Source organism: Chelonoidis abingdonii, chromosome 23 (assembly GCF_003597395.2).
Source record: "Chelonoidis abingdonii isolate Lonesome George chromosome 23, CheloAbing_2.0, whole genome shotgun sequence".
Classification (NCBI taxonomy): Eukaryota; Metazoa; Chordata; order Testudines; family Testudinidae; genus Chelonoidis; species Chelonoidis abingdonii.
In genome coordinates, this window is record NC_133791.1 from 14,548,132 (window position 1) to 14,619,100 (window position 70,969).

Consider the following 70,969-nt stretch of genomic DNA (forward strand, 5'->3'; position numbering starts at 1 on the left):
TAATGGCAGCTGCCTCCCAGCCTCCTCTGAAGAAGCAGGCTGGGAAACACCTCTGCATTTAAAGGTGCAGCACACCAATATCTTCCCTTTCGCACTACCCAGCTCTGCACCCCCTCCCACAAACACCTCCCTGCCCACTTGGCCTTGGACACATGGCTCCAACTTTCCTGCAAACTCCTTTGCCTACTTCTGTGCAGTCTCCATAGGATGTGTGTCAATGCTGGAGGTGCTATTCCTGCTTCCCTGCTGCAGCAGAACCTTCTTCTCCTACCTCCAGCTGTCTTCACTGGTTCCCGGTGCTTCGATGGACATTCAGCCTGGCCTCCTCCCCAGCCCCCCGTCACAGCTTCCCCTGCTGCCCTGACTGCCCCTTCGCCCTGCTGTTCTGATGCCAGGCAGTGCCCCTAGGAACCTTCATTGCTCACTCCCCATGTGCACCATTTATGTGGCATCATCTGAAGTGAGAGGTGTGGGCGGTGGGGGGGCTATTTTTAGACATCTGCTACACTGATACTAACTCATCCGGAGTGACATCATTCCAGAGCCACGTTTCCCTCCATCCCACCCGGTGCTGGAGTTACCCCACTGCTGATCCCTGGACAGGAAAGAAAGAAGGGCCGAGTCTTGAAAGAGCGGCTGCAGCAGCAAGCCCTTAGCTGCTGCAGGCTGCCCTCCTCTCTTGCTGTCTGTGCTGTCCCTCATGGAGGGGATCCGACATCCAGCCCTTTCCCCACACAGGGCCAGTTAAAGCCCGGCAGGCAGGGGAAAGCCTGCACATCCACTCAGGCTTTGCCATAACCCCAATCGGGTTGCGGTGATTCCCACAGCAGTTTTTGTGCTTGGGGGTACTTGTCTACTAGCAGCGAGGCTAGGGTGACCAGATGTCCTGATTTTATAGAGATGGTCCCGATATTTGGGGCTTTGTCTTATATAGGCTCCTATTACCCCCCATCCCATCCCAATTTTTCACACTTGCTGTCTAGTCGCTCTAAGCGAGGCGGACCCACTCCCGAAACTGTTTCACGCCAGCTGTCAGGGGGGAATGAGTTTCCAGTCACTTCTAACCTGGGCCAGAGAGGGGAAGAGTCTGTGTGCCCCATTCCTAGGGCTACTCGAATGCCACCGAACCGGGTCCAGTCACATTCTCGTTTACCAGCTGCTTGGGAAGGTTCTCTCGGACAGGTTCCCGTAAATGTTCGGGGTTTATGGCTTCTAACTGCACAAATATCTCCCCCTCCTTATCTTCTCAGGTGTCTGAACAGCACCCCCTGGGTGCTTCCTTACGCTATGTAAATAATGATTTACTGTCCATTAATTGCCTTTTTGTCATTCCCTCTTCTCCAGGTTATAGCTCAGGGAACACCAGCAAAGCCATGTGGTTTAGATGACCAATCACATACCCTGAGAAATAGATCAGGTCAACAGTTGAGGGGCACCCACGAGGCTCAAAATAGCCCTTCCAAACTAGTCTGTGAATACTTATGGCCAAGGCTAAGATTAGGTCATGGAATCCATGACTTCCAGTGACCTCGGTGACATTGGGAGCCCTGGCAGCTGACCAGCTGCCAGCCCAGCCTCCATGGGTGGTGAGAGACCCTCTCACAGTTGCCCAGCAGCTGTGGGTGGTGGGACCCCTGCAACTGACCAGCCACTGCCACTGGTGGTGACCCCGGAGCTTAGGGTGACCAGATGTCTCGATTTTATAGGGACAGTCCCGATTTTTGGGTCTTTTTCTTATATAGGCTCCTATTACCCCCCACCCCCTGTTCCGATTTTTCACATATGCTGTCTGGTCACCCTACCTGAGCTGCCTAGTGGCTCCATCGCCACGAGCAGCTGCCCCTCCCCTGCAGCTTCCAGCCGGCAGCAGCAGAGAGACCCCAAGCTTCTCAGTGGCTGTGGGTGGGGGTCTCCCCACAGCTCCCAGCCCTACAGGACAGCAGGGAGACTCCTCCCAGACACTGGGCAATGGGGTCCCTGCGGCTCCCAGTCGCTGCAGGGCAGGGGCAGGATGCTGGACCCTCTCCCCTGCACCCCATTTTGTCAGGGATGTTTTTAGTGAAAACGTCAGGGACAGGTCACCACTTCCATGATTTTTCATTTATTGCCAGTCCATGACTTTTACTAAAAATGCCCCTGACAAAATCATTGTCTTACTTACGGCTACCAAACCCATTGGAAGGCAAATCTTCACACACAAGGGCTCAATTTGCCAGATAATTAGTTCACAGGGAATAATTTGACCGGCTCCTTCATTCTTAATCCCAGGGGGGATATGGTCCCCCTCATCCAGTTTAAAAGGCAGTGTCAAATATTTGGGCTCTGGAGAGCTGAGAATTTCAGCCTAGAAGCAGAACAGTTGCACTGGTTTTTGTTTTGTTTTAAAGCTAGTTTCAAAAATAATTGTTCAGTACATTCTGTGCCTTGCATGCCCCGAGCTCTGACAGCTCTAATCAACCTAAAGTGAGACTCGCATTAGCCAGATTGCAGTGACAGAGCTGCTTGCCTGATGAATAACAGGGCTGTGTCACTAGCCCAGAAACAGGTCCTTTCTAGAGCAAGGCAGCGAAGTGTGCACGCCTCCCATAGAAGGGAAACGGGGGAGGAGAGGGCTGGATAGCTCAGAGGACTGGAAATGGGAAGGAACATCAGAGATCTTCCTTCCAAGTTGGGCTGCCAGTTCCGATGCAACCTGGGTCAGGAGTGACTGACAGTCCAAGTCCCCAGTGTGAAGTGTGTTGATGATCACAGTCCAGCTCCTAGAAGACAGGCATTTGTATATGACCTTCCTCTCCACCACCACCACTCATACTGCATTTGGCACTAGCCAGCCACCTTAGGAGAGATGCCAGGAACTGCAGAGTCATGGAAATGCCAGTGCTCTCTGGCCCCGAGAGGAGGTCACAATGGGTCAAACTCAGGGATGAAGTAAACTCAGCTGGGGGTGCAGTGCAGGGAAGCTTGCACTTGTTTCCTGTCCACCAGCTGGCTTTATCCCACCGTGTCTGGGAAAGGGCTGGCTGCCATTTTGTTTTCAGACATGCTGAGATCTAATTTGGCCATGCAGCACTCTAATAGCCATGTGCCATTGGTGATTGTACATCACCGGTGATCTCCTTAGGGTCTGATCCACATGGTGGGCTTTGGATCCCTCCCAATGGCAAAGCACGGCCTAAAGATGGACCATTATTTACGTGTTTCCAGGGTGGCTGGAACAATTTTTATAGTGGGGGTGCTGAGAGCCATTGAACCAAACTGTAAATCCTGTATATAATGGAATCCACTTCAAGCTAGAGGTCCAGCACCCCTATTTCCAGCACCTACACATTTCTCTTTGGAAAGCTCCCTGGGTGGCATATTTAGCCAATTCCAGGAATCTGCTCCAGCCCCTCAGAGAGGCATCACCTGATTGCTTATTTATGCATTGCCCTGATCTCTCTCGTTGACTCCTGGCTGCCAGGGAATGCTTGGGCTGCCAGCACAGCACTTCTCTCACCAGAGCTGGGGTCCAGATGGAGCTGGCTTCACTAACTGTGTGAGTTCTGCTGATGTCATTTCCTCCTTCTGTCTGCACGCTTTTTTAGTGCACCAAGGGGGATGGTTCTGCAGCTGGCAGGAATTCTCATACAAGCTGGTGATGCTGTGAGTCTAGGACTCCTTGAGTCATCCATTCACGTGCCAGCGTATATACACACACACACACGGAGCTATGACTGCCGACCATCTCCCACAAGCACACCTGCCTGCCCACACATGAGCACAGGTACCCTTTCCTAGCTGCTGCCTAGCATTCATACTACACCAATCCATGTAGTATCTGAGCTCCATTGCCCCACTCCCACGCTTACACTATAAGTCATCCACTAGCACGTAAGAGGAAGGAACAGTCAAACTCCTAGTAGACATCTCATTTCATCTCGTATCTTTGCAGTTCCGAGGACATCTCTGAGGTCTTCACTTTCCACATGGAGATCTTCCCTGGGACAGACTCCCGATGCCACTGATGTTACAGCATAATCTGTAACTTGGCTGGAAATGTAAATGGCTCTTCAATGACTCATTAATGACACAACCAAGCAGCAGAAGCATTGATCTGCACAGCCTGAGGGGAGGGGGATGTTCTTCTGCGCTCAGGGTGCCAACCTGCGAAGCAGATGGGTCTGTGAGCGTTTCATTCTCACCAACCCCACTGTTGTTTAAAGGGCCAGACAGTGTGCTTGCAAATGAAGTTACTGGGGTGAAACGTGCCACATTAGAATCCGATTCTCCTCTTGTTTACAGCAGATTTACTCTGGTGTAACCAGGGGCGGCTCTAGGCATTTCGCCACCCCAAGCACAGCAGGCAGGCGGCGTTCGGCTTGCCTGCGGGAGATCCACCGAAGCCGCAGGACCAGTGGACCTCCCGCAGGCAAGCCACCGAAGGCAGCCTGCCTGCCGCCCCAGTGGTGCCGACAGAGTGCCCCCCATGGCTTGCCGCCCCAAGCATGCGCTTGGCGTGCTGGGGCCTGGAGCCGCCCCTGGGTGTAACTCTGTTCATTTACTCTTGACTGATACTGGGGTAAATGAGAGGAATCAGGACCCATGCTTGCACCTGAGAATGCAAATTATTGATACTGGGCCTATTCCTGAGCCTTGAGTGCTCTATGCACGGAGCCCAAGGTATGGAAGAGATTGGCCTGTGGTAGCTTGGTGCTTTCCCAGGTTGGCTGCCACCTTTCGCTCTAGCTTAAAGCTTTCATTAAAATAAAAATTAATCTCTAGGTCCTCTGGTTCTATATGACTGAAACAACAGATCCATTCACCTCAATTGGATGTTAACCCTGAATCCTAAATGATAACAGTATAACCATGAACACTTACATTTTTGGCAGCTGATTAAGGTACGCAAACAAACAAAAAAAAAGGAGAGGGGCAATCGTGTTATAAGGATTCTTATAATTTTGGCATAATGAGTTGGTGCCTCTTGAGAGATGGCGTTTGGGAAGTGGGTGGAGCTTGTGAGAGTACCACTTTTTTTTTCTTTTTTTGGTGTAAAAAAACCAGCCTCGAGGATATAGATACAAGATGAATCTTAGGTTTGGCAAAGGATCTTGTTTTTATTTTGCTGGGGAGCAGGAAGAAGGGGTGGGGCTAGGTTCTTTTGTTTCCTAAACCTCTCTGGGTTGTTGTCTCTGAAGAGCAGGACTCTGTGTCCCCAAGAACAGTGTCTATGCCTATGATACCTAGCTCGGAGAGGGAGGCTACAGTGTGCATGGGAGGACAGGCTGGGGGGATTTTGGCTGAAGTAAACAGAAGTTAGACGGGTTATCCTGGATTTTTTTATTCAGGCCCAACCCCTTAGACCCGCAATCTTATTCTACTCTTCCCCTAAGCTCCCTCTAGTATTCTCAGGTGTACATTGCACCTCTGAGCCCTGCTCCACTTCTCTAACTAAGCGAGTTGATGCCTTGCACAAGAAGGCCAGTTGCACCCGTGAAAAACGGGGTGCGTGATGGGGGAATCCTCACCTGTTCAATGAAACTGGGGTACACCAGAGCCAGAGAGCCAAGTGGAGAGTGGGGTGTGAATGTGGTTGCAGCCACACACCCTTGCTGTGGCAGTGGGGGAATAACTTCCTCCTTCATTGTCTAGTCTCCAGGGCCAGCAGCTACTTGAAAATAATGTTATTGATGATCAGATTCTCTGGTAGACAGTCCTTGGTTGTTGGCTGGCTCCAGACAGCCTGATTTTTAACTCGCCTGGTGATATACAACTGCAGATATGTGTGTTCTGCCCTACGGCCAGACCGGCTGTTACCTGTAGGGGTGACTTGCCCTATCTCCATCTCTAACACAACCGCAGGGATGTCCTGTCTTGTCTTCAGGCAAGACTAGTACATTCACAGGGGTTATGTCCACAAAAGTATTTTGCCCCATCTAGGCACTGCTGATTTGTCTACAGTGCCAGTGCTGATACCACAGCCCCAATGAAGAGCACTGATTCCATCTTTTGCCTTGCTAGACTTTATGAAAGATGCTAATGCTTACTCAGCCCACTGTACAGATGGGGAAACTGAGGCCTGTCTTACCTACAAAATTACACCAGTTTAACTAAGGGTGAGATTTTAAACCGAGTTACTTAAACAAGTGTAATTCTGTGTGTGGATACCCTGAAATCAGTTTAAAAGCATCTTAAACCAATATAAGTTAAGTTGGTTTGTAATCAGTTTAAGCTGAATTGATTTAAGGGCTTGTCTACAAGACTTGTTCTGCGTTAATTGCACCTTTATAGCCACATGTTGTTAATGAAGTACAAGGCCCCCAATGGGGCTACAGTTTCACCCGCATAAAAGTACTTACGCTGGTCTAGATATTCCTGTGAGAGAAGGGGGAAAAGTTATGCCAGCCTGGGCCACTAGAGGTTGTGTCTGTGTAACGGTACCAGTTTAAAAAAAAGTAAAGAAAAATCAGACCTGTCAAAAATAGTTCTACTAGCACAAAATCTGTGTGCAGACCATTCCGAGGCATGGCAGGGCTTGCGCTGATTAAACTAAATCTGCTTCTAAATCCATTTAGTTAAATTGGTGCATACGCTCAGCGTACATCCACACTGCAAGCAGAAGTGTGAGCGCAGCTCAGGCAGGGATACCTGCGGCGGCTTCAATCTAGCCAGCCTGGCTAAAAATAGTAGCATCCATGCACCGGCAAGCGCTTCAGCAGGGGCTGCACAAGCCTACCAGGACCCTGGGTACGTACTTGTGTTGCTAGCCTGTGCTGGGGTGCATGCTACCTTGTCTTCACTGCTAGTTAGATGTAAGCTGGCACGGGTAATGTTGACCCAAGGTGCAGTCACACCACTGATTAAATAAAAATTAAATAATTGGAGATATACCAATCTCCTAGAACTGGAAAGGACCTTGAGTCCAGCCCCCTGCCTTCACTAGCAAGACCAATTTTTGCCCCAGCTCCCTAAGCGGCCCCCTCTAGGATTGAACTCACAACCCTGGGTTTAGCAGGCCAATGCTCAAACCACTGAGCAATCCCTCCCCCAATGCAATGTAGACAAAGTGCCTGTTTGCACCCAAGCCCTAAGGGACAGGAGTATCTTGTCCAAGACAGCAACCCCAGTCTGCAGCTGAGCTAGGAATAGATCCCAAGTCTCTCAACTCCCAGGTGGGTGTCCATTCCACTAGACTACACTGTCTCCCTTGGCAGGTGCCTGTAGACATTTTCTAGCCTTTTCTGAGGCACTCCTGCTCTGACACACAGTGGCCTTGCTTTCCTCTGGAAACTCACCCAATCCCTGCTCCCACTGTCAGCTCCCCGGCTCTGCCTCAAGCCCAGGGCCGTGCTAGTGTCATATCAAGGCCCTTCGGTGGAACCCAGCCGAGTCCAATGGGTAACAGACTAAAGAGATAGATCCTTGCAAGGAGTCAGGGCATAGAAAGCTCGAAGCGACAGAGAATTATAATTCTTTACCGTCCCGTTGTTTTCACGGCTAAATACCAAGGAAGCCAATAAGCTAAAAACACACTTGCAAAGCAGGCTAGCCACAGCGCGGTCTGGCAGAGTGCTAAATATCCCTCTGCCATCGGCAGCGTGGGAGCGCCATGCTCTGTCCCCGGGCTTATTAATTAATGATATCAGCCAGGCAAAGGAGCGGCTGTTTCAACTGACAGATTGAGCACAGAGTGGTGGTCCTGGCTGGGGAATTTTTTTCCATTATGCAAAGCGGATTTGAATAATTAAATTTCCAGCCACACTTTCTGCCATTTTTTATGCTGTTGCGGGAGCAGGAACCAGAACAGCAAGTCCCAATTCCCGGGAAAGGGTCAGCAGGGCAGGGCTGTGTCTCTGGGCATAGCAGAGAAGGGACGAGACTTGGGCGTTGTCATGGGCTGTGGGTGAACCTCGGGCTTGGGGAGGCTAGCCCCCATCCCGGACCACCCTTTTTACCGGAAGCCCTGCCTCTCTCTACCAGAGTCCCCCTCTCCCAGCACAGCAGCCCCCCCCAGGCCATCTGAGTGCCCCCAGCTCCAAAACGCCAGGCAAGTGAGTGGGCAGCATGCTCCTCCGTCTCTAGTGCACCGGGCAAGCAGTGTGGCCTCCCTCCCCCATCCCTGAAGAGCAGGCCAGCCCCCAGTAGCCTCCCAGCCCAGCCTGGGACCCCAGCCACAAGGGGGAAGAGTACCCCACCACAGTACAACCCAGGAAGCAAGAAGGGGCTTGGGAGCGAAGCGTGGGCGGGGCCACACAAAGCTGTTTGGTGAGGCCCAACCTCCCGCTGCCTTCGATACCTGCCACACATGGGTGTCGTGAATAGGAAGGGGTTTCTTTATTGAGGCCTCTGGGCTAGGGGAAACCTTGCATCCCAGCTAGTACCACTTCCTGTCACCACCCAGGGGCTCCTGAATCAAGCATTTGTGGAAGGCCCTGATGACTCCAATGCTAGGTTGATCCCAATCCCCAAGAGGGCCCGCAGGGTATATATAGTGTTACAAGTTTACATGGAAAGCAGAGAATCTGCTAACCGAATTTAAAATCCTAACACATCTCTTAAGAGACAATCTGGAGATTGGCCCTGTTATGTTTGCCACAAAGATTTCTGGTGATACATAGGTCGTATTGGCCAGAAGGACCATTAGGATTATCTCACATCACCTCCTGCATTACATGGGCTCCACCCCCATGATTCCTGACTCAAACCCAAAAACAGTGGCCTCTCTCTCAGTATCTCTGCCGAGGCTGTCAAGGCTGCTCATTACCACACTGAATTTATTCCAGGCCCGCTTATGTGTTTATATAACAGATGATGGACAGAAAATGTAACGTGCAAATGCAAAGAAATGCAGGTTTCACAGACCTCCTTGCTGTTCATGTGAGTGGGGGCGGCGGGGAGGACTCTTCTTCTGAAAGGATGAGATGCAATCGCTCGGCCTGTGCCATTAAAAATGAAACATCCTCCTCTGAGAGCCACTGAAATCCACGGACGAGAAAATGGAAACAGTGCCTGGGCCGTGCTCCAAAATGGAGCTTGCTGACTTTCTTTGCCAATGCTGCCCTTTATGTTTCAGCACCTGTCTCCTACGGGGGGAGTGTAAAACAGAGACACAACTGTAGTAAAAGGAGCCCCTGAGATATAAACCTTGGTATCAGAGGCCTGGTATGAGGCCTAAGGCCTGAACTAAAGTAATGGTCAAGACTTTGATAACATAAAGCAAAGTTAAGCTGTGAGCCAGAGGCAGGCCCTGCTCACAGAAGCTGGCAAGGAAAGGGCTGATGCTGCAAAAAGAGACATACCTAAAAGGTACTGGACACCAGATATCAGAACATTCGCATACTTGTACACTCCACACAGATAACAAGGAACAAGCTGACCCATCCCAATGACAGGGCCAAAAGGGTAATATGATGGATGGAGTTGTTTTGTTCGAACCAACATGTACAAGGTGAGAGGCAGCACCTTACTATGTAGAGGGGTTGCACCTCATACGTCAGGAGTGATATGTAACTTGTTTGTACCTGTGTATAAGAATGCATCCCTGGGGCGGTGTCTTTGTCCAGCCTAGGGGGCAGTGGAAAGTCCTGCCACTGACTGAACTGAGTCCATTGCCAGGGGGCACATATTCGTAGTGTGCCCTATAGAGTAAAGTCTAGAGGGAACTATTACTGTGCTTCGTTTGACAATAAACCTGGCCAACGTGCCTTCATACTTTACTAGAGTCTGTGGTCATTGGGGGTTCTCCTGGGGTCTGCTGTGTCAGCGATCTGCGCAAAGCTGGGGCAGCACACAGAGGGAACACACACGTAGCCGACTGGTATCAACATTGAACAGAACAGAGCATCGCACTGGGAGCATCTGACGACAACAATATTCACAGGGAGGCAACAGAACTGTCAGAAGTGGATCGGAAGCTGCTAGGGTCCCAGGGCAGCAATGACTGGAAAGATCAGCCCCAACTGGGACACTGGATGCAAACCCACCTGCCTCTGACACTAAGGGCTCTTGGATTTGAGTTCAGAACTGGAGCCCACAGCCCCAGCCTGTCTCTCATGATACCCAGCTGAAAGTTTACCAAGCTGCTGGAAAGAGTGTTGGAAAGGTCTGTATCCATGATACTTGTGTCAGCTGCAGATGAACAGTGGGTCTGTAAAAAGAATAGGAGTACTTGTGGCACCTTAGAGACTAACAAATTTATTTCAGCATGAGCTTTCGTGAGCTACAGCTCACTTCTTCCGATGCATAGAATGGAACACACAGACAGGAGATATTTATACATACAGAGAACATGAAAAAGTGGAAGTATGCATACCAACGGAAAGAGTCTAATCAATTCAGATGAGCTATCATCAGCAGGAGAAAAAAAACTTTTGAAGTGATAATTAAAATGACCCATAGAAGGCATGAGGAGAACTTAACATAGGGAAATAGATTCAATTAGTGTAATGACCCAACCCACTCTGTTTAGACCTGAGTTAATTGTATCTAATTTGCATATTAATTCGAGTTCAGCAGTCTCTTTTTGGAGTCTGTTTTTGAAGTTTTTTTGTTGCAAAATTGCCACCTTCAAGTATGTCACTCAGTGGTTAGAGAGGTTGAAGTGTTCTCCCACTGGTTTTTGAATGTTATGATTCCTGATGTCAGATTTGTGTCCATTTATTCTTTATAGAGACTGTCCGGTTTGGCCAATGTACATGGCAGAGGGGCATTGCTGGCACATGATGGCATATATCACGTTAGTAGATGTGCAGGTGAACGAGCCCCTGATGGCGTGGCTGATGTGATTAGGTCTATGATGTGTCACTTGAATAAATATGTGGCACAGACGCTGGCATCGGGCTGTGTTGCAAAGATAGGTTCCTGGGTTAGTGTTTTTTGTTGTAAGTATGCGTGCTGGTGAGTATTCATTTTCAGGTTGGAGTGTCTTATAGCGGGGACTGGCCTGTTCCCAAGATCTGTGAGAGTGAGGATCATTCTTTAAGGATAGGTTGTAGAGTCTTTGATGATGCGCTGGAACGTTTTAGTTGGGGAGCTGTAGGATGAATGGCCTAGTGCGTTCTGCGTTCATTTTCTTTGTTGGGCCCTGTCCTGTAGTAGGTGGCTTCTGAGGTACTTTTCTGTGCTTCTGTCAATCTGTTTTTTTCACTTCAGCAGGTGGGTATTGGAGTTTTAAGAATGCTTGATAGAATTGTAGGTGTTATCTCTCCTGTCTGAGAGGATTGGAGCAAAGATGGTTGTAATCTTAGAAGCTGGCTGTAGGACAATGGATCATTCGGTGTAATGGCTGGCATTGGAAGCTGGAGGCATGGTAGGAAGTATAGCGAGTCAGTGGGTTCCGGCCCGTGATAAGGGTGGTGTGTGTTTATGTGGCCATGCTTATAGACAGTACGTGTCTAGAAATACGGCTTGTGTGGATTGGTCTAGGCTGAGTTGATGGGCGATTGGAAATTGTTAAAATCACCGGTGATTCCTCGAGGGTTCTTTTCCATAGTCAGATGATGAAGATGTCATCAATGTAGCCTAAAGTGAGTAGGGGCGTTAGGGAACAGAGCTAAGGAAGCGTTGTCTAAGTCACCATCAAAGATGTGCAACACTGTGGGCCATGCGGTTACTCATAGCAGTGCCCACTGAATTGAAGGTATATATATTGTCCCCAAATGTGAAATGTTGTGGGTAGACAAAGTCAGCAAAAGTTTAGCCACCAGGTTAGCGTGGAATATATCGGGGATACTATTCCTGATGGCTTGTAGTCCATCTTTGTGTGGAATGTTGGTGTAGATGGCTTCCACATCCATAGTGGCCAGGATGGTGTTTTCTGGAAGATCACTGATGGACTGCGGTGGATCTGTGCATCCCAGGGTTTGTCGTCAAAGAGCATCAGCCAGCAACAACCCTCACACCAGATTGGTTCCAGACCAGGCACTGGTGTAGGCTGCAGCCCAGGCCTTAGGAACAACAGATGATAGCAGAGCGGCTGCATGGCCTGTGAAGTGCATGAGAGACAAAGCAGGATCAGCCCTGCTTGCCCTGAGGAATGGTCAGCAACAATATCAGTGATGGGGGCGAATGATCTTGCCCTGCCTTCTCCAAGGCACCTTCAGTCCACAGAAGCTGTAAGGTGGGCCAGCCCAGCCCTGCCCACTCCAGAGAGCATCTGATCAGGGGCAGCGGCAGTGGCAGTAGCAGAAAGGGGTTGGCCTTGCTCCTTGCAAGAACCTGGTAACCAACACCAGCAGCCCTCCCACGTCACATAGTCTTCGAGCTCCGAGCCCGAAGGTCTGCACTGCAATTAAACAGCCCCTTTGCCCGAGCCACCTGGCATGCGCCAGTCATGGGTGTCTAATGCAGTGTAGACATACCCTCAAAGGCTTGGGCTGAGAGTGAATGGAGAGTGGGAAGGCACATAGCAAGCTAAAGGCCTGACTGACCGCAAGGGAGGTTTCTGGCTCAGATTCTCCCCTTGCTATAGATGAGATAATTCCATCCTTGCTTGAGAACTTCCAACCCTAGGATGCCTCAGCATTTTGAAAATCCCACTAGGCATCTGTCTACATCTTTAGCTTTCAGAATCTGGCTCCACCCTAGTGCATGGGCTGTTGCATCAACTTTCTTATCAGCAATCGGCCCATGTTGCAAAGTTCAGCTTCCCAACACTCTGGGGTGTTTGGCTCCAGGGTTTTGGTTCAGCTCATGACCCAGATAAAAGCTAGCTGGAAAGTTTAGATTCAGATCAGGCTCTGATATGGAAACAGCTATTTGAGTAGAACAGGATTGGCAACTTGAAGGGCTGCTGGTTTATTATGGCATTTCTTTAGGATAAATTCCAGGCTGGTTATGGTGAAAAAGCCTTGGCCATTTGAGCTGGTAATTTAGAACCAGACCATGATGATGTATCAGCCTCTCACATGCTGTGTTATCACATCGCAGTGTGATGCTGTCATAATGCAGCATTAGCTCTGATATCACTCAGCCAATTTCTAACAAAAAATAAGGATTAACCCAAACAGAGCTTTTAACCCAAAAAGGATGGTGAGCCAGACGCTGCCTAAAATCCACGAGAGGGACTCTGCTATTCATTTCACAATGGAAGACAATCGGCTACCATGGGGATGGATGGCAGTATGAACCCTAAAAAAGAAAGAAAGAAAGAAAGATCAATAGATGCCCACTAACAGTCTCTGGGCACCAATGACGTAGTGATATAACAATTGTCATCATAAGACGGTTTTTTGCTGCAGGATCAGTGAAGAAAGGTAGCACTTCCAGGACTTCTACACATAAACCTTAGCAGGAATGAGATAAGATTGTTAGAATTGACCCCTGTCGCCACTCCCACCACATGCTTCCCTCCCTTCCACCAGAGGGTTGGAATTCAATATCTGCGCATCATAAGCTTTATGGTTTCCATCACATGCCCTGTTTTATCTTCATCGCCTGGTTAACAGTGTGTTTCATTTGCAGCAAGGAAGGGTGGATCTGACAGGGGGTTGTGCATTTTGAAAAGGTTATGTAAATGCTCTGCAAATGTCTCATGATTTCCTCCACACACAGAGGGCTGCAGGCTTTAAGGCTGAGATCTGAGCCTTGGATGGGATTGAACCCTTTCCCCAAAGCTTGTTCACATTATTAAAATTAACTCTCATCCCAAACATGCTCTGCGATTATTACCTTCTGTTCCACATTTCCTGAGCTGTGTTCTCAGGCAGGGTAACATATGCTTGGAAAACATATGAAGATAGTCAAACTAATGAGGCATGTGGTGCGAATCTGCAGATCCCTCATACACCAACCCTGTTGCTCTTGCCTCTTTCAGATCCAGGTGTGCTGAAAAGGAGCAGGCTATCCTGGGGCGTAATCTCAGAGGGTCTTAACCCTACAATTCCTTCTAGCAGGATCCTGTAGATTTCTAGAGGTAGCTCATTATTGGATGCATTTTCCATAACAAAGGCCCCTCCTTCTGGAAGTGGATTGCAGCTTGAGAAATTGCCACTGACGTTGTATTTCACTTGATGCTTCACTGCCCAGGGTGTGGTTCTGTTACATGGGCATATTTGATATTGCTGGAGTCAGAAGGAGGAAGGCCTTATTGCTGAAGATGATCTCTGGGTGTGGAACCCCTTAATCCAATTGCAGAACACAGGTGAGTCAGCGATTTTATCTCCAGTACGTGCTGATGCAGCACAAATCTAGGATTTTGAGTCCCTAAAACACAGAGGGTGCCTCTTGGGATGCGGGGAGAGGAGGGGTTGGAAGCCACCCCCTCTCCAGTCTCCAGAGCAGTCCTGAACATACTCAGAACATCAGTAAACCAAGATAAACACAACGGGATTGTACGCAGAGATGCAGAGTCAATGTTATGAATATGTTGAAGTGTCAGCTAGATTTGACAGCTGAAATCTACCGAGCTAGGTGTGCCAGTTCGAATTTATTGCCAACATTTGAATGGAATTAATTACGATAACCCCTTCTATGGAGATGGAGGAACGCTAGCTCAGGCTATGTCTACACAAGAGACCTGACAGTGGCAAAAGCGTACTGGAGAGAGTTCTCCCATTGACATAATAAACCACCCCCACTGAGTGGCGGTAGCTATGTATATGCTGTTGTCGTGCTTTAATGAAGACATTCTAAGACCCATGGGTGACACCTCTCCCTTCGGCTAGTTAATCCACCTTCCCAAGAGGCAGTACGGATGTTGACAAGAGAAGCTGTTCCATCGACATAGCTCTGTCTATGACAGGGGTGAGGTCAGTATAACTACATCACTCTGGGGGGTGGATTTTAGCTGAAGTCGCTGTCACTTAGGTCGAGCGTGTCTTTACCAGACTCACCAAATCAACACTGCTGCATCGATCGCAGCAGTGCCGATTTAGCTGGTAGCGTAGGAGGACTAATCTGCCAAGGAGTGAGGCTGCACCTTGTTTTGAAGCACTTTTCGGATTGCAGTCCTTGCCATTCTTAGTGTTCAGTTTGAATTTGGTTAGTTTGAAACATCCAAGCAATTGCTGACTGTTATTCTTTGAGGATCTCAAAGGCCAATTTACCTGGTCTGGCAAAGGAGAAACATTCATTTAGGATTACTGGGTAAAAATCCAAAATATGGTTCCTTGGGGTCTCACTAGAAAGAGTGCAGATTCAACCAGGGAACTTTCAGCTACTTCTATTAAAGAACACAAAAGGAAACACAATCTCAGACAGGAAACCTCAACAGGGCAGCTCTTCTGGAGTCTCCAGCATCTCATATGATGATCTCAGTTTTATGACCTGTTTTCAGGGTTGGTTAGAGAGGGAAACTCTCTAATTTCCTATTGGACACTTGGCAATCAGCTCTTGGATTTCAGCTCTTTCAGTTTCTTGCCTGCTTCTGTCAATATCTACTAACTAGATGGTGTGGGTGGGTCATAAAAAAATCAAAGGTATTTTTATCTGAGGTTTTTTACATTTTATTCATTTCAAGGATGGTATTTCTCTATTATCCAGACTAGTAATTGCAATTCCCTTCCTTTGAAAGGGATTTCTTGTCATATTTCAGTGTTAGGTGTTTATATCTTTCAATATTCCTTGTCCTGCTGGTGCTATACAATGCATATCACCTCTAGAGTGCAACAATCATCTGATGAGAAAAGAAAATCCCTTATAATTCTTCTATTATAGTGGACATGGTCCATACATTCTTTGATTATATCCAGTATCTTTCATTCCACATTGTTCAGCACTTACTATCTGCCCCAGAGACACCATCCACACATATAGAGAGACAGCATGTTTGATTCATAAGGCAGACAAATGTACCATTTCTAATTTGGGGTGAAAACACGTAATCAGGAAACTTAACCCAACTAACGCAGCAAGCTATTTCTAAGTGGTTTAAGCTTCCCTACCCACCTCTGGAACTTGATTCACTCTCAGGATTAAATGGGTCACTCTGCATAGGAAAGCAGAGTGTTCCTCGGTCAACCATGTGGGGGTTCTCACTGCCCATGCAGCGATACACACATTTGAGCCGTATGTAAATTATGAGATCCTTGTCTAAATGACTAACAATCCTTTTATTTAGACATCTCCATTTGTGTTCCTGGAGGAAGAGAAACTTCAGATTTAGCTTATCTGGGATTCCTTAGACAAAGCGTTTCACATGGTGTGAAGCTCTGTTTTGCTCAGTTTCTAGGTGGAGTTTAGAATGAGGCAGGCCCTGTTTGGGGAGAAATAGAGGTGGGCAACTACAATCTAGCTTGTCATTGTGATAAATCAGCTTTTCAGATTCGAGAGGCAGAAGTAACTAGAGTTATGGACAATAATCAAGGCCTATTTGACAGCTATACATCTCACAGGTGACAGCAGGGTCTGGTGGATGGGGGACTGGCTGTGGACAAAGAGGACAAGGGTACTGATCCTGGTTTTCCAACATGCTGGGTTGACTTTGGGCATGTCATTCCCCACCTCTGCTCCCCTCCCATCCTTTGTCTGCTTACATTCTCCTAAGCTCTTCCAGGGCAGGGACTGTCTCTCAGCAGATGCTTGTGCAGTGCCCAGCACAATGGGGCCTTGATTTTGACAGGGGCATCTGGGAGCTCTCCCTATTAATTAAGTTTATTATAGTAAATACTTTGGAAAAACCTTGTAGTTAATTGATGCGACATTTCGGACTGAGGAGTTTGCTACCATCCCAGGATGTGCCAGCAGAACAAATCACCCCTTCACTATCTTCACCCCACAAGTGCCCAAGAAGCTCTACCCTCCTTCTGATTGTTTTCAGCATTGCTTGGTAGGTAGACATTAGCGCTGATGCTCAGGAGAATTGCATGCTGCACAGAGCCCTACTTAGAACTATGGAAGCTACAGGTGGACTGGGAAGCCCCACACGTCCTTCTGTCACCTCCCAGAGACCAAAGCTGGATTGCTTCCTACCACCTGTTTTGCTAGAGCTTTGTTCCATCTGCTTTTAAACTGGTCAGGCCATGGGACTGTCATCATGCCCCAGGGAAGAGTATTCCCAATCTAAGGTCCCCAACAGATGGACAGACCCCTGCAGTACGTGCAGTGGACACCACTGAAGCTGGGCTATACACCTTCAGATCTCACTGTCACAAGGCCTCTCTTGATAACTAGCCTAAGCACTTCTCTTCTGAATTTCATCCCATTGCTGTTAGCTTGATACCTTGCTGTTAGCTCAATACCACCCTCCATTGCATTGGCACACTTCAGTTATCATAGAATCATAGAACTGGAAGGGACCTTGAGAGGTCATCTAGTCCAGTCCCCTGTACTCGTGGCAACATTAGGTATTATCTAGATCATCCCTGAAAGGTTTTGTCTAGCCTGCTCTTAAAAATCTTCAATGATAGAGATTCCACAACCCACCTGGGCAACTTATTCCAGTGCTTAACCACCCTGACTGTTAGGATGAGCTGAGATGAGACTGGTGTCTCTTTATGCTGGAGGATGTTAAGGGGAGCCACCAACCAGTTCTTTGATCCATAGATAACTACAAAGGAGCTTGAAGCTGTGGCTGTACTAAACAGATGGCAGGGGCTCGCCATCTCCCGAGTTTCTCCCCAGATCAATAGGTTTCTGGCCTAGAATGATCCCTGAAATCCTGGAATTCATCGGCTGTGACATTAAAAAGCTATCACGTTACAGACAGACAAACTGCAGAAATGACCTCAAGCTTACTAGCTTGGACAGCCAGCCTGGATTTGATTGACACACCCAGAGTGATTGATTGGCAGTCCATATTGAGCCATGATCAAGTTAAACAGCAAAATGTCAAGGATAAAAAAAAACAATGTTTTCCCATGCAGCTTGTGGGAGGGAACTCAAAAGCAGCAAACAGGAGGCAGAAAAGCAGAAACCAGAGAGGAAAAAAATCCCCACGCTTCCTAAATAACGTAGGATCTATAAATAAACCAGTTAACAAGCACCAGCTTTGGGGGAGATTTTAAATCTGCCGAAAGAGACCCTGTCACTATAAAATTCAAGCAATTAAATAAGGATTCCTTATCTCTGGCACCAATAATATCACAGAGAATGAAAATGTTAAGTTTTGTGTTCAGATATGTAGTGAGGCCAAGTGGCCTCCCTCCCAGCCGGACAGCGAAGGACCATTACACACCCCTTGGAGGGCGGAGCCTAGATTGCCCCGCCCCTCTCGCCAGAAGTACCAGAAGTAGAGAAGGCAGCCTTGCAGAACTGTTGCAGAAAAGCCTGCACAGAAGGAGGATGCTCTTCCTGTTCTCTGTATCCCTGAGAGGAACCTACACCTGGCTGTTCCCAATGCTCAGATGCTGACGAGGACTGGCCTGGAGTACCAGCTGCCGTGTACCCTGTGGAACCAGAAGAGACCTGGAGACCATAGGTACCGAACCCCAGGGAGGCAGGAAGTAGCCCAAGGGCACCCACGGAGCAGCTGGCTGCTGAGCCCAGCGTGGCTCAGTCGGCGTGTTGCGGCTGGATCCCCACTGACGCAGGGGCAGCCACTCCAGGGCTCTGGACTGGGATGTGGTGAAGTAGGGTGGGCCCGCGTCCCCCTGCCATCCCACCCCAGGGTGGCTGACCCCCTATACTGTGCAAGGAGGCTCCAGCTCAGGAGGGGAGCTTCCCTTACCACTCACCTGTAGACTGTTTGTTGGCTGCCTGCGCTCTGCCCAGGCCAAAGCCAGCCCTTAGAGACTGTGTTGGTTGTTAGCTATTGGAGCTCCGCCCCAGCCACGACCAGTCCTGATAGACTGTGTTTAAGGGCTGACTACTTGAGCTATCCAAGCCCAGGCTAAAACTGGATAGTGACCATTAATCACTCAGCCCTATAGTGGGCACTCGGCTGTCTCGCAGACTCTGGTCCTGGCCCGACAGGACCAGCCTGAGTGGCCTCCCTCCAAGCGGAAGAGAGGGGAACCATTACAAGATACTATGGAGATAACTGTGTTATCTATAACCTTTGGTAATGTATTTTTCACCATTTCTAATGTTTGTTTAATTCTTGAATTTTGCTCAATTCTGACCTTCCGACTAGACTGGTTAGTTTCACAGTGGTATGTAGTCAATTTCACTTTCCAGCTCTCAGGCACAGCCCAGCACAATACTGCTGTGGGTAGGTTCATTCATGACCTTTAAGGAGAAGGATGAAGTCACCCTTTCAACCCCCAAGGCATTTTCATGAGGTTTAATAACCCCACCCCACTCCAAATGCAAACACACAAACAAAACCCCATTACATTCTGGGCCTTACATTGCAGATAGGATAAAGCCCATTGGAAAGTTCTTCTCTTTTAATGTGAGGGATCTGGTTTGGAAACCAAGCCATTTTATATTATTATTTTGGTTGCTTTTCTTTTATCCTAGTATTCCAGAGCTGCATGGCATTCTTGCTGGTGTCGTAGCATAAGCTGTTGGAAGTGAAAGCAGGGGACTGTGCTTGCCTGGGTGTTATTTGTAGTGTGGGTGGGAAGGGAAGAGTGACAACAGTGTGTTTGCATGAATAGGAGGTGTGTGTGTGCAGATGTGCCATGTACGAATGTGGCGTATTTGCATGCAAATGGAGTGCTTGTGTGTATAAACATAGTGTCTATGTATATGGATGGATGTCTGTGTTGGAAGGAAAAAGGGAGAACAAGCTGCATGCCGGTACTTGACTTATATTGCAATAGTCCTATGCAAATTTCCTGGATTTTGTAGCCCCAGAAAATTGGATTTCAACTGGGGAAGAATGCTCTGAAGGACTTTCATCTGGAAATATGCAGTACTACGAGTTCCTCAGCCTGTGTGTGGATACACCAGGCTCCTCTGGCTTATGCAGGAATGGAAACACAGGAACAAAGGCCTTATCCTTTACAGGTTTTGGAGTTCAGGGTGCCCATCAAGTGTCCAACCTACTGGTTTTAATGACAATTATTTACACTTTGCTAAAATGGGGTCTCTCCTCCTCCCCCCCCACAACCATCTGCGAAGAGCTTAGGGGGAATGTGCTCTCTGCTCAGCAACATTAACAAGGAAAGGAATTAGAAACCATTGAAGGCATTCCAGAGACTTACCAACTAGAACTAGAGAAGCAGTGCCTGGCTGTAAAACAGCTTTCTTAAGTCTGCAGCTGGTTAGCTCTGATGCATTTAAAGGAGCAGTCCCTAGAAAAGCATGCTGGGAAAATAGTACTTACAAGAGGGCAGGCAAGCTGGTCTCAGAAAGACACCAAAGGAATCAGGAAGTTACTATGAAAAGTACTCTTGAATTGTACATTTCCCTGCTATACCAAGCGCCCCTTATATGGGGATGTTCCATCCTTGCTGGGCCCTTCTGTTGGCCAGTTTCTCAGTCCCCTCGGCACTTGGTCTCAGAGATGACGAAGATCTGATGGCAGCACCAGCCATAACCAAAGCCAGGATGAATGACTTCTGCCTGTCTTCATGTAGTTCCCGTGATTGTACCTAGACCACTTTGCACAGGGGTTTTCTATCCAGAGGTAGTGTGGTCTAGTGGGCTGAGCTCAGGGTTGGCCCATCTAAGTGGTGATGAACACAGTATAAGTGCCTGCATCCTGGGTAACCAGGAACTCTTGAGTTTGAATTCCAACCCTGCCAAGGATTCACTCCATTGTCTTTTGCAAGTCCCCGAGCATTTCTGTTTCCTCAAGTGTAAAATGGGATGATCTTAATCCAGGGCTCCTCCCAGGCAGCAGTGCCAGTCACAAGCCCTGCTGGCTTGGTGTGAGACACATCAGAGTCACTACTCATTGCTCATTAGGGGGCTGCATCTCACCACCTCCTTTGCCTCCCCTTGATCTGATCTGAAGGGACAGCCACAGGCCCTGGCTGGCTGCACTACCCATCCCGTTGAAGAAGCACGTGCCCCCCTGGGTCTGTCAGCGTCGTCCGGCCCAGATCTCTCATTGGTAATCGCCCCGTGGCTGAGAAGGGCTGCTGGGAAATGGGAAATGAAGAAGCAGCGAGATGTGTGCCTTTTCTGTGCCACCAGGAGGACAGCAAGTGTTTGCAGATTAGCAGCTCTGCCTTGACCATCTGGCCCTCCAAACCCACAGTCCTTGGAAGGGGGTGAGGAATGCTTGATGCCCATTGAGGTGCTTAGCGTGGACTCAGGAGTCCCTTTTCCCCAGGCTTTGGTCCTGGTCAAATGCTGCTATTCTTGGTGTGATGTTTCAAAGGGATTGTTAGGAGGATTATGTCTCAGGCTTAAACCCCAGAGTGAGGCGATGCATTTGCCCTGTCATGGAGACGATGGAATGAAAGAGAGCTGAAACCTGATTAGCATAAAGGAGTCTTCCCAACTCATCCTGAAGCTCAGACACTTATTTCATTATCTGATAGTCCCTCTTTTGTGATCTTCTCCTTTCTGTGAGATGGCTCTGGGGCTGAAATAAACAGCCTGGTAGCCGACCTGGTTGTGTTACCCCTCTTAGCACACGGTATGTCAGACTCCCTTGGCTAGAGGCTAGGTCATTAGAGGATAACAGCCTAGTTCTGCTACCAGCTAATGAAGCTACTCCTTTAAGTCAAGTGCTAAATCTGTGTTGTGGTGCTGAAAATCCAAACTCATCTGATGATTCACATGGGGCAGGTGGGTTGTCACATTTGCACTGTGTTCATGTTAACAGTGAGCTCCCAATTTCCTAGATTCATTCATAGATTCCAGAGCCAGAAGGGACCATTGCGACTGTCTAGTCTGAACACAGGCCAGAGGGCTTCAAAATAAATCTCTGGGACCAGAAGCAGAGGAAGTCCTTTCAACTCTACATTCCTTTCCAGCAAATCCAATCCACTTTCCCATCCGGGTCCTTAATGGCCCAGGATAACATCACAGAGGTATCTTATAGGGCATGCTGCCCCCCAGGCTGTAGCCATATTCTGGCATCAAGTGAATGCACCAGCCACCTTAGCTGTATAGAGATGCAGAGTTTCTAGCTCCTTTCATAGAATATCAGGGTTGGAAAGGACCTCAGAAAGTCATCTAGTCCAACCCCCTGCTTAAAGGGGGGGCCAATCCCCAGATAGATTTTTGCCCCAAATGGGCCCCCTCAAGGATTGAACTTACAACCCTTGGTTTAGCTGGCCACTGTTCAAACCACTGAGCTATCCCTCCTCCCCTCCCCTGAACCCTGGGCTGGCAGCAGCTGAGCGGGGCCAGCTGCTGGGACCCTGCCTGGCAGGGGATGGTGGCTGGAACCCCAGACTGGCAGCGGGCTGAGCGGCTCAGCCCACTCCCGGTCTGGGGTTCTGTCTGCCGCTCCCACTGCTGGTCTGGGGTTCCGGCCACCGGCCCCGCTCAGCCCACTGCCGGTCTGGGGTTCCGTCTGCTGCCCCCACTGCTGGTCTGGGGTTCTGGCCACCGGCCCTGCTCAGCTTGCTGCCGTCTGGGGTTCCGTCTGCCGCCCCCACTGCCAATTGGGGGTTCTGTCTGCTGCCCCTCACTGCCGGTTCAGGATTCCAGCTGCTGGCCCCACTCAGCCCACTGCCAGTCTGGGGTTCTGTCTGCCGCCCCCACTGCCGGTCTGGGGTTCCAGCCACCTGCCCCTGCCGGTCTGGGGTTCCGGCTGCCAGCCCCACTCAGCCCACTGCCGGTCTGGGGTTCTGTCTGCCACCCCCAACTGCTGGTCTGGGGTTCCATCCAGCTGCCAGCCCCGCTCAGCCAGCTGCCAGTCTGGGGTTCCATCTGCTGCCCCCACTGCCGGTCTGAGGTTCTGGCCACCGACCCCGCTCAGCCCACTGCCAGTCTGGGGTTCCGTGTGCCGCCACCAGCCCCGCTCAGCCCACTGCTGGTCTGGGGTTCCGGTCGCCTGCCCCACTCAGCCTGCTGCTGGTCTGGGGTTCTGTCTGCCGCCCCCACTGCCAGTCTGGGGTTCTGTCTGCCGGCCCCTGTAAATGTAAAATGTATGACTGGCACTCGGAACCTTAAATTACAGTAAATAAATGAAGACTTGGCACACCACTTCTCAAAGGTTGCTGATCTCTGGATTAAAGGTTTGTCTGTGCTCCAAGGCTTACATCACCATAGCGATGGGGCTGCAACGGTAACCCCGTGGTGTAGACTCTACGGGGAAGTTGCTCCAATGGAAGCACCCCTTCGGTGGCTGTACTAACTCTGTCTCCCCCAGAGACGGTAGGTGGGCTGGAGGAGGAATGCATCCGCTTGTCTAGCTGTGTCTACACTGGGGATTTTGGTCAGTGTAGCTGTGCTGCTTAGCAGGTGGATTTTCACCACTGCCCTCCCTGAATGCCATAGCTATGTCAACCTAAGTTTTAAGTGTAAATCAGGCCTCACCATCTAAGGGGGGGGGCTGACATATGTCTAAGGCAACATGTACACGATGGGCTAGAGGTGTGATTCCCAGTTCACGTACATGTACTCGTGCCAGCTTGTTGAGAGTTAGCACCAGTATAAATAGCCGAGTAGCCAGGGTAGCACAGGCAGCAGCTACAGTGGTGTGGTTGAAACACAGACCCACAGGGACAGGCAGGTTTCACTTGGCACAGCTAAGCTGTACTGCCACTGCCTGTGCTGCTGTAACCCACTCACTGTCTGGGGGTGGTGTTCTGTCCTAGCTAGTAGCACTGAGACCACTTAGAGAAAGCACCATTAATGAGTCTGTTCTACAACCTTAGCTAACAGCCACTGAGTTGGCTTTTGGCTAATGTACTAAGCTCCAGAGGTCCGCGATTCGATCCCGCCTGCCGGCGACCAGGCTCTGTCCCACTACACTACCACAGCTACTATTTATCCTCGCACTAGCGTTCCTCAGGCTAGCATGAGCATGTGTACACAAGCCAGGAATCACACCCAGCTCACAGCGCAGATGTAGCCCAAATGTTGTCAGGCAGTAGCTCTCTAGGTGGTTGCAAGAGATCTTAAGGCTCAAATCTAGGAGCTGAACCCATCCTTGCTCTCATCAGGGCCACAGAGAGCTACCAAGCTTAATCAGCTGCTCTGGCTTCCAGCAGGCAATTGTGTGTCAGATTCCAGACTCCCCCACTCACCGTCATGCACACGGAGCATGACAGCACTGCTATCGCAACCACACACATCACAGTTCTCAGGAACACTGAGGGCCTGATGCTCATTTACACTAAGGTCCCTTTCACTGTAAAAAGGCCTTAATATAAATGAGAATTTGGCCTCATCTATTCTTCTGGCAAGTTCTGATAAAACCTGAATTATTTCTGGAGTGAACAAGATCTGTAATATTTATAAGATGTGCTGGTGTCAGAAAATATACTGTAAGTACATACAGCCTCCAGCACACACAGACACGATTCACACTGGCTCTTTCGTGTACACTTGACACATACACACTTAGCCATACAGGCACATACACACCTTCTGTATGTATCCTAGGCTTGCCAACTTTCTAATTGCAGAAAACCAAACACTATTGCCCCGCCCCTTGCCCCCCACTTCCCTGAGAATCCACCCCTTCTCTGAGGCCCCACCCTCACTTACCCCATCCTCCCTCCCTCCCTTGCTCACTCTCCCCCACCCTTGCTCCCTCACTCATTTTCAGTGGGCAGGGGGCTGGGGTATGGGAAAGGGTGAGAGCTCCAGCTAGGGGGGCAGGTTTTGGGGTGGGGCCGGGGACAAGGTGTTTGGGGCGCAGGTGGGAGCTCCAGGCTGGAGGGGGCACTGAGGGTTTCGGAGTGTGAGAAGGGACTCTAGGCTGGGGTAGGGGGTTGGGGTGTGGGAAGAGGTATGGGCTCTGGGCCAGGGGTGCAGGTTCTGGAGTGGGGCCAGAAATGAGTGTTCAGGGTGTGGAAGGGGGCTCCAGGCTGGGGGTTGGGGTAGGGGCTCCAGCTGGGGGTGTCGGCTCTGGGGTGAGGCCAGGGATGAGGGGTTTGGGGTGCAGGAAGGGGCTCAGGGCTGGGGACGAGGGGTTTGGAGTGCAGAAGGGGGCTCAGGGCTGTGGACGAGGGTTGGGGTGCGGGCTTTCGGAGGCCATACAGCAGCCCCATTCCCAGAGCCCCTTGCAGCACTAGGAGACGGGGATACCTCAAACTCCTGGTGCCGGCAATGGGGTGACAGAGCACAGAGTAGCCGCTGGGGCATGCAATGTGGCCACAGGAGTGCAAGGAGAAGCAGTCAGCAGCAGGAGAGTCACACACCACCACCCCTCAACAGCCATCTCCAGCTGTCGTGCTTGCGAGTGACGCTATGTAACCCTGCCCTGACCGGCCAATGGGAGCTTCGTCTGTGGGCGGGGGCAGCACGCAGATCCCCCCAGCCACCCCTCCACCTAGGAGTCGGACATGCCAGCCGCTTCCCCGGAGCTGTGTGGAGCTGGGCAGGGAGCCTGCCAGCCCCACTGTGCCACCAATCAGACTTTTAATGGCCTGGTCCACAAAGCTGACTGGAGCCGCCAAGGTCCCTTTTTGACCAGGTGTGCTGGTCAAAAACTGGACACCTGGCAACCCTAACTCCATACTCACCAACAGCTATAAATATTTCATTCAAACAATGGTCAGAGGCTATTAGAAACTCACAAAAAGAAAATTACAATTGAGCCGGGATTTATGGCATTATGCGAGCTGGGCTAAGAGAGGCATGGTCTTGGGATCTGAGCAAAGATGGGGGTTAGGAACTCGTGAGTTAATCTCTGACCCTTCTGAGGCCTTGGGCAAGTAATTTCCACCCGCTCTGCCTTAGTTTCTCCATCTGTAAAACAGGAGTCTGATATTTACCTCCCCTGTTGGTCTGTTGCGAGTTCACGGAGTGCTTTGAAGATGAAGAGTGCAGAGTAAGTGATGACAGAGGCCTTTGTGCTTTGGAGTCATGCCAAAAAATAATGAACTTTCCAAACGTGGGTGCTGAGATGCACATTTAGGTCTAGAATAAGACACCTAATTTTGTGGGTTCTCAGCACCTCTGGAAACGGGGCCACTTATTTACCTGCCTAAATATTGATGCAATTGCCTTCTTTAAGCACCCAGGAAATATTTGCCTCCAGCATCTTTGAAACCAACACTAGGAAGCTGGTATAAGAATCCCACAGCACTGACCCCAAGTGTAGTTGGCAGGGTAAATATTTGTTTCCCCACTGTGGGCTAATTCTAGGTTCTTTTGCTTTGAGTGGACCACAGCACTGGTTTCTCTCCCCCGACAGAGGAACTGTGGGCTCTCTAGTACTTGGACACCACATGCCTGAGCTAAGGTTGCTATGGCAAAGGCCCTTGGCATCTCTCTGCTTTTGTGAGTGCTCGGATTTGTGAGTGCTGGGAACATACCTCACCCCATCACATAACCATGGCCAAAGCAATGTGTAGCCAAGAGCCAGGCAGGTGTCTGCTTGGGAGGCAGCACGGTGGGTTATGGGCATTGCAGGAATGGTCCAGGTGAGGCTGTGAGAAAAGTGGGGTCTCCCTGTGGGTGAGCTCTGAGCTGGTGTGTGTGTGTGAAAGAGAAAGCGAGCTCTGGGCTGATCTGTGTGTGTGTGTGTGTATGTATGTGTGAGTGAGCTCTGAGCCACTGTGTGTGTGTGTGTATGTGAGGGGGGCTCTGGGCTGATGTGTGTGTTTGTGTGTGTGTATGTGTGTGAGTGAGCTCTGAGTTGCTCTGTATGTGTGTGTGTGTGTGTGTGTGAAGGGGGCTCTGGGCTGATGTGTGTGTGTGTGTGAGAGAGAGAGTGAGCTCTGAGCCATTTTGTGTGTGTGTATGTGAGGGGGGCTCTGGGCTGATGTGTGTGTGTATGTGTGTGTGAGTGAGCTCTGAGCTGCTCTGTGTGTGTGTGTGTGAGCAAGCTCTGAGCCACTGTGTGTGTGTGAGCTCTGGACTGATCTCTGTGTGTGTATGTTTGTGTGTATATATGTGTGTGTGAGTGAGCTCTGAGCTGCTCTGTGTGTGTGTGAGCGAGCTCTGGGCTGCTGTGTGTGTATGTGAGAGAGACAGAGAATGCTCTGGGCTGGTGTGTGTGTTTGTCTATGTGAAAGCTCTGGGCTGCTGTGTGCGTGTGTGGCTGCATGATGGAGCAGGCCGGGAGGGGGAGCAGCACACGCAGTTAGGGGATGAATCCCCGCATCCTCTCCTCAGTGCTGTCACAGCAGAAGAAGCCGCGGGACCGGGAGCCAGAGCCCGCTGCGGGGCAGAGCGATCGGGATCGGCGCATCTTCCTCCAGCTGCAGTGAGGTAGGGACAGCGGGACAGGGGCACCCGCCCAGCTGCAGCAGAGCGGGGGGCGGGGTGGGGCAGCTCCATCCATTTGCAGAGGGCAGGCCAGAGGGAGGGGCACCCCCAGCAATCTGCAGTGGGGTAGAGACCGTGCCAATTCCAGGCACTGCAATGGGGTAGAGGCACCTCCAGGCGGGGCAGTGGGATAGGGACTGGGGCCATTCCATGCGGAGCGGTGGGGTAGGGATCGGGACATCTCCAATCGGGGCAGTGGGGTAGGGATCGGGGCCATTCCAGGCGGTGCAATGAGGTAGGGACCAGGACATCTCCAGGCAGGGCAGTGGGGTATTCCCGGCGGGGCAGTGGGATAGGGACCGGGACATCTCCAGGCGGAACGATGGGATAGGGATCGGGGTATCTCCAGGCGGAGCGGTGGGGTAGGGACCGGGGCATCTCCTGTCGGAGCGGTGGGGTAGGTACCGGGCATCTCCAGGCGGTGCAATGAGGTAGGGGTCGGGACATCTCCAGGCGGGGCAGTGGGGTAGGGACCGCGACATCTCCAGGCGAAGCGGTGGGATTGGGACCGGGGCATCTCCCGGCGGGGCAGTGGGGTAGGGACCGGGGCCATTCCCGGCGGGGCAGTGGGGTAGGGACCGGGGCACCTCCCGGCGGGGCAGTGGGGTAGGGACCGGGGCACCTCCCGGCGGGGCAGTGGGGTAGGGACCGGGGCCATTCCCGGCGAGGCAGTGGGGTAAGTACCGGGGCCATTCCCGGCAGGGCAGTGGGGTAGGGACCGGGGCACCTCCCGGCAGGGCAGTGGGGTAGGGACCGGGGCATCTCCCGGCGGGGCAGTGGGGTAGGGACCGGGGCACCTCCCGGCGGGGCAGTGGGGTAGGGACCGGGGCAACTCCCGGCGGGGCAGTGGGGTAGGGACCGGGGCACCTCCCGGCGGGGCAGTGGGGTAGGGACCGGGGCCATTCCTGCCGAGGCAGTGGGGTAAGTACCGGGGCCATTCCCGGCAGGGCAGTGGGGTAGGGACCGGGGCATCTCCTGGCGGGGCAGTGGGGTAGGGACCGGGGCACCTCCCGGCGCGGGTATGCGGAACAGTGGCTCAGCGAGGAGCAGCGGGGTCGGGGCGCCTCCCGGTGCGCTCAGAGGAAAGCCCCTTCCCCGAGCCCGGGGCAGGCAGCGATTGCCGCACAGGAACCGGATCCCGCTGCCCCTCCAGCCTCTTACCCCCCGCTTTCCCCCTTGCAGAGCCGCGATGCTGCCCTGGCGCAGGAACAAGTTCGTGCTGGTGGAAGAGGATCGCCAGGGCAAAGCCAAGAGCCTGGGCCCGGGGCTAAGCTACGCCTCGCTGCTCTCCAGCTTCGTGCGCTCCTGCCCGGACCTGCTGCCCGAGTGCCCGCTGGAGCGGCTGGGCAGCGTCTTCCGCAGCCGGCGGCACAAGGTGGAGCTGAACCAGGAGGACCCCACCTACACGGCCTGGTACCTGGGCAACGCGGTCACTCTGCAGGCCAAGGGCGAGGGCTGCACGGACGAGGCGGTGGGCAAGATCTGGGCCAAGAGCGGCGGCGGGGCCAGCGGCACCAGGGTCAAGCTGACGCTGGGGGCGCACGGCATCCGCATGGCCCCCTGCGAGAAGCGGGGCGGCGGCGGGCGGCGCCCGGGCCACGTCTACCTGCTGCGCCGCATCACCTACTGCGCGGCCGACGCCCGGCGCCCCAAGCTCTTCGCCTGGGTCTACCGGCACCAGGTGAAGCACAAGGCCGTGGTGCTGCGCTGCCACGCCGCGCTGCTCCCCAAGGCCGGGACGGCGCGGGCCCTGGCGCACCTGCTCCACCAAACGGCCAGCGCCGCCTTCAGCGACTTCAAGCGCCTGCAGCGGCAGAAGGACGCCCGGCGCCTCCAGCGCCAGCGCCTGGGCGACTCCATCGTCCCGCTGCTGCCCATCCGCAAGCTGCTCAACGGGCAGGGCCCCTACCGGCCCCCCGCCGACCGGGGCCGTGGCGCCCGCCGGCTCAGCTCCATCCTGGAGGAGGAGGAGGAGGAGGAGAACCTGGGCGCCTCCCGCAACAACGCGCCCGCCGCCAGCCTCAGCCTGGCCACCGGCTGCGACCGGCCCGCTGCGGGCCCCCAGCGCCGGGAGCGGGCCGAGGTGCTGACTTTAGCCCGGGAGATGAGGGGCTGGAGCCTCCAGAGCCCGCCGCCCTGGCAGCCCGCCCGAGAGAGGCCCTGCTGCTGAAGCCAGGAGGTTAGAGATCGCCCAGCTGCCTTCTCGGAAGGGTCCGCCTGACTGGGGTGAGGAGGGGCAGGAGGAGTCTGGAAAGGCCCCCTGCCCACGTCTCCCTGGCTGCTGCCTTTGCAGCCTGAGGAGAGGCAGACAACAGCCATCAGGCCCTGCTGGCTGTCAGGGCTCACACACAGATAGACTGACCGACACAGCCTGCAGTTAACACTCCTCCACTGCTATCCCAGTACAGGCGCCAACTCTGATGTGGCCCTTGCACCTGTTCTTCTTCTGAGCAGACACTGAAATGATCCAGAGGGGTTGGTGCATATCTCCATCTCCTCCACGCACCTCCCCACCCCTACACACACACAGACACTTGCTAACTGCTCAGAGAAAGACTGACTGGCATTAGAGCCATACATAGGCCCTTACTAAATTGAGACATGCCCGCAAGTTCTGGAAGGGTGAAGGGTTCCGCAGATTGGGCAGGGAGCAAGTCTTGTGTATTTTGTACTTCCAGTGGTTTCAAGGAAAGAGAGGGAGACACACACAAACTAGGGGTGGGTGATGATATTTCCATTTCATCAGAGTCTAGCTGAAGTGACTTTTACTACTTGATCTAAACTAACATTTTATATATTTTAAAAAAAAGCCATCTATGTACAGAGAGATGCCCTTAGATTTCACTTCTATTACAACCTGCAATTTTTCTGTACAGTTTTGTACATGTCACATAGGACAGGTGCCTGTATGTGTCTGACACTGGGGAGGGGATGTGGCCGGGGATGGGATGTACAGCAGGATAGGGCTGATTTTCAAAAGTGCTGGGCTCCCATCACTCTCCAGAAGGGGTTGTGTGGGTGCTCCAGAGCTCTGCAAATCAGGCCACAGTTACATGGCTAAATATAAGTGTCTACATTCATATTTAGCTACCTAAATAAGCATCCTTATTTCCAGAGGTGCTGAGCACCTGTTGTCTTTGATGGGATTTGCAGAAGTTCAGTGCCTCTGAAAATCAGCCCTCTTTGAGTTAGGTAGCTAAAGATGGGTTTAGCTGTCTACAATTTGGCACCCAAGTTTGGAAAATTTGGTCCTGGGGGTGCCTAGTTGTGTCTTAAGGAGATGGGCTCTAGAACACCCAGGAGTCATTTTCATCATGCTTTGGTTTCAGTGGGGTTACATCACGGACAGATCTGGCCCACATGTGTCTGACTCTGGGGATGAGATGCAGAGCATCACAGAGAGAGAGAGGCTTTGTTCTGACACAGAACATGGGGTGTTTTAACCCCAGAAGAAGATGGACAGCTGCACGTCTCCTTTGTATGTTCACAATGCAAAGCCCAACGGCGTGTGCGCGTGCATGCGTACACACACATACACATATAATGTGGTAATTGTAATAAAGATCCTCTGCATTTTCTGCAATATGATTACTGTGCTTTATCTTTTGTAACCATTTCGCTGCCATTCAACGTTCCTAGTGGTCTTCATGGAGATGCTGGCACCTCTCCCTTTATGGGGTCCAGTCTAGGTTTTGGACTAGGAAGGCCATTTGACTAGATTGTGTACCAAGCCCTGATTATAAATGTGGGATTTTACTGCTCTGTTGTGGTGGAGATGATGTTTGTGTGGGTGTGTACGTGGGTGAAGATATGTTTGCTAAAAGGGGTTTGTGTTTGATTATTTGTGTGCACATGCATATGAATCTGTGTGATTGTGTCTCTCGGTCTGTGCCTATGCATGTATCTTTTCCAAATGTGGACTCACACTTTGCATGCATGTGCATTTCATGTGTCTGCCGTGGGTAGATGTAGAAATACAGATATACGTTTGGCTTCAAACTGGGGAGCTGTAGCAGGTTGCCCAAGCCCACATGCTAACGTTCAAATTAGCATGTACCACCAGTAAGTTACCTACAAGTGCATAAATACCTCCTCTAAGTTCCAATTTCAGTGACCAAATGTGAGATGTGGTTGTCCCATTCAGGCACTTGTTTGACAACAGAGCCCTATATTTCTCTGTGTGCTGTATGCTGAGTAGGTGTAGACATGAAAGCATCTCACCCTTTTTGTGTGGTGCTCTCTGGAGTTCAGTCCCTAGCAACCAATTATCAGAAAAGAGAGAAACTCCAGCATGATTCTGTGCTCTAACATGAAGGAACATCCCAGAGTGTATTGCAGGAGGAGGAGAAAGGGGGCTGGGGTAAGTAGTTTTGTGAGGAGACAGCTGCATTATTCCCTTTCATCTTCCCCAGGGCCGCCATCCCCACACTCCTACAGCATTTATCTCTGCTCTTGGGAGGAACAAACAGCTCCTGAAAAAACAAAACCGAAGAAAACTCGCGACATACTTTTAAAAATCCACACTCCCTCCCGACGGCAACAGAAGTTCTAGAAATGATGTCAAATAAACAGCCGCTTCCAGTGGCCATGGCAACCAGCATTTTTAAAATCAAGAGGCCAAATGCCTCCGTGGCATAACTCCACCCCCTGCGAGGAGCTTCCACCAGGAAGGGACTGGTCCCATTTAAGCTAAGAAAATTGTTTTCTTCTTTCCCTTTATTCTTCTGCCTTTGAGGCATGTGGGTTTTATTAAAAGCTTATTTGCTTTGTGCTGAGTGATGGGGCTGAGAATCAGACATTAGATTCAGGCGCACATCCCTAAAGCAGGGGCGAGGACTGGGGGACATTATTATTCCTCTAGTGCTGATGACTTGCCCTCTGCTGTTGAATACACAGAAAAAGACCCATTGCTGCCCCAAAGAGCTTACAAAATGGATGTGTGGCCAAAGTCCAGCCCGAGGTGTAGTAGCATCCTAAGAACTTGGAGAGAGGGGCTAATGCACCAGTTAACAAAGCAGCCCCTCGTCCCATTTTTATCCTGGCCCATTGGTATTGGGAACTGGTTTATTGGCCAGCTGATCTCTCCAGCTGATATAAACATACTGGGATGGTGAGGGCTGTATTCTTGGGGAGTTGGATGCAGGGGGCAGGTGTGGGGGGGGGGAATATGGCGGCCCATTCCAAGCAGCAACCAAGAGGCCTGTCTTGCTGCCAGACAGGGCCAGACAGCTCCCCTGTATTCTCAGCATTGGGACCAGGCTGAGGCAGGGGAGGAGAGGATGGAAAGTAACTGAAGGCAGAATCCTTGAAAAATCTCCAGGTCTGTGTGGCTGGTACCTTGAACCTGGATCTCAGTATGAAAGTACCATAGTTCCCACCCCCACCCAACTGAACACTTACAGACCCTACTGTCGCAGTTGTGGGTGGGTCCCATGATATTAGAAAGACAAGGTGGGGGAGGTTGTATCTTTTATTGGACCAACCTCTGTTGGTGTCAGAGATGCGCTTTTGAGCTACCCAGAGCTCTTCTTGAGGTCTGGGAAAGGTGCTCTGAGCATCCCTTAGAATATGTGCTAACTCCTTAGGCTGAACAATCTATTCTACCTTGCTAAGCTGTGACACTCGGCGTACCTCCCCAGACCTGACAAAGAGCTCTGCGTGGCTCCAAAGCTTGTCTCTCTCGTCAACAGAAGGTGGTCCAGTAAGAGATATTACTTCACCTACCTTGTTTCTTTAAGACCCCTCCTCTCACAGAGAGGAGAAGCATTCTCAGCTGGCTGACTGGCCCTGTGTGTGGACCTGGCCTGACCAGAGGTGGAAGGTGTTTATCTCCCAACTAGACACAACAAGAACATGGAAGGTACATGTTTAACTTTTAACCCTTTCCTTGGTGGAGACTCCTAAGGCCATTATCTCATCACATGTTTGTGTCTAGCAAAAGGAATCTTAACCCTTTAGAATACGTCCTGATTTCCAGGTGGGTGACACCTGGCCAGGGGGTGCATGTCTTGGGGGCAGTGGGCGCAGGTAGAAGGAGGATTCTGGTGGCTGGGAAGAGGGTCAGGCCACCCAACAGGGGGCTAGGAGGCTCTGGATTTGGAAGGGAAGTGTGGTCTTGCCTTGAGGAGGGGCATTTGGTGGCAGGTTAGACAGCTGGTGCAGAGTCAGGGCACCTCTCTGGATAAGTGATCCCTCTGGCAGCTGGGAACCTCGGTGGATGGCCAGGATTTTAGAAATAGGGTTACGGCAGCTGTGTAGAAGATCAAGACCAGTGGTTCTCAAACTTGGGCCGCTGCTTGTTCAGGGAAAGCCTCTGGCAGGCCAGGCCGGTTTGTTTACCTGCCGCATCCACATGTTCGGATGATTGCAGCTCCCACTGGCCACAGTTCGCTGCTCTAAGCCAATGGGGGCTGCAGGAAGGGCGGCCAGCACATCCCTCAGCCCACACCGCTTCCCGTAGCTCCCATTGGCCTGGAGTGGCAAACCGTGGCCAGTGGGAGCTGCAGTTGGCCAAACCTGTAGACGCAGCAGATAAACAAATCAGCCCGGCCCGCCAGGGGCTTTCCCTGAACAAGCAGCGGCCCAAGTTTGAGAACCACTGATCAAGAACCTCATTACAGGAAGGATTTGGCAGTTTGTTGCCAGGAGGTGTGGAAGGGGGGATCATGGCTGGGTCCAGCAGCTGCATGAACTTACAGATGAATTTGCAGACTCATCCCCAGCATCCTAAGGTTAAGATTCCTTTAAAAGCGGAAACGTTGCTAGGGCTAAAGCAGCCCTGATCACTGCACGTGGCTTAGAAATCACACTCCAGCTCTCACCTCCTAGAGATTTAATCAGCTAGAGGCAAGTCAGTGCAGCAGCCACAGCCAGCATCAGTCAGACGGGAACACATCCCTGAAGGAAGAGAAGCAACCAGAGGCAAAAGAGAACTCCAGGATACGTTGCTTGAGAACATTCTCCCTTGTGGACTCAGCACTCCCATTAGATTGCTGCTTGTCCCTGGAGAGCTTAGAAGAATCTCATGTGCCATAGAACTTCAACTGTTTTGACCTGTCAGAGATGTGGTCGTGGGGTGTGATCTTAACACATCTTATAAGCTAATCACAGTTAGGCTAGACCAGAACTCAGATAGGAGACCTGCAAGGGCCACCTGGCTGTTTTAAGAGGTGGGGCTGGTGACTAATGAAGTGCCACTTTTCTGTCTGGGCTGATTTTGCACTCACATACCATTGTGGTGTTAGGGGCTGCTGTCCTGCTGGAGGTATCTATCTAGGAGATGTTAACTTGAGGTTCAGACCAAATGAATCCTGCAGGCAGAGAACAGCCGTACGGTCCAGGACCAGGTACAGCTGGGCAGAATGCATCTGCTGAGTGCTCTTGGCATTCCATTCATTACTGATTTATTGGCATTTCTGTTAGCACAAATGTGATCTTCACAGATAATGGCCAATGAGATGAAGGAGGAGCAGTGAAAGGGTTAAAGGTGCGCTTGGGGGATCCCACGCTAGAGAGCGTTGACCCCAGTGGTTTCTGAGTGGGCCAGAGGGAGCGCAAGTGGATGGAGTGCAGCACCTCTCAGGCTGGCTGCTCCCCACGGTTTAGTACAGTGGAAGAAGGTCCTGGTGCTGTCACAACAAGAATATGCTTGATTTGAGTGAAAATCCAAGTGTGGCTTGTTTTGTGGCAGCCCTTGGCTCAGCCCTTGGCTCAGCTGTGGGGCCGTTGCTGGCATGAGCCACGGGTCCCCAGGATGAGAGAGTAACTTTGTTCATGCTGATCTCTCTCCAGCTGGCAGCGATATGTGCAGTTTGTGTCAGCTCATGCTCTTTGTGCCTTCTGGCTACAGAATGAGCTCACCCAGGGACACTGGTGCCTGTCTCCAGAGGGATCGGAGAGAAAAAAGGTTGATGAGTGGCCATTCTCATCTCTCCGTAAGCTGTGATGTTGATCCTATTGGCCAAGCAGAGTGAGGTCTCACACACAACTCAGTGGCATTTCTGTCTGTCTGTCTATCTGTCTCTCAACACCACATTTGATTTATTTCAAAATGTTAGTGAATGTTCTAGGTATCATTGGCCATGGAAGACACACAGGGCCTCTTATATCTGGTTAGCAGGGCCAGGTGCTTTAACCAGATCTGTAATTGCCTACATATCAAAGAACTGATTGATGGCAGCCATGAACACCTTTCAGCACAACACCCACAATTGTCTCAATACAGTTTAAACACAGTGATACCCTAAATCAGGAGTTCTCAAACTTTTGTACTGGTGACCCCTTTCACATAGCAAGCCTCTGAGTGCAACCCCCCTTATAAATTAAAAACACTTTTAAATATATTTAACACCATTATAAATGCTACAGGCAAAGTGGGGTTTGGGGTGGAGGCTGAGTGCTTTCGACCCCCCACATAATAACCTCATGACCCCCTGAGGGGTCCCAACCCCTAGTTTGAGAACCCCTGTAATAAATGACTTCTCTCCCAGACAGACAGAAATGAGTGGGGGGAGGAAGGAGGCAATGGAGAGGTGATGGCCAGAGAGGGGGTGCACACAGAGCCTCTGGCATGGGGGAGAATGGCGGGTCCTGGAACGTGGGGAAAAGGAGGAATGGCGTGCACACAGAACCCCTGAGCAAGAGGTGGAATTGCAGGGAATCTGTGAACTAGAGAGGGATGGGATGGTGGTATATAGGGAGCTCGTGAGGTGTATCAGAGCGATGCCCTTGTTTTTATAGTCAGTGCGGACACCTGACAGCACAGGGCTTCATCCACCAACAGATCCTTTCCTGAGCTCAGAAGGGCATTTAGACCAATGGATTCAGCACAGTTTAGGCTCCCATAAACCTTCTCTTCTGCCTTTCTCCTCCATCTTTCCTTTCTTTCTCTTCCCACTCGCCCTGCTTCCCCTTGCTTTTCCTATCCCCCCAGTGTATCATTGTGGAGTTTTCTCTAAAGTGTAACACTCATTTCTCATTAAAGCTGCAGCTCCCGGATGGAAAGAGATAGATGGCTCTATACCTGAGGTCCTGCCTCCTCCTGCCACAGGGATCCAGACACCTCTGGACTGTGCCCCTGGATGTCTGTTGTCCATAACCAAAGGGGAATTGAAATGATTAGCTCCCTGAAGCACAGTACAGTTACCACCATGAGAAGTAAAGGGAAGAATCTCTACCATGCCCTGCTCAAGGATTTGCAGACATGCTCCCTACAGAAGGTGTGTAAATGATGCAGTCACTGGATGGATACTGCAGCACTATTGGTAAATTAAAGTGAACTAGGTATTTGGTAACATAGGGCAGGAACTGGGGTGTTCTTTCCTTTTCCATTCTCAGTAAGCTTCCTCTTTCTTCTCTTCCAATCTAAAGCAGGTGAGGTGGCGAACAGCTGTTGCACTGGTGGCAGTACCAGGCTCCCACAAATCAGATCAGAGCCTGGTCAGTGGCACTGCACGGTTTCCGACGCTGCTCCAGTACTGATCTGGAGGGACGACTACTGCTAGGGTAGAAAGGCAGCTCAGCACAAGCCTGCCTTATGGGCGCTACAGTGGCACACCACTATGCAGCTTTACTGCCACAGTGTAAATGCCTTCTATGGTGATGGAAGGGGTTTTTCCATGGACATTGGTAATCCATCTCCCCGAGAGGTGGCAGATAGGTCTACTAAAGGCTAGGTATATTCTTCCATATACCTAGCCTCTTCTACACTGGAGGCTAGGTTAGCTTAACTACAGTGCTCCGGGGTATACATTTTTCAAATCCCGGAGTGCCATAGCTGTGTCAACCTAACTTTTAAGTGCAGATCAGGCCTAAGTGTCTAAGACCCATTCAGTTCTTGGCTCCTCCAATGAGTTAGTGCTGTTTGTTTTGAGTGTTGTTGTGTGGACATCTATTCACCTGGAAACAGGCTGAGCACTGGCAAATGCATCTAGATGTATAAAGTTTAAGGCCAAAAGGGACCACTGTGGCCATCTAGTCGGACCTCCTGTGTAACACAGGCCATAGTTTCCAACTAGTAATTCAGCTGCACTGAGCCTGGTAACTTGTGGTTGAACTAGAGCATCTCTCTTTTAAAGGACATCCACTCTGGATTGAAAGTGACATAAAAGCTCTGGCTCAATTATTCCAGTGGCTAATGACCCTCACTGTTAAAAATGTGTGCCCTCTTTCCACATTTAGATCACTTTCTTCTGTGCTTCCTATCTTGTCTGGGAGTTGGACGTGGGGTGTGTAATTCTGGGAGAAACCTATCAAACCCAGTTGCAACCTTCAGTCCAAGCAGCCCTGTTGAAGATGATGGGAGAGGAGAATGAAGGGTGGGGAGGTCAGTATTGCATACAAATTGTTGCGTGGTAGTGGACAGGGCATGGGACGGGAACTTAGGATTTTGGGCCAGCTTTGTGACTCACTTGCTATGAGACCCTGGATAAGTCACTAAGGGCCAAATTTGTAAAGGTGTTTAGGCATGTAAAGGTGCCGATAGATGCCTATGAGATTTAGGCACCTAACCTGCTTAAGGGGCTTTTGAAAATTGACTAGGAAATCTATCTGCATCTTTAGGTACCTAAATACCTTTAAAAATCTATCCCTTTGTCTCTCTATACCTCATTTCCCCTCTCTTAATTAAAAGGGCTAACTGTGGCTTTCCCTCCTTTGAGATTGACTCATAAAAAATGCTCCATAGGCAACTTGTATTGTCAGCAGTGGAAACATCACGGGTAGTCCTCCTACAGTGACAGGTTGAGCCAACAGGAACCTTTGCACTGGGACTTGCTCTCTCTGAGAATGCAGCTGAAGTGCTTGATGACATCTAGCGGCCAATTACACTACACGTATATTCCCTATGGAGATCCAAGCAGCTCAGTGGTACCATAGCTGATTACAGGAGTATCTCATTAGCTCAGATACTACGGTGATGGGTGCACTATAATAAGCTCATTAGCAAAGAACTGAATATTATCGATATGCATATCGCAAGGAATCTGTCCCGGCCTCATTTCCTATTTGAAGGAATTAGAGAAACTGGCTAGGTTCATTGCTTCTAACATTAATTAGACATGATCTACACTTAAAACATATACTGGTATAGCTATGAGGGCTTTTATTGGCATAGTTACCATGGTTCAGGAAGATGGTATTCCTACACCAGTAGAAAAACTCCTTCTGTTGGCATATGCTGTGTCTACACTAGGGGCCTATGCTGGCATAGGCTCTGTAGTGTAGACATAGTTTTTGCTCCTGTACCATACTTTTTAGCTTCAGAGCACTGAATAAAAGATTAATTAGCACCATCATTCTCTGCTGCTGCTCAGCAGAAGAAATTTTCAGAATGGGTTTCTATTTTTTAATTAATTTGTTTTGTAAAATCATCTGAAGAAAAATGGGAAACAACACCCCATGACCTGGTCCCTTTTGATATAATAGCGACTGGTGCAAGTTCCTTCTAGTGGAAAGCAAAGGCCACGAGCCTTTTGGAAGTATCTCCGACCTCCCACACTTCCCTCCTAGGATTGGCCATTCCGCTAAACATTAAATATTGAATGCAGTGAAGCCATCCCATCCTAGAAAACACATCCCATCCTTTCCACCACTAGCTTTTTCAAAGTTAAAGCCAGATTCTGCTTTTGCTGTCAATGTGAGCATCTCACCATCTAGTGGACAGAAAGAAAGCAACACAGAAAATAACTTAATCAGCCTTGGAAATATTACATTTAATGGGACAAATTTTCTTCTTGATGAGCCCCTGAAACGTCTTCTATCAACCACACATGCAGCACTGACGGGAACAAAGAAGAGGTGCCGGTATGGTAACTGTGGTATAATTACATAGACAAGGTAGGTGAGGTTATATCTTTTATTGGACCAGCTTCTCTCGGTGAAAGAGACAAGCTCTCAAGCTTCAAGTATAATTACATATATAGTTATAGATAAATAGATCTCCAAAGTGAAATTCTTCTGTCTTAAGTGAGGGTGACCTCCTCCCCAATAACGCATTCAGGCCATGCGTTTCAAACTTGTGTGCCTAAATCCACATATGGACACCTGAGTAAGTGGCTTGATTTTCAAAGTTGCTGAGCATCTACAACTCCTATTGACTTCAGACTCCTTCCACAGGAGCTGTGCCTAGTGCTTCAGAAAATCAAGCCACACATTGGTGAAGCACTGGAAGGGGTTACCTAGGGAGGTGGTGGAATCTCCTTCCTTAGAGGTTTTTCTAAGGCTCAGCTTGACAAAGCCCTGGTTGGGATGATTTAGTTGGGGATTGGTCCTGCTTTGAGCAGGGGGTTGGATTAGATGACCTCCTGAGCTCCCTTCCAATCCTGATATCCTATGATTTAAATGCTTAAATATGGATTACTTAGGTGCCTAGCTGTTACTCCAACCACATCTGAAAATCTGGCCCCAACCAATTGTGCAGTGCTATGCTGAATTCCACCCCCAAAGGCCTCTGGTCTTCAACAGTTAGTGAATACTGCGCTAGGCATAAGTAGAATAAGCAATTGCTTAAGGTTCGAAGCAGCTCAAGGACCACCCCCAGTTTAGTATGACACCCCCCCCCATACCATTCATCTTATTTAACATGGACTTTTTAACAAGTGTATTTGTTGTGTTGGTATGTTTTTTGGTTTGTGGAAATAATGTAATTTGTATATTTAGGGGAGTGGCTGAGGGGCAAGCAGGGCTCACGATATTTCTGCTTCAGGCCCCCACTGGGCTAGTACTGGCTCTCGGTGAAATGATTCCTGCTTGCAAAACTTTGGGATGAGAAGTGCTATGAAATGTATAAAGCAAGGTGGCCTACCAGACACAGCCCTGGGTTGAAGAGACCTGGGTTCTATTCCCAGCTCTCTGCCACCGGCTTGCTGGGTGACCGTAGGCAAGTTGCTTTCCCCCTGCATGCCTCAGTTTCCCCAGCTGTAAAAGGGGGCTGATGGCAGCGCCTTCCTTTGTAAAGTGCTGTGAGAGCCACCCATGGGAAGCCCCAGCTAAGAGGCAGGGATCATGGAGGCTCCAAGTCATGCAGACAGATAAGGGGCAGAGTTGGGAAGAGAAGCTCTGACCCTGGCTCCCATCCCCAGAGGGAGGCACTGCCTGGGCAAGCTGGGGCCATGCAGAAGGGCGAGCTCCAGCCTGTCTTTCTAGCCCTAGCAGAAAGCAGGGAGACTCTGTCTCAGAGGGGTGGGGGAGTGGAGGACCCCGCATGTCTCCTGTAGCCCCACTCTCGATGCTCCCTATTCATCTCTATAGTGCTCGCGGATAGAGTGTAGCCGCTGACGTCATCATTCCGCGCCGGAAGGGAAAGGGACAGGATTGGCTAGGGCGGAGTGAGTGTCCTTCCCTGGCACGGAGCTGGGAGGGGGAACTCCGGGAGGAGGCAGAGGTCGGGGGCGTCATACGGGGGTCAGGCCCTGGAAGGGGTTCACCCCCTCCCCCCCACGGGCTTCGGGGGGACGCGCGCTGCGTGCATCAGGAGACGACGCTGGCGGCGGGGTGAGGGATGGGAAGAGAGAGTAGGAGATGGGGCTAGGAAGGGGGTGTTAGGGGGTGGGGCAGAGTAGGGCTAGGAAGAAGGTGTTTGGGGGGTGGGGCAGAGTAGGGGTACCAGGGGGTGTTTGGTGGGCATAGTAGGTACCAGGTCGTATGGGGGGGGGAGGTCTGGGTATGGGTTTGAGGGGTGGGGCAGTGGGGGTACGGAGGGTTGGGGTGGAGTGGGGGTAGGGTCCAGGGGGTGTTTGGGGTGTGGGGTAGGGGTGTTCGGGGGTGGGGAGAATAGGGGTACCGAGGGTTTTGGGGGGTGGGGATATGGGGGTACTGGGGGTGTGGGGAGAGTGGGGGTACCGGGGGTGTTGGTAGCTAGGAGGGAAGTTTTTGGGGGTGGGACAGGTAGGATGGGGCGGGGACCTGCCTGCCTATTGGTCACATTTTGATTTCCCAGACGCTAGTGCTCAGCGCTGACTGCTCTCCTCACCTTGCCCTCCTGCCACCATCCCTATAAAGTAAATAGCTGACATCAGCCCTGCTTTTGCTTGTGCTTATATAGTGCACACCAACTGACTGTCCCTTGTTGCCAGGAGCTATCAGCTTCTGCCTTAAATTATTCCTCTTGCTTCCTGAACTGCTTTTTGGTACCTCTCCCCCCTCCCCATGGCTCAGTGCTTCTGGCTCAGATTGAGACCACTGTAAATCCTTTTCCTTCATGAGGTCGGTTCCTCCCCTCAGAAGCATGATTGCAGGAAAGTCTCTTAATAACCTGATCATTACTGTAACCTTTTTTTATTTTAAATATGTTTGAACTAGATCTAAATTGCAATGATGGAAAGTGGGGGGCGTCCTTCAACTGGCCAGCTTATACTGCTGGCCACCAGTTCGGCTGTCACGGCAATTCTGTATTCCATTTACAGGCAGAAATCTAAAGTTGCTCACAGCCTCAAGGTCAGTTGTATGATATTTTTATTTTATTATTGAAAAGTACTAACTTTACAGTCTGGTGTGTAACACTGTAGCACAATCATAGGTTAGAAACTCCATATAAAAGAATAGTGTTCTGATGAGTAAATATTTGGTTCATTTGGAGATGTTTTTTCTCTTAATTGAATATTTCATGTCTTTATTTGGCTGTAGAGTGTGTTGTTAGTGTTCCATTTGTTTGACGGTGCAGTATTTATCCTGTTCCCAGGAGTGTTCCCCCTTTATATTGTTTTTTTCAGTATTTTAAAACTGGGACAGGGATAGCTTCACTGTAATAGCTTAAACTAACTAGTATGATAAGCACGTTTGGAGGTGTTTTATTAGATTAACATGATACACTTATAATAGCAAGTATCAGAGGGGTAGCCGTGTTAGGCTGGATCTGTAAAAGCAGCAAAGAGTCCTGTGGCACCTTATAGACTAACAGACGTTTTGGAGCATGAGCTTTTGTGGGTGAATACTCACTTCATCGGATGAATATAGGTATTCACCCACGAAAGCTCATGCTCCAAAACGTCTGTTAGTCTATAAGGTGCCACACGACTCTTTGCTGCTTTTATGATAGCAAGTAATTCCCACTGGTGATTTAAGATAGAACACTAGACTGCGACTTAGGTGACCTGGGTTCTGTTCCTGATTCTGCTACTGACCGGCTGGGTGATCTTGGGCAAGTCAGTTCACTGGGCTGTGCTTTAGTTTTCCCTCTGTAAAATGGGGATAATTATACGGACATCCTTTGTAAAGTGCCTTGAAGTCTACTGAGAAAAAACATTAGATAAGAGTAAAGTTGTTCCATTAAAACTATGGAGGAAAAAGACTTAATATAGTTAGGCTTGGCAGAATTCTATTTTTTATATTTTGACAGATAATATTGATGTTTATTTTTAAAAAAATTTAAAATTTTTTATCAATTTAAATTTTCATAGTTGTGGGAAATTGTGGAGGGGCCAGGCAATAATTATTTAATGACAGTAGACATTGAGATTCAAAATGTTCAAGCTTTGTAACTTAAAACACATATTGTCAACATCACATGCCAAAATATACAAAGTAAATATCCTTCAATCAAGCTCTAATAATTTCTCAAGCAGCATTTTTCTTACTTTGCCTATCTGTAAATTTTGATATTATCAGTGGAAATATTATTTTTTGTCAATTTGTATGTGTATGGTGAAATTGACATTTACTAATAAAAACCTAACCCTCCCAAGACTAAATGTAGTGCTTATTGTAAATTAGCACTGAACTGACCACCATTCCTCAAAACCCTCCTTTCCCCACGTCCAAGTTTATCTGCACAACACGGTCTTTAGAAATTAGTCATAAGTGAGAAGTCTCTCTTACGTCTGTTTCATAACACACATTTAGTCTATAACTACTGATACATCGGGCTCTTTTTTTATGTAGGGAGCAAAACAAGTGAATCTAGATCAAGACTTGAAGAACATTCTTATGGAAGCACCAGGAAAATGTGTCCCATATGCAGTTATTGAAGGTATTGTGCAGAAGTGCCTGGGTCGCTAAAGGGTTATAAATATAGCTTCCAATCTTTTCCATTTCACCTTCCCTTCTAAGAAAATAACTTTTCTCCAGCATCTCTGATACTGGTTCAGGTAGCTAAAGCAGATGTTGGTCGAGAAAACATTGAACTATCCAACAAAACTCACAAGGATAATGAAGTTCTATTTCAAGTAGTATGCTTAGCACATACATGTACAAAATAGTTCCTAATGTTTCCAGTGGTTTCTGTCTAATCCCAAACAAGTCCTTACATTAAATGACCTCCATTAGAATAGAAAGTCAGGCAGTCTCCTTAGAATAGTGTGTCTCTTTCCTTGCCTAGCCTATATCCACCTCCTGACCCTCTAGACCAGTGGTTCTCAAACTAGGGCCACCACTTGTTCAGGGAAAGCCCCTGGCAGGCTGGGCCTGTTTGTTTACCTGCCATATCTGCGTATTCAGCCGATCGTGGCTTCCACTGGCCGCAGTTTGCCGCTCTAGGCCAACGGGGGCTGCAGGAAGCAGCGCAGGCCGAGAGACGTGCTGGCTGCCTTCCTGCAGCCCCCATTGGCTTGGAGCGGCGAACGGCAGCCAGTGGGAGCCCTGATCGGCTGAACCTGCGGAAGCGGGAGGTAAACAAACCGGCCTGGCCTGCCAGAGGTTTTTCCTGAACAAGCGTCAGCTCTTGTTTGAGAACCACTGCTCTAGATCTTATTCTAGTTCTTCATCTGGGACAGTTGCTGATAATTGAAAGCACTAATTCTCTTATACTTTTAGCCTGTCTGTACCATAGTCTTCCTTTGTTGCATAACAGGGTTAACTCTGGCATTACTAATTTTATATGTATTTATTATACATATCATTTTTATTAATGGTTAACAAATATATAGCCTTTATAATTCTTGGTAAAATGGTTCTGTATCTTTCAGGTGTTGTGCAGTCTGTTAAGGAAACTCTCAACAGCCAATTTGTGGACAATTGCAAGGGGGTAGTTCAGAGGCTGACACTCCAGGAGCATAAAATGGTGTGGAATCGAACAACCCATATCTGGTATGTCTGCGTCTCTTCTTGAAAAGGTCCAGACATCTGTGCTCCCCCTGTTGGCTTTATGATGAAGACAGCTGCCAAAGAAAGTAATTAGGTATTGAATTTGGTGAGATAATTTAGTGGTGTGATATCATTTGGTCATGAAGCCTACTGAATAATGCAGGAGTTTGGCAGTGATCTAGATTTTGTAGCTCAGTTTACTTGTTGGGAGAGGTAACTATAGGGCAATTCCATTCCATATAAAATAGCCTGTAAACCAAGGTTACTTAGTAACTAGTTGGCTGGATATTTTGTTTTCCATGAATTATGGATGCTGTTTCAAAACCAGACAAATATTGTGTTGGATTTGAATGGACATGAAAGTTACTCAACAATTAAAATGGTCTAGTCGGTATTTGGGTGGGTTACTGATCAATTTTGAACCAAGGGTCCAGTGTAGATTGTCAGACTTTTTTTGTTGCTGGGAATGCTGTCATTCGAATCAAACCGTAACCATTTGGCTACTGGAGGTCAAATGACACTTTCCGTGAGAGGTAGTATTGTTAACTTTGGTGTCCTAGCCAAATGCCATTTATTTTGGCTCCTTAAATTTTTTCTGCTGTGAAAATTGGGTATGATGGTAATTGGTGTGTAATATTGCTGTGCAATGTTAACCAGCTGCTACCAGGGCTGGCTCCAGGCACCAGCGAAGAAAGCAGGTGCTTGGGGTGGTCAATCGAAAGGGGCGGCATGTCCGGGTCTTCGGCGGCAGGTCCCTCAGTCCCTCTCTTCCTCTTTGAGCGGCCACCGAAGTGCCGCTGAAGAGGAAGAGAGAGAGCGAAGGACCCACTGCTGAATTGCCTCAGAAGAATGAAGCGGCAAGACTGAGTTGCTGCCGAAGTGCTGTCGATCGGCTTTCTTTTTTTTTTTTTTTTTTTTTTTTTCCGCTTGAGGCGGCAAAAAGGCTGGAGCCAGCCCTTGTTGCTGCGATCGAACTCAGAGGTGAATATGTTTCAGTGTGGGGTGAAGTCATTCCTATATATAAAGTTTGTAAATCCCTTAAAGTGTGTGTGTATTGAAGGTGCATGTGTATGTCATGGACACTTTTTAGTAAGATTTAACATCTTCCATCCCATTCCGTATATTAAGTCCTTTAGGAGCTGAAAACTTTTCTCTCTCAAATCCATTTTCTATTTCTTTTTTTTCTTTTCCCTTGAGGTGAGCAGGGTAGAGAGTGTTGATGGTGGTAATTGAGAAGGAAGACACCTGTAACACTCACTTTCTTTACAAATTAATGTAAATAGGTCAGATTTTTGGGCCTGCCAACTTTATTTGTTCCCTTTAATGGCTAATGCAGGTGCAATGTACACTGTTTTGTGAGGTTTTTTTAACATCATCTGTGATGCATTTGTTTTTAATTCCTTGGCAATCGAGTGGTGGGAATGGCAAAGCCTTAAGGTAGCGTGGATTATTATTAGCAGTGGCAACAACAACAATCTGAGTCTCATAGAGCATCCCTCATTAAGTCTGAATGCTGTTCGATAAAATCATAAAAAAATCAGTGACGGTGAACTGAAGTGGGGAGCAAACAGTCACGTCCTTAACCTACTTAAGAATTCTATTGCACCTTAGCAATTGTTTACATCAGGGAAGGTATTTCACTCTGTAAGCATGAGGAGAGCTGTTATTACAATCCCTTGGTCCCCACCCCAAAGTTTCAAGATTGGGCGACTTTACATAACTAGCCTAATCAGAGAGTGCATGAAACTATTGGGTGTAGGAATCAGAAGTGTCATTTGGGGTGGAAGGCAGTCTCCCAAAAGCCTTATAAACTAAAATCACAGCAGAATTCATGGAGGTGCCTGCGTAAAGATTTCGAGATCACGATGTGTTGTGACCCTCATGTAGCTGGTAAAATACTGGAAAATAGGGAATTAATCCAACTTAGCTAGTTTAAGAGTATTTGTCAACGGCTGTAAATTGTTCATATTGAACAATGGTCATAACCTGGCAGAATTCCCCATATGTTAAAATGAGTTCTTAATAATAGACCTACAGTATAATTCAAATGATAAATCTGGTGAGAACATGATTCCCTGACTCAGTACCCAGAGAAGGAATCGGAAGTCGCATTGTCAAATGAACCTGCTGAAACCAGATCATTGCTCCACTCTCTGAGCCTAAACAAAGCCTCAGTCAATCGGGTTACACTTATTAAAATTGCTTATGTGCCTTGCAGTGCTTCTTGCCACACAACAATTTGTCAAAGTTGGAAACTCATTTGGAAGATGAGGTATGTCTGAGTGTCGTCTTCTTGCCAGAGGAAGTGCAATATCTGCTTCCTTATAATGGAGCTAAGCAGAAGTGTGAGAATACAAAAGAGGGGCCTAATACAGATTCCCCAGGCAACACTGCTACAGAAAGGAAAAGCTTTACAGTTATTTTGACCTAGAGAAACTTTGGTAGGACATGTAAAAATAGGATTCAGATAATACCAGTGCTTTGCCTGAAAGCCTAGTTATGGCACACTAATATAAAGGAGGGATTTTTCAAGAGGATCAAATGCTGCAGAAACTTTCAGTGACTCCAGTAGTGTCAAGGTACTTTGTTCCAGGAGAATTAACGTAATATTTTGTTCTTTAGCACTCAGAGTGCTTGCAAGCATTAATTAGTTGAACCTCACAACACTGTAGTATGCTACTGTCAAGTATGTGAGAGGACGGATGCTTTGTTGACTGACTTATGTAGGGTTATAAAATTAGTCAACTTTCAGTGCATCTTTTGAAGACTTTTTAACCTCTTATAGAAGAGTAGAGGGCTTGAAGATGGTGTGTTTACAACAAAGCAGATTAAACACCTATTTCATGGCTAGTCTTTAATTAGGGGGAAAGTGGCTTGTGTTTTTGCTTGTCATGTGTTCCAGCTGATGGAAAACGGCTATGCCTGCATTTGCTTTATTTCTCACTCACTTGTCCTCCACCAGGAATGACTGTGAAAAGATCATCCACCAGAGAACCAATGCAACACCCTTTGACTTGGTGCCTCAGGAGGATGGTGCCAACGTCGCAGTAAGGGTGGTAAAGCCCCTGGATTCTGCAGAACTCAGCTTGGAGACGGTGTACGAAAAGTTCCATCCCTCTATTCAGTCCTTCACGGATGTGATTGGCCACTACATTAGTGGTGAACGTCCCAAAGGCATCCAAGAAACTGAAGAGATGCTGAAGGTCGGAGCAACGTTAACGGGAGTGGGAGAGTTGGTCCTAGACAACAACATTATCAAGCTGCAGCCCCCCAAGCAAGGGTTGCAGTATTATCTGAGCAGCCTGGATTTTGACTCTTTGCTGAAGAAGCAAGAATCAAATGTCAAACTCTGGAAAATCCTGACGGTCATTTTCGGCTTTGCAACCTGTGCCACACTCTTCTTCATTCTGCGGAAGCAGTACCAGCAGTTTCGGGAAAAGCAGCGCCTGAAACAAATGCAAGATGAATTCAGGCAGACTCAGGAGCAGTTAAGGCATGACATGAACACGGAGGGTGGGGAGACTGTAAAAAACGCCTGTGTCATCTGTCTGAGTAACATGAAATCATGTGTCTTTCTCGAATGTGGGCACGTCTGCTCCTGTGACGAGTGCTACCAGGCACTTCCAGACCCAAAGAAATGCCCTATTTGTAGGCAGGCAATTTCTAGGGTGGTGCCTTTATATAACAGCTAAACGATCATGGCTTTGGAGCAATTTGCAAAAATGTTTCCCCTCTTAAGGGGTTTTCTCAAGTCCTGGTTGGCCTGTCTGACAATTTGGGCAGATGCTGTTCCGGGGAGGGATTTGTTGGGAGAAGAGTGAGCGGGTGAGACTGCCTTGTGATCCAAAATGCAACAGTAGAATTTTACTGCAGAGGCAGAACTGATGTAAAGGTTATAACTTAATCAAAAACTGGTCCTAAAGGGAGCAAATCCAGCTAATGAGTGCATTGAGTTTCCTTTAGACTGCACCTCGTAGACTTTGAGGATGGTTTTTGCAGTCTCTAGAAATGAAGTTTTTATTAAGATGGTGAGTTAATATTTCTCTTTCTGCACTTCTAATCCCTTGAGTTTATTACAGTTGGTATCTACATATCTTTTGATTTTTGTACTTTCTGTTATTGGTTTATTGTAACAGGATCTGCAGTCACTGTAGATTTAGTTTGATCCCACTTGATTTCAGTGTCTGAAATATCTGGGCTAGAAGAAGCTTTAGTCTGAGATGGCCTTTAGACTGCTGGATTAAAGTGATGCCGTCAAGTAGTTCTAAGGCCTGAATTTAGCATTAAGAATTTTTTAAGGGCTTTTACAAAGCCTCATATGAATGGAAATATTTTCAAGAAAGACTTTATTTAATTAGAGTGAGCAGTTATGTTCCCATTGCCCTCTCCTTATTCTCCTGCCACCATCACAAAACATATGGGGTTGTTCGTTAAACCTTTCTCGGCAGCATTGGAAATCCATATACGACTGCGTCATTCTAGCACACGGAAACCAGGCAGTGAAATTCGCCTGTCTGGCTTCACTGTCCCAAGCTTGAGGTGGATGCGAAAGGGAACAGGCATCAATGGTGAAAAATAAATTTGACTTAGAGTATTAAAACTAAACAAATCTTAAAGTGGTGGTGGTAGAGCAGGTAAGAAATTTCCTTTCTCATGAATTTTTATTTTAACAGTGGCCCTTCTTGTAGCAGGTGAGACTGGTAGTGATGTCAGTTAGGCTAGGAACTGGGATGGAGGTGACGGATGGGAGTGTTATTTGGGCTTTTGGAATCTGACTCTCAAAGTTTCTGTCTATGCGCACGAGTTCAGAATAAAAGTTGCTACTTTCCAGCAATAGAGCAGTAAGCAATAAGAGAACAGGACTCCTCTGCAGTCATGTGTTATGTTGTATGTATTTCTTTTGCTTTCTGTTTGTTCTGACACATACACAAATTGGCCAAGCAGCGTCATGACAGTAGACAGTGTATGGTGTCGGAGAAAACTCTACTTCCACAATGGTTATTAAGTTAAATCTTGAGTGGGATTAGATTTTTTTTTTTTAAATGTCCTTTATAATACACTGTTCTGCCTTCTTTCTTCCCTTGATTTAACATTCTGATTTCATGTGTGGTGGTGAACCACAGAGTGCTGGTCACCCTCAGTACTATTTCACAACATTTGTGAAACAAAGGGGTGCATTGCATATTTGTGCATTGACCACAACATAAAGGAAAGCTTTGTTGATACTCCTGTATTCCTCTTTATTTTGTACCATGTATATTAGAAATAAATGTTTATCTGCAAAAAGAAAGCACAAATCTCTTTCATTTCCCAAATTTCTTATTAAATAATAGATGGAAATTGTTCTTGAATGGAATATAAAGACTTCCTGATCCGGATGACACCAAGGTCAATATTTATGTTGGAAGACATCAAACCTTCATATTCAGTAAACAGAAAGTCAGCGAATGTATTGTTTTTGTACATTCAAAATATTTTGAGATTTTTCTAGTATATTCAACTTCTGTTATGGCCATGAATTTCAAAAGGGTAACAGTATTTCCTTTGAAACTGTCATTCCAAAGAGGCGATTTCACTACATATCTGGAAAATAAACTACTGTCTTGGAGCTCACAGCCAATAACATTGCACTCATTTATATAACATGTTCTGATTGGTTAACATTACTGCATACCTCTGAGGAGGTACACAGAAAGTTGCCGGCTGATCAATGACAGATTCTAGCAATTAGGGACCAGGATTTTTCTCATATATACGGGAGTGAACATTCCAGAGGATGGAGGAGATGGATTAGGGTGGCAACTCCAATGGAAGTTGATGGGTTAAAAGTAATTTGGCATACAATGGAATTGTGTTGGAGCTTGGATGGCTGTTTAGGCCTGTCTTTTTTTTTTTTTTTTTTTTTTTTAATGGGGATCTTGATATTTTGACCATTTGTGTTTTAGTAGCTGTGATAGTTCTAGAGACTGATAGGCACAACTGGTGGAGTTAAGCAGGGGGAGGGATAGCTCAGTGGTTTGAGCATCGGCCTGCTAAACCCAGGGTTTTGAGTTCAATCCTTGAGGGGGCCACTTAGGGAACGGGGGTAAAAATCTGTCTGTGGATTGGTTCTGCTTTGAGCAGGGGCTTGGACTAGATGACCTCCTGAGGTACCTTCTAACCCTGATATTCTATGATGTTAGGTCTCCTTTAGTGCCTGTAGTACTAAGATAGTTAAACCATGTAAGGCTCAATATTCATTGGCCCCGTTAGTCAGTATAACGAGAGGGGAGACAGCCTCAGGATTCCTTCTGTCAGAGTGGAGCAGCACTGAATGTGTTGCAGTATGGCTCTCCGTTCCAAAGAAGCAATCCTGTAATCAAGGATCTGGCTGGGAGTTGGGGCTGCTGTATTGGAACAAGAGCCTGAGGGAGGGTCTGTAGCTTTACAAATGTGTAATCTCAAACAACTGCATGAGGTACATATCCGCATTTAAGAAATGGGATAATAAAGACCTGGAGAGTTGAAACTTGCCCAAAGCCTTGGGTTTTTTGGCTGCTGGTCTTGTACTTAATTCACTCAAACCACTTTGCATTTCCCATCCTGCCGCTACTGGGCACTAGAAGTCTGCCAAGCCCTTGCTTTTTAGGCACTAGATGTTCAAAATGGGTTGTCATCCTTTTCTCTCTTCCCTCTTCTTTCCCTGCACTGGCCTGTTCCTCATTACCTTCTCTGGAGAAATGGTAGGTGCTCACCCCTGGGGAGAATGGGACAAACAGATCGAGTGACCATTGCTTAGAGCAGGGGTCGGCAACCTTCAGAAGTGGTGTGCCAAGTCTTCATTTATTCAGTCTAATTTAAGGTTTCACGTACTGGTGATACATTTTAACATTTTTAGAAGGTCTCTTTCTATAAGGCTATAATATATAACTAAACTATTCTTGTATGTAAAGTAAATAAGGTTTTTAAAATGTTTAGGAAACTTCTTTTAAAATTAAATTAAAATGCAGAGCCCCCTGGACCGGTGGCCAGGACCCGGGCAGTGTGAGTGCCACTGAAAATCAGCTGAAAGGTGGCACACATGTCATAGGTTGCCTACCCCTGGCTTATTAGAGAATCAGCCAAAGCAGGAGCATTCTAAACCACTGATGTGATTTAGCAGCAGGCCAGTTTGTCTGTAAATTCACTTTAACGATTTCGCCCTTTTTCATGTTGACATATTCCCCCAACTACCCGAGATAGAAGAATGAGGATGCCTTAAAGGAACAAGGGGAGACTATCGGATGTATTCTTAGTTTATGCTCGTATCCTAGTTCCTGATGTTTTATTACCCCATGCCATGTGTAGAGGCCCGTCCATCAGACTGACTAGGAAGGAGTTGCTCTGATAAATGAAACCACCTGTTACCCCATTTCCACATAAACTAGATACCTCTTGCAGCTGCCCTCGTCACTGAAATCCAGCATATAGTTTGGATGTTTGTGGCTCTTTAAGTTGGCAGGGCAAAAGGCTTCTGACAGATCTGTGTGTGTGTGTTTATATTATTGTATCATAAGCCAGTCCAGCATATGACAGAGAGTAAAACGCTTTGACAGATGCTGCAGCTACCCTTGAGCCACTCCATGTCCTCATTACAAAGCTCACAGCTTCAGACTTGTCATCATACCCTTATCTGTGTTAACAAGCATCTCTCTCTCTCAGACACACTGTGCCCAGCACATCCTGTGCCCCAGCTTGTCTGCCCTGGTGCATTAATCCTCTGTTGAGTGAGGTACCAAGGATTGTGAAGGTTATTGGAGGTTGTGGGGGAGGAGATTTGGGACAATGGCTTTTTTGCTTCCTCTCTGATCACAGTGTATTCTTCATTTATCAGTAGAATGGTTTGGTGTAGTTGTCATGGAAATAGAATACATTACCGGGGCCTGCCTTGCAAGATGAGCTTGCTGTACTGTAGTGTGTTTCATTATGACATTTAATCCAGGATTTTTTTGGCTGAAATGGGCCAGGAGGAGCAGAACTACACTTTATTTTGAAGTGGGTCGAGCCACTTTATCAATCTTGGACAAAAGAATTTCCATTTTATTGCCTCCAAAAATCCCTCACGTCTCCCAGATGTGCTTGTTAGTCACTTCCTGTACAGCTGTTTCATTTTTATTTTACTCCCTGATACACATTGTGCGAGACTGATGGCCGCACCGTGCACATTAAACTGACACCATTAAAGGTTATATCCTGCATAGCATGACTGTCACTCTTTTTGCTGCAGTCAGTGAACTTGAACAGGAGTTTCAGCCTTTTATAATCCTCACTTTGGGACTCCCTTTGCTCTGAGAGCTCAGAGCTGTATTGGTTTGGTTTTAAATGAAAACAACTCCCCCTTTGACACACACGCCTTTTGTCAGCAGCTAGAATAAAGGGTGAATTACGTGCTTTGTTTCTTTGTTAAATGCTAACAAGGTTAAACTGAGAGATCTTTGTGTGCCAGCGTCAAGGATCATATCAGCTCTGGGAATAGTATGAGCTGCTTCTGCAAAGCTGGGACAGAGAGCACAGGACCATTGTCCTTTGGGGTTCTCACTAAAACAAGAGCTAGTTGGATTTAATTGCAGGCATAGACAGCGAGTTTCCCCTAAGGAAACCGTTTCCAGAACTGAACCGAGTCTTTTTGAAAGGTAAATTCTCTTTATCAGTTTTACAATGAAACAATCCAAAGCATGTTTATGAAACAGGATATGTATCAAGCGGGTGGTGGTGTCCTGCAGTGAAACTGCAGAGCCCTGCGATGAAGCCACTAGTGCGGTCCAGTTATTCTGCCCATTACTTGAGAGAGCAGGCCTGTGGGGTTTAGAGGGGATGCCGTTCGGGCCTACGCTTCAGCGCTTGAGACATCTAAGTAGTGGGAAGAGGCCAGTGGGGACTCGCTGCTCTCCTTCCCTGTATCTATCCCCGTGCCAACCCAACTGGCATTCCGACAAAGAGCATCTTCACTGCAGTCTAGTTTCCCTGCCTGTGGCCAAGTTAAAAGACCACTCGACCATGCAGTGTTGAGGTGGATGTTGCATTGACAGGCTTGTCCACAAGATCCAAGGCAAGATGGGTTGCAAAGGGAAGAAATAACGGCATAATCAATTATGCATGTCTTTTAAAAAATAGAAATGAGAAACTCAAAGTTATAATGTCCCTCTGTGAGAGTCTCTTTATGGCTGGATTCACAATTAAACAAAAGTTATTAATGGAAATTCATGGAGCTTTGTTTCTTCCTGATAAGCCAGTTGTCCTGCATTAGTCCAGAGTTTCTCTAATTTAAGGACTTAACTTGCATAGGCTTGGTCCAAAAGTAGATCCTTGGAGGGTTAGAAATAAGGCAGTGAATCAAGAAAGTCCTCGCAGGCAGCACGAAACTGACCTTTCTGCCTCTCCCCGGTTTTGATGCTATTCTGGTGATTCATTTATCATCTTCTTACCAAAACAAAGGTGACATTTTTGCAGCAGGGAGATTAACGGCATCATCAACTTTCAGATGCAGTTGGACCGTAACATGTTCCTACACCAGACACGTTTCATCTGTAACAGAATGTTCAGAAGCTCTCCAGCTGCAGAGTTTGAAGCTGCATGTTTTCCACAGGTTTTTACCTATGTCCGGTCCTATCTGTACTCTAGATGGTGCAATAGAACCGTGATATCCAGTACACCTGGCTATGGCTCTCACCACTGTGCTTTCTTGAAAACACTGGTTCTGGCAAAAATTGCTGTAAAACTGTTAACAAGCTGCCTTTCTTGCCTAGAAATGGTGGCGTCAGGCAGAGGAGGAGAGACTAGGGGTAGGAGGGGGCAATAATGAAGAGCGAACTGCCACGCAAGGCTATTTGTGTTTCACACTAGCCGCTTGCACTGCCGCTACTGTGATAGCATTGTACCTGTCGATGCAGTCCAGAGGAGAGTTTGTTTTCCAACCCCCTCAGCCACCTGTTTCAGTCGAGGAATACAGTAGAATTGATCAGAGCTGGGGAGGAGAAGGATGCTAATGGGGATTTATGTAATGAATCCTATAATGCTGAGTGTCTCATGTCTTGGTCACAATTCCTAAATCTCTCCTTTCCTCTCCCTTGCATATTTGTTCGGAAAAAGGTGTTTCCCCTTGCTTTCTGTCTTGAACTCCTGCATTGCTATTAAACAGCTGTCATGCCCCACCCCCAAAGTGGCTGCAATTCAGTGGTGACTGAAATGATCCCTATCCTGTGTATAGTTTGTAAAACACTACATTTTTAAAGTGCTTTGAGATCCTTCTTGATGAAAATCGCTATAACCATGCATATTGTTATTAATATGGTCACTCCTTGCTCTGTAGCTCTCTGTATAGTATGACCATTGTATTTGGTTCCAATGTGAACTATAATTTCTCTCTCCGTGAGGTTCGCTCCTTCATAGGGAGTAAGGAAGGGGAGACGACAGGATTTGGTGTGAAACTGAGAGACTGCCACTCAGCGCTCACTGAGCATTTTAATTAAACATCTACAGGACAAGAGACAAAAGATGATTTTGTGGTTGAGGAGTCAGACTGGGACTCTTGAGGCCTTGGTTCAGTTACTGGCTCTGCTACAGACTATGACCTTGGGCAAATTACTTAATCTCTTTATGCCTCCATTTCCCCTGTTAGCTGGAGATACAAATACTTCCTTGTTCTGTCTTGTCTATTTGGGCTGTAAACTCTCTGGGGCTGGGACTCTCTCTTACAGTGCGTATATACAGGGTCAAACACAATGAGGCCTTCTTCTCACGTAAGACTTCTAGGCGTTACTGCAATAGAAAATAAGTGAGGCCAAACTGGTGCTTTAGTTTGTATTACGATTACAATTTCCTCTCATTCCATATTCTTGTCTCTTTTTTCCCTCCCTTTCATTTATTTGCATCTCATTCTCTTGTGGGAAAGGTGGTCGTCTTTCTTTTTGTCTTGCGTTCTCTTTGGTTTTTCTCCCAGGTTCTGTTTTCTAAATGTCTTTTAATTTTCAGTGTCTCTCTACAGTAGTTTATCTTCCTGTAAAGCACTTTCCTTGCATTTTATGATGTCATAAAAATGATCTCTTGGGAAGCTCAAAGTGCCCGTCTCTTTTGAAAAAGACGTTGTGTAAAAACAACTGTTTCTTACTCAACAGACCCGCTCCTTGTTTGTATTTGGAATTGGATCAGCTGATTTTATTGTCAAAAATAAGTGTTTTCTCTTGTCAGCGCTGCAGAGCTAAAGAGAAGCGAGCTGGGTTCTAGTCAGGCCTTGGCAAAATTATGTCATAAGTTCCAGTCAATTAGCATGTGACAACACAGTGATAGCAATGGAAGTACACAGAGGCCACAGTTTGTAGACAAGGAGGTCACCCAATGACCATGGGTGATGATGCAGCCAAAGAGAATAACCCCATATGACCCTCAGATCCCAAACTCAGTATGAAGGGATAATTGGGGGCTAGAGGGGAGGGAAAAGCCCCATAATTTATTCGTAAACTTACTTTGTTATTAAAATGATTGCGACAAACAGGTGATGCAATGATGCTATGTTAATCATTTTTCTGAGCAGAAAGGCTCTTTCAGTTGTTGGAGGATTGCCAGGAAGCAGCCTGGCCTCATTTGATTAGTCCCCTCTTTTCAGGGTCTGGGGGATTGTGAACCTTTGCCAATTTAACTGCTATCCCTTTCCATCCTTAGCTGATAGAATTAATAGCAACGTACCAGTAAACAGCAGAATCTGTCAAGATCTCAGCTTTTAGCTGCAGCTGTCTCCAGGGACAGAATTCAGAGCGAGAGCTTGATCAACTTGCTAGATTTGAATGTCTAAAGAAACAAATTGGCGTGTCTGTTGTTTTTGATGCAGTGACAGCTCTATGTGTGTGTTTTCCCCTCGTGTTCTCTTTTTTCCAGAGTTTCAAGCTCTTTGCATTCTCTGCCTTCCTCTTAATGATGGATTTTTTTATATCTCAAACAAGGAGGCACTATGGTGCAGTGGACTGTGTCCCTGTCTGGGAGTAAAGAGACTGGGCTTCTATCCCTGGTGATGCTAGACCAGAGATACTCAGACTGAGGGCTCTTTAATGCATCTGCTGCAGCTCTTTGCAGCACATAATATTAAAACACTGTGTGATTTATTTATTAACCAGTCAAGATACTTTTACTATGTTATTAACCAATTAAGTTATCAGCTTGCACTAAGTTATTAACTTATTTGCTGTGACAAGAATTATTTATATTAAAGATATAGTGCTATAGTAAATGAAATAATTAATTCACACAACTATGGCTCCTTCGAGTAATGTTGGTCCTAATTTGGCTCCTGAACCACTGAGGTCAGAGTATCACTATCCTAGACCATACATGTATTCCCCTCTCTCTGCCTCTAGTTTTGCCAGCTGCCGGACAAAGTTAGGCCATCCTTTGTAAAGCATGATAGCAGAGCTAATTTTACCATTACATCTCCCCTCCTTCTCCTGCCCCACCTTGTCTTGTTGGTTTTCAGCTAGACTCTTCAGGAAGAAATAGAAAAAAGTGCACGGGAATTTAGTACTTGTGAAATGTATCCTACCCAAAAAGCAGCCACAGCCTGAGCAGCATGGACTGATAATAAGAACCATAGTATAAAGGCAGGGGAATCTCTGCGACAGGTTCTGAATGAGCATATGTGCCTTGTTACCCACCATGTTGCTCAAATGAGAGACCGATTCTAACAAGCTATTCATTTCCTCCTGCCAGCTGCTTTTGTGCCTTCACTCAGGGGCACACTCTGACCCCTTACACCTTTTGGTGAGTGGTTACTAGCATGAGTATTCCACTGAAATCAGCAGGACTGTGCATGAGAGTGACTAATGATGGCAAACCTTTTACTCCCATCTGTCCTTCAGTGATGGGATTCCCCTCCCCAGGGCAAGTTGTGCATGGTGGAGATTTCCTTCCTCGGACAAACTCTTCCTTCAGCAGGGGATTGCCTACTATGGTCCAGGTAGCGCTTGTAAGTCACTTGCTCAGATGGAGTGTACCAAGCCAATGCAATAGCAAGAGCCTGCAGTGGCAGCAAAATAATCAGCAGCCACGTGGTATCTGCATGCAGGACTTGGCAGCTTGGTGGCATTCATCCAACATCAGCTCTGCTGCATGATCTGAGCAGCTGCAATGAGTGATAGAAAAGCCTTAGAAAGATCAGTAAATAGGTACAGTTGTAAAATAGGTATTTCATGTAGCTGAAGTGCTGCTTCTGCAGAATCCATCCTAAAAGCAGTGTCTACGGAAACGTTACTACTGACCTGAATCAAGACGCACTCTCATGCAGCAGAACAATTACACTGCAGAAGATGCTGCCTCTCTGCTTCACCCTCACTCCCCTCCTCTTTTCAAAAATGAGTCTGATCTCTCCAGCTGCTAGATTAGAAACCATAGTTGTATAAAGCAGCCAGAAACTGATCATGTGACCAGCTGGGTACACAGTGCCAGCACAAGCAAAAACTGAACCAGCAAGCATCTCTCCCCGCTCCTGAAACCCACCAAGAACGTTTCAAGGCCAGAGAAAGTTGTGTACCTTATTAATAAACCATGGTGTTCGGAGACGCTTTTGTTTTAACCCTCTTGCTGCCAGACCTCTCTGTGGCAGGCAGTGCTGCTAACTTCACTAAGGACCTCACACTGGCTGGTGGGAGGGTCAGATATATTGTGTGTGTTTTGCAGTAATTAAGAGCATGCTGGTTTGATATACCTAGTCGGTGTGGTGGACAGGCCTCGTTTTGGGTCTGGTGAGCCCACAAACCCAGGTGCATTTAAGCGTTGCAGTGAAAATTTAGCCCCTAAAATCTGAGGCTACTGAGGAACCTTTAAAAAGCCTCTTTTCCTTTATCAGATAGCAACATGGTACTTCTCATTTTCAAAGCACTCTGCTAACAGGAATTATGCATTGCTATGCATTTAGATGGGGAGCAGCAGAGTGGTTAAGTGACTTGCCCAAGGCCACAAAGGGAATCAGTGGTAGAGATGTCCATATGCTTTAAATGTTTCTGGTCCTTGTTCCTGTGTTCAGTCCTCTGGGCCATGCTGCCTGCCCAATATAGCAGGCCTGTGATTAATAAAAGGAGAACCCCCCATTCTGGACGCAGGGAAATTATCCAAAAGCTGTGCTCAATTAGTGCAGGCTTTTATGCCCAGCTGCCTGACCCGTTACTGCCTATTATTTCCTTTGCTGTATCATTTCCCCTCTGTTGAGCAATGTACTGCACAAAACAGAGGGTCAGGGTTGCTTCCCATGAAGCCTTTTTGTCCGTTTTAATCAGGGACTTTGGCACAAGTGAGACTTCCTTCTCCAGCCCAGACTTAGCCTTTCAGGCAGCAGCCACACCATTGCTCTGTTATCTCTGTTGCCAAGTGATTTCCAGGGGAAAAAGAAGGTAGCCATGCAAATATAAACTGTTTAAACACGTCTCCTGTGCACTGGGACCAGTGAGTCTGCAGGCAAAGCCTGAAGCAGGCTTATTTGTTACAGAAACATCAGAACAAGAGGCTTTGGGGAGCTGACAGCCAGCGTCTCCTTGCAAGGCTGGGCAGGATTGAGAGAATCAGGTTTCGAGTTCCTGGGTGGGTTGGTTCTTGGAAGACAGTACCAAAGAGCTCTTCATTTACACTTAATCAATTTTGGAGCTCTTAAAGCTCTCGGGATTGGACAGTGCTTGTTCACCTGCTCATCCGCTGCTGAAACACTTTATAGATTACAGACAACGTTCCCTTCAGATGATGTGATTCTGCCACAGTCACTAACCACGGTGCCCTCCAGCTCCCCCTCTGACGTACTGTCCCAAAACACACACTGGAGTCTCTCAGCCCAGCCTGCCGAGGTTTGGTATCACCTGGGCTTCTGGGCCCAGGGCCAGGGGAAGGATTTCCATTTTTTCATTGAATTCAGTAGTGGTGGAACGTTTGAGGCTGAAGTCCTGTATCCACAGAACAAGTACGTCGTGCGCAACAACAGTACACGTTCTCCTACCCTGCTTTTCTTGATCTGCCTCCTGCTCCCCATCTTTAAAGGGAGAGGGTAGCTCTGTCTCTAAACCCATCAACCCTAGGTTGCTGGATCTCAGCCAAGACTGCCAGCAAGAGTGTTAATTAGTGCTGAGGCTCACGTACACATCAGTTCACTAGGAATTGGCCTGAGACCACCAGTTCACTTCAGAGAGGGCATGGAACAGCTGTCGAGTGGCAATAACATTCAGTCACAGACATCTGGAGCTGGAATCAGATCGGTACCCCAGAAATGAAAGGTTCTATAGCTTGATTTCATGAGCTGTCCAGACCCTTGATTCCTGAAATGCTTGCAAAGCATTAAATGCTTCAAGGTGGCAATGTGTTATTAGTTGGGAATGCTACAAAGAATATTATTTATCACAAAACTTTATAGCAGGCGCAATGAACTTGGTAACAGGATAGCCTGAGCCTTTTCCTTCTAGGTCAGTGGCTCAAATTCAGCTGAGGAAGGACAGAAGCGTTGTTCCCACCTGACGGTGGCGTAGGGACCTACTTGCAGTGAACAGGCACTATCAGTCCAGGTACCATCCCGAAACCACTGTGGTGGGCACTAACTGGGAACTTTCCTGGCAGCCTCAGCAGAGAGCCTAAGGCTTGAGTGGGCATGCAGACTAGCCATTGATGGGACGATTCAAACACCTCTTGGGCTAGGCCCTCCACCTGTTGTTCAAAGGGGGAGAGAGAGCTCAGTGGTTTGAGCATTAGGGTTTGAGTTTCAGTGGTTTGGGCCACTTAGGGATCTGGGGCAAAAATTGGTCCTGCTAGTGAAAGCAGGGGGCTGGACTCGATGACCTTTCAAGGTCCCTTCCAGTTCTAGGAGATTAGTATATCTCCAAAGCATGGGTGACTGGCTTCTACTCCTGTTATCTCAATGGGAGAGAAGGAGCAGAGCCCCTACCCATTCCCGCCCCTTCTCTGAAAGCTGCCACTGACTGTGCTAGTACCTGTTCTCTGCATAAACAAGATTTCAGTCGTCAGGGTTGTCAGTCTGGCACCTTTTGCCAGCACTAAAACTCACACCCATCTCCACGGACTGAATAAATCTGCACAAGACGAGGGAATTGCTGCAGGATCAACACGTTACCCTCCAAGCAAAAGAGGTTTGCTCAAAGAGAAGAACAGACTACAAAAAATGCCTGTAAGAATCAGCAGTGACTCGTGAACTCTGCTAACTATGCCCTCCTTTCCCTTAAAAGGGTATACGCTGGAGCTGCATGTTATGGGTAGTGGGATGGAATGGTACATGGTTTTCCTAGTCACTGTCACAGAACCTTGTTAGTGTTGCTTCACCATGCGTATGTGGCACTGCATGAGGTTCCAGCCTCATTCTGCTGCAATGTGCATCACTATGCTTAAATCGCCAAATCAGGAGACCATTTTATCATACTGCACTGGATTAGGTGTTCGTATCAGATGACACTGCAATGCACTATGCGGCAGTGGTCCATCTCCCTCTGTTGCATTGGGTTACACAGGTCCTGTCGCATTGCATAACCTCATGTTCCCTTGGGTCATGCTGTTACTCTATCATCATTTTGGCTTACAGACGGGTTGCCATGTGTCATAGGACACCTTTGATGTTGCACCCTTTGTGGTGTTGTGGGTCAGCAGCCTTGCAGTTTCACAGCCATTTGTGCTGGATTGGGACACACGGAACTACAGATTTAGACTAAAAATTTCACAGCTCATGTGTTTTGTAGCATGACCTTTGTGTTGGGGTAGGATTTTCCTGCTTCCCCTTGTTTGCTTCCCCAGTTGCAGAAGTCACATCCTCCTGGGCAAAAGAGACTCCTTTGTTTGCCTTCCAGCAGCAGGAAGTTACAGGGGATCAGGGTGCCCAGGCATTGCTTCAGACACACTGCACCAGGGTTGTGCCATGTCACATGGGAGTACACCAGTGTTTCCGGGAGGCATTCACACCTTATCATGTTACATCACCTCCTTCAGTACAGCAGGGACTGCTGGGAGGAGGTAGTGGCAGAAACATGCATCTGAGAGCAGGACAGGTGAGATGACCACAGTGCTTGTTTCACGTACTGCATGCTGAGTAATGACATGAGAGGGCACCATGTTTCTAAAACTAAATCAAATCTTTATTAAGAGAACTGTTCACGGGGATGCTGCAGTGGCAGCTAGCATTCCAGCCACATGCACACAGACTGACTTCCCAGCGCCTCCTCCAAACTCTTCCCTCCTGTAACCTGTGCTCTTCCCTCCAGCTTCCATGTAGGTTGTTACAGTGTTGGCTGTGTGGAGAGCCAGGTATGTGGAGCATATAGATACCACACGGCAGTTTTCACTATATATTCCAGCACTGTGAGCAGGCCACATCCCTCATTCTCTGCTATTTTACACCCCCTTGTGAGTGAATCCTTCCTTTCCATCCATACTGAGGACTGGTTATGGAGGCAAAGCACACATTAGGAAACAGGGCCATTTACAGAGTAAAGCTGCCAGCAGTGTAGAAGATTTTATCTCCCTGGCCGTAAGGCTTCAAGGCCCAAGCCTCACAAATGCTCCACCCGCTGCATTAGTGCCATTACTGCAGAGCTGCTGCTCTGAGGCAAAAGAATATTGGGCTTTGCCATCCCTTTCCGCACTGCTGTAATGGCTGGCCAGGATACTGCATAACCTTAGTCAGGGAATGAACATTCAGGCTTCTTTTCCCAGGAGGTGGTGGGAGAATCCACTTGACAGGGATTCCTGGAAGGGGTGAGAGAGGAAAAGGACAATTACTTAGATGCCAGAGATAGGATATAAATGGGATTGTTGCTGGAGGGCGCTGCTTGTTCAGGAGTGATGAGCTGAGCTTGTCTCAAAGGCCTGGTCTACACTACGCTGTTAAACCGATTTTAACAGTGTTAAATCGATTTAATGCTGCACCTGTCCACACTACACCGCTCTTTATATCGATTTAAAGGGCTTTTTAAATCGATTTCTGTACTCCTACAAAACGAGAGGAGTAATGCTAAAATCGATATTACTATATCGGAATAGTGTTAGTGTGGACGGAAATCGACATTATTGGCCTCATTATTTTACAGTAGCTACCCACAGTGCACCGCTCCAGAAATCGATGCTAGCCTCGGACCATGGACGCACACCACCGAATTAATGTACCTAGTGTGGATGCGCACAATCGACTTTATAATATCTGTTTTATAAAATCGGTTTAAGCTAATTCGAATTAAGCTAAGGCTCGGATCGGCGTGTACTTTCTGGCTAAGAGAGGTGAAAACATTACACTTAGTTCCCTAGGACTGGGAAGAGCATGGGGATTGAGGGACATTGGCCCTTTCCCAATTTGACAAGCAGTCTAAATACCTGGCTAGACCAGGTTAGATTATCTAGGTCCCTTCTTTCAGTGTTTCTCTGAAGTTAATCTTAGTATTGAGGCTTTTGGGCAGAAGCTGTTCAAAATGCTCCTTAGATTTTTAAAGGGAGCCACTGAAACATCCACCTGAGGTTGTGTCCCTGCTCCTTTACTGAGGAGCGTGACCCAGACCAGGGTACTCAGAAGGAGAAAGGCAATTTAAGCAATGGGCTTAAACTGCAGCAAGGGAGATTTAGGTTGGACATTAGGAAAAAGTTCCTAACTGTCAGGGTGGTTAAACACTGGAATAAATTGCCTAGGGAGGTTGTGGAATCTCCCTCTCTGGAGATATTTAAGAGTAGGTTAGATAAATGTCTATCAGGAATGGTCTAGACAGTATTCGGTCCTAGAGTCTATGAATCTATGAATTGTCAGACCTTTCTTGGAGATCAGAGCAGGGAGGGGTGCTGAATGGGGGTGGGGATTTCCTCCAAATAATGAACAATAATGCATTAAAGCAGCAGCCGTTGCCTTTTCAGCAGAGCATCTGGCAGCTTGCTGGCTCTGTACCTGCCGCTCCATCTTGTTGCTGATAGCACCCCTCCTCCACTCTGCTGCAAGAGGGGCGCTCCAAGAAATCAAGGGAGCATGGGGATGTGCATCAGAGAAGCAAGAATGCTGCAGTATATATGGGGTGGGGTGCAGAAGCAGAAACAGAGATGTTGCCCTGCTGCTGAAAACCAAAGAGGCAAACTGGTCGAAGAGAGGAAGCGTGGCCTAGCCCAGGAGGCTTGGGAACAGGGCTTAATTTCTAATGAAAGAGGTGCCGGGGCTCAGACTTTTTTTTTTTTTTTTTTTACATTCATAACTAATGTGCCAGGCCCAGAGGTGCCGGGGCTCTGAACTGCCAGGTCCAGAGGTGCCAGGGCTAAGCCCTGTCTGGGAATCAGGAGCCGGGGTTCTGTTTCTCCCTCTAGGAGGGAGTAAGGCTCAGTGGTGAGAGCAAAGGCTTGGGTCAGGGCGGGCGAGCAGGACCCCCCCAGTGCCTGGCTGCCCCCACCTGCCGGTGTGTGGGGGGGTGATGGGAGGCTTCGGGCAGAGGTGGCAAATGCCCGGGAAGGGCAGAGCCAGGCAGCCAGCAGCGGGACCGAGCTCTCCTGCACCCGGGCGGGGAGGCGGAGCCTGGGGCTGCAAGGGAGGGGCGAACCCCCCCGCCAGGGGCGAGCCCAGCCGGCGCGCACGGCAGCCGGGCTCTGCCCTCGGTGACGTTGCTCCTTTTCCCGGGATCTCTCTGCCTCCTCCCCCCGCTCGGTGCCTGCCGGAGCCCGCAGCCCGCCCCCCGCCCGGGAGCCGGGCGGCCACTCTCGCGCCGCCGCCGCCGGAGGATGTAGCTGGGGCCGCGCCGCTGCTGCTGCTGCCGAGTCCAGTCGGGAGAGGGACCCCCCCCCAGCGCCGGTGCAGCTTCCCCTGCCGGGCCGGGGCTGCCGGGCCAGCGGCGACCCTGTCTGCCGCTGCCGAGCGGCAGCGGGGGCGGAGGGCCAGGGCAACGGACCGCCCGCCAGACCATGTCAGGAGTGCTCCCTACTGCGGAGACAAGCTGGGCCACTACGGGCGAGGCGGGAGGTGGGCAATCTCCTTACCCTGCCGCCTGCAGGACACCAGCAACTTCTTCGCGGGGCGAGCAAGAGGCCCCAAGCTGGGAGCAGAATCGGCAGAGCAAGAGAGGGTAAGCCGGCTCGTCCGTCCCTAAGCCCGCCAGCCCCGGCTGGAGGGGGGGGTCTACCCCAAGCCCGCACCCGCCTTCTCCGCAGTGTTCGGAATCGAGTCCCTTCGCCGCCCACCACCCGCTTGGCCAGGAGCCCCCCTCTCCCCGCCCCACAAGCGTGTTGCCAAGCGCAGGTGCCCCTCGAGGCAGGCAGCCAGGCAGGCGCCCCGAGATGGGGCTCCCGGAGCGGCGGCCACTGGTGCCTGGCTGCGGGTTTAGCAAGGGCTTTGCACCCGCGCGGAACAGGTTGAAGTGCTGAGTAAGGGGTCGGGATCCCCAGTCTGCTGGGGGAATCCCAAGGCGGCGGGAACCGGGCACTGGTGCAGCTCCATTTGCCGCTGTGTGCCTGCTCTGTGCATAGGAGTGATCAATAGGCTGTGTAGGGGTGGGGGGCTAAATGCAGCTTGGGATCATTTGCTCACTTAGCAGTGTAAACCGATGGGTCTTTTTCACCCCACAGTTTAGGTGAACAGATCCAAAGCTCTTTTTTTCCCCCACTCCTTGCCACTCTCAGCACACTCAACACCTCCCCAACGGCATTTTCACTTCTGTAGAGAACTGAACACATCCCTGTAGTTAAAACCTTCTGCGTACTGGGACGGGGGAGGGGGTGGGCATGGAGTTTTCTGACTAGTTTAAATGTGTCAAATCCAAGTCTGAGCCTTGTGCGCAGAATTCCGGCTTGCAAGTCAAAATGCTGTTGGAGAGGTGTTGAGTCTGCATCGAGTGGCAAAGAGGAGTGAAAAAACTGCAGTAGATCCTGTAGGTACTCATGGGGGAGAGAGAAGGTCATCTGGCAGTTAGAAAGATGTTTTCTTCTCCCTTTTTCTCCACATTGCATGTTTATGATAAAAAACCGGCAACGGTCCTAACCTCATGTCCCTAGTAGAGACAAAGAATTTCCAGGTGATCTCAGTAATCACAACATAGCTAACCTGGAGGTGTCTCTTGACATCTGGAGAGCTCAGAGATCCTGCAACTCATTTCAGAGGGGAATAGGTTCCATTCAGCTACGATTTACCCCAGTTGATTAAATAAATACGCCATCAGTTGTTTTAGGCAACCTAACCCTAGCGGCCAAGTGTTTGGTGACCTTGAAAACACTGCATTAAGTGTGTAATATTATCCAGTGCTTTTAATTCTTTGCAATGGTATCATTTCTTTTTAAATAGAATCAAATTGCTGAATGGAGACAGTTCTTTCTCTGTGAAACTCATGTTTTCCTGACTTTTATGCTATTTAAACAAAATCATTTGCAATAACTCTGTGTGTGTGTGTGTGTGTGTGTGTATTGGAATTCATTGTTGCCTTGGACATTAGGTAGAGAGACTGTTGAACTATACATGTTTCAGGGAGGCAGATTGCAATACCGGGGGAATTCATGCAACAGCAAGGAGAAGGGGGGGACAAGGGAAGCTACAATGTATTCATCATTTTGTTTTTCTACTTTACAGTTGTCATTGAAGATGATAGAATTGATGATGTGCTGAAAAATCTTTCAGAAAAGGCACCTCCTGGTGTTTAATTCCCTCCCAGAGACACTGAGTAAAGGGGAAAAATAATTTACAATGTAACACATTATTGGCAACAAAACAAACAATAAAGCACTCTGAAATCCTTCATTACTAGCCTATGATCCGCAATGCACATCAGCAGATTGTATCTTAACATCAGGCTTGGAGACAGAAGAGGTACGGAAAGGAAGAAGGTTTAAGTAATGTGCAAAACACAACAAAAATCCACCAAAAACTCCCTCAAAAACCTAAACCCAGCCCACAAACAGTAATAAATCAAAGTGTATCAGTTGCAGCTATGTTGTTTAAATTATTAGTCATTTCTTTTTTCTATATGATGATGAATATTGCACAATTCCAGATCTGGGGTTTAAAGTACTTTGAACAATGCAGCAAAACACAGTGTTTTCAGACCGTGGTACCTTTTGCTGGTCATGGTTGTTCCAAATGAGCACCTTGTTTACATTATTTAATCTTGCAAAAATGATTCCTTGCACTTGGATGTAACATGCTATCAGTTTCATTGGGTTTTTTTATGTTGATGTCCTTGGATGTTTAAGAAAAATTATATATAAATTATATATATATTTCATTTTAGTCACATTTTAACGTATCGATGGAATGTGTGCAAAAACTTTTATAAGGAATGAACTATAGGAAGAATTATTGTTTTATTTTTTAAAGCTTGTATTACTTTTGCTGTGAGCAAGTGCTCAAGTTAGCGCAAATGGACAAATTTTATATGTAAAACAGAAAAAAAAGAATGCTCAGCTTTTTCTAACTACCATGCAGTCTGTAGTGTGGGTAATCTCTGGTTTTTTCCTATATTGTGGCAATTTATTCTCTTTAATAGACTGTGTTTAAAAAAAAAAAAAAAAAGGAACAAAAAAAATCCAATGTAATCACAAGAGTGCCAAATATCTTGAGATGCCAAATGGCAGTCTGTTTTCATTTCTTCTTTAGTGCTCTTTGAGTCTATGTAAAGTAGCACTTCTGGTGTCTTTTCTGTTCTTTATAGGGCTCTCTACTGGATTTTATTGATATCTAGACATCTATATATATATATAAAAATATCTTCTGAGTTTTCTTTTACTTTTTTTTGCATGATATGTGCAAAAAAAAAAAAGCGCCTCTTGTGTGAGGGACTATTTTACTGGTTTTGTTTGCAACTTTGAAAGACAGACCTCAAGAAGGGTTTTATTTTTTTTTTCCTTTTCTTAAATATTGTGTATGTTGCACTTTTATCCACCACACAGGGCTATTTCTGCAATGTACAATAAAAAACAAAACAGTCCATTCCTGTGTCTGATCACTATCTCTTGTCTTGTTTTTGTGCCTGCAGCATGCAGAGAGATCTGTTTCAGCCTGAATGCCAAGGCTGCATATGTCTGTCTCAGAGTGAGGTGTGTTAGGTGGTCACTGGGGGAATGTCAAGGAAAGAAGAAATTAATGAAATGTCGAGCTGGCCCATGCTGGAAGTATTTTCTGTTCATACTGAGGCTAATAGTGAATTGGGCATATGGAGGTGTTGTGATTATTGCTCCCCAGGGGAAAGTTAAATGGACCCCGATGGGTTGGGTGTGTTGGTTTGCTAGTCACTGATTCATTTCAACACACACATCTCCATCTTTGTGCCAGTCTCTCCTTGGATGACATTACACAGGAGCAAACCCACCAGCCATTCCTGCCTGCGTAGAACTGCCTGCCTGATGTATTGATAAACAGACAAAAACTCATCACTGGCAAGGAGAAGGATTTTACTTGAAAGACAAAAAAAAAAACAACCCTCCGGATCCTTGTGCTTGCTCCCCCTGGCCCCTTCACTGCTGAGGAAACCTGCCCAAGCTTTAACGTGCTGTCCCTAGCTTCCAACAGTTGTCAAGTGGGTCGAACAATAGCATGCCTGCTGCTGGAGCAGAAGGGGCTGGGGGATGGAGGAAGAGTGTGTTTGCGTGGATTGTTACTGGAGCTGGGCCAAAGCAGAGCCATTCACCAGCTCCCCTTCCCTGACCTTGGGCCGAAGGGAGGGAGGGAACTTAGATTAAATGGCACCTGGAGCCAAACTCCCTGTTTCTGGTTTTGCAAAACAAGCACAACTTTTCTCTTCCCAGCTTTGCCAGCAAGAGGCTTCCCTGGATTCTTACCAGAACTCACATCCATTGCTGGGGCTGGTGGTAAGATTCTGGAGATCTGATGTCACAACATTGAACGGAGCGATATGAGGGCTGGGAGTGACTGAGAGAGATGTAACAAAAGGGCCCAGGAGGGTAACTCAGGAGTGTTCATCGCTGACCAATGGCAATTGAGACTAAGAAGCATAATTGTAGAATAATAACAATAGCCATACAAAGGTGCAGGGGTCTGACTCTCACGTGAATCGAGTTGTTATTGGCAATGGTTCCTGATAGGTTTCTACGCCACCTAATGCAGTGGGGCCCTACTCTGGTTGGCTACTAGATCCTACCACTATATAAGTAATAGAACATGAAGATGCCTACAAATGGATCGTTATTGTAGTGGCTGGTGCCACAGGGTGATCTCAATGGAGGAAAAGCACTCTGTGACAGCTAGGTTGTGTTAATAAGAATTCATACTTACTGGGGTTGGGGGGGGTTGTGTGTATGTGTAATGCTATGTTTGAGATCCTTTCACCAAAGAACTGCCCCGACTAGGAAGTGAAATTTACAGAGAGTGGTTTTAAGAAGATCATAATTTCAACAAGAAGAGCTAAGACGGGCGTCTCTCAATCTGCTAGCGCCTGACTGTGAAATGCAACAGGTGAGCAAGGCCCCAAATGAGGGACATGCAAAATAATGCAAAAAGCTTTCCATGCCATGGTATCATAAACTCTTTCTACGGTCTCAGCTTTGTCATTAAAAAACAAACAAACAAAACAATGTAAGTAACTTTAAAAGTGAGGACATGTCTGATCTGTGCAGCTGTAGGTACCTTTAGACTTAAGATGAGTGGCCTCCTTCAAAACGGACATTTGAGAGATAGGGGCAGGGTGGAAACAAAGGGAAAAAAATATTATCTCGCCTCCAAAACTGTATTGATCACTGCAAAGTCTCTCTCTCTTTTTATATATTTGAAAAATATATTTTCTTAATTCTATTTATTCCCTCTCCCCTTTTCTTTTTCTTTTCTTTTCTTTCCTTTTTCTCTCTCTCTCTCTCTAACAATTGTGTGAGTGGTTTCTGTTGTGTAGCCTTTTTTCATTGTGGACAATACACTGTGAGAGGATTATGCAGAGGGGATGGCTGTGGAATGAGAACAAAGAGCTCCTATTCTCAAGCTGAGTAGGTTTGTCAATTGGTGGTTGAAAGGCTCTGATGGTTGTTTTTCAGGAGATGGCATTAAAATATTACTATAATAGCACAAAAGCAATTGTGTCAGTGGTGAGGAGGCAGTGTCAGCTAGTTTTGTGGACACTTCTGTGTCACAGGCATCTTTAAATGGAAAATGTGAATGTAAACATCTGTAAAGGATGCACTTTGGAATCTGGAAGCATGTTAATTGGCAGGAAATTATGCCAAGTGTGGAACATATTGTGAAAATATGTCTGAGCAACAGTAAATATAGAAAGGGAGGATATAAAGCTCTAAAGATGATGAGAGAATCTATAATCCTTCTTATTGATTGAGCATCAAGGGCTGTATTATTCAAACACAATTAATTGAATACTTGCAATAAATGTAAATCTTGGTGGATTCTGGATGACAACTTAAAAGACACCCTTCACCCCCAGCCTTGCTTCTGGGGGAATTCTTTACAAACTCTTGTAAATTATTGATTTTAAGAGAGAGGAGAGAGAAATGAAAGAAGCAGCTGCACAGAGAAAGAAAAGAGGGAGAGAGAGAGGAAGAAAATGATTTCCTGGCACACTCAGCACAAGTCACGCACAATCAGACCTAAGAATAATAGAGCCCATTCCTGCACCCACTGAAAGATCTGAACTATAGACCCATTCCTGTAATGAGCTCCGTGCAGGTGGACCTCTGTGCCCAAGTGAAGCCCCTTACAGGGTCAGGCTATCCATCACATTTGCCTTTCATCTGAGGATCTCAAAGTACTTGGCAAACATGAAGGGCCCAATCCTGCAAATTCTCATTCACACAAGCAATATGCACTGACGCAAGCAATTCCATTGATTTTAATAGGATAACAAGCATAAGTAAAGCTTATTCACACAAATAAGGGTGTGCAGGATTGGGCCCTTGTGAATTAGGTCAGACATATATACGATAACATGTCATCCAGCACTGAAATGCAGCCATTTCTGGGGTGCAGCACAGCTGTTGTGGAATAGCTCACACTAACAATGCACAGTTGTTCATGGGAAGTTAAATTAATTCTTAATCTATAAATATAATTATTAGTCACAAAATATTTCTCTTAGATCAGGGACCCCAAAGCATAGCTCTTGGGTGAAACACTTCTGGGGGGGAGGTCCTGCAGCTGCCCCTTCCCTTTATATACATGAAGACAAAACCGGTCACCTGCAATTTGTGTATAGCAGCCGCTGAACTAAAACACCAAGTAGTCTCTAGTCACCTGCCAGCGACGATAAAAATATTATGGTGGCATGTGGATTTTTTTAAGTTAAATGTATGTAAATTTACTTGTAAATGAGGTGATACCCAAGGGCTGCTGGCTAATTGCCAATACATCCCTCGGTGTTGCAAAGTTTGGATGCTTCTGCCTTATGCTTATGACCATATAAATTAATCACACCTTGAGAAGTGTATTTCACACATCACAAAAGAACCCCACATCCATTGGCACAGCTCAAAGCGTTAAAAATAATAGTTATTATTGCTACTGCTGATTAGTTTTAAAGAGGCCAACACCGGTGCTTGGCATTTTGCAAATAGCAGTTGCTTTGTGCAGGGAAATTGAGTATTGACTGTGCTTCAGGAAACCAAGAATCTTAGAAACAAAGAGAACTGATATTTGTAAAATAAATGCAAGCCCTGAAATCTGTGCAAACCCCAAGTCAGCTGAGAAGAATGCAGTGTCCGTGGTAGCCTAGGTTCTGCAAAAGACATGATGGATGCTTTCAAAAAAATATTTTAATAAAAGCAACTTCCTGCTGAGTGGAGCTGTCATCTCAGACTGGAAACTGTACAGTCCCTTCTCTCCTCACCCTTGGAACAGCTGCTCTGGTTTATAAAACCTGCCTGTTTTGGA

The 70,969-nt window shown here is 47.9% G+C and overlaps 2 protein-coding genes across 3 annotated transcripts; both read left to right on the forward strand.

Annotated features, from left to right (window-relative positions):
* The first annotated feature begins 26,811 nt into the window (after window positions 1–26,811).
* On the forward strand, window positions 26,812–29,719 carry FAM43B (family with sequence similarity 43 member B). The gene is made up of 2 exons (XM_032779534.2): window positions 26,812–27,093; window positions 28,333–29,719. The coding sequence occupies exon 2, from the start codon at window positions 28,340–28,342 to the stop codon at window positions 29,318–29,320; it is 981 nt and encodes a 326-aa protein (XP_032635425.1). The 5' UTR covers window positions 26,812–27,093; window positions 28,333–28,339; the 3' UTR covers window positions 29,321–29,719.
* A 10,709-nt stretch (window positions 29,720–40,428) lies between these two features.
* On the forward strand, window positions 40,429–49,456 carry MUL1 (mitochondrial E3 ubiquitin protein ligase 1). Of its 2 annotated transcripts, none has more exons than XM_032779561.2 (5): window positions 40,429–40,475; window positions 41,449–41,583; window positions 43,027–43,114; window positions 44,049–44,169; window positions 47,129–49,456. In XM_032779561.2, the coding sequence occupies exons 2-5, from the start codon at window positions 41,461–41,463 to the stop codon at window positions 47,856–47,858; spliced, it is 1,062 nt and encodes a 353-aa protein (XP_032635452.1). In that variant the 5' UTR covers window positions 40,429–40,475; window positions 41,449–41,460; the 3' UTR covers window positions 47,859–49,456. The 2 variants fall into 2 exon arrangements, with proteins under 2 accessions (XP_032635452.1, XP_032635450.1); XM_032779559.2 differs by having other exon boundaries at window positions 40,436–40,641.
* The last annotated feature ends 21,513 nt before the right edge of the window (window positions 49,457–70,969 follow it).

Bases quoted from the DNA above. Each gene is read 5' to 3' on its own strand.
- FAM43B (XM_032779534.2), top strand. From the start codon at position 28,340: ATGCTGCCCTGGCGCAGGAACAAGTTCGTGCTGGTGGAAGAGGATCGC.
- MUL1 (XM_032779561.2), top strand. From the start codon at position 41,461: ATGATGGAAAGTGGGGGGCGTCCTTCAACTGGCCAGCTTATACTGCTG. The intron at 43,115-44,048 runs GTATTGTGCAGA...TGTATCTTTCAG, and splicing joins CCCATATGCAGTTATTGAAG to GTGTTGTGCAGTCTGTTAAG. The intron at 44,170-47,128 runs GTATGTCTGCGT...GTCCTCCACCAG, and splicing joins AATCGAACAACCCATATCTG to GAATGACTGTGAAAAGATCA.